We start from the raw sequence: 72089 nt of genomic DNA, 5'->3' as shown, positions 1-72089 counted from the left end.
AAAGCCCAGATTTGAAAAGGGTAGAACATACAAGAAAACCCTCAAACATCTTACAACTGAAGGAATTTTGCATGGAAGAGGGGTCAAACATTTCAGCAATATGATATCAGACTGTTGGACGATTTGGAAAAACACCTTCAAAAAGTGATTTCTTTTAAAGGGGGCAGTACTAGCTTTTGAAGACAAGGGTGCACTTACTTTCTCCACAGAAGAATATTACATCTATTGATATTTTATTGAATAAATCTACTGATGTTCTATTGAATAAATGACTGAAAGAGCTCATTTTCCCTGCTGTTTTGTTCAAGTATATCACCTTTATCTGGAGGCACTGTCTCAAAAGGGTGAAATGTTTGCTTGTTTAAATATGTTGAGAAAAGTTTCCAATTTCCATGGGATGTACTTATTTTTTCACATGACTATCCATGTAAGCTTGTACACTGGTCTGTGCAAAACTTGTATACATTTTCCAAGGCATCTATTAATAATCTAAAGACCTCCATACTAAAAGTACATCCTTAAGTACATCCATTTAACAATTGATCTGTCTTCATAAATTGATGACTAATAAAGACAAACAAATAAAAAAAATCACAAATATTGTGATGCAGATGCTTTCAAATATAAAAAAATGAAAACAGTATACATACCTTAGAAGAGGAGAGGGGAGAAAGAGCCGAGAGGGGAGAGAAAGAAGTCGAGATCCAGCACAGAGCTGTTTATGTGTGTGCCTGTGTGTATGTGTGTGTCTCAGAGTGAGACTGGGAAGCGATAAAATAGCTGACAAGTGAACGCTGAAAGTGAAGTGAATAAAACAGTAAAAGTACGTAGGCAACCTGGCTCCATCACATTAGTCTCTCAACCCCCTGATGTGTCACACTGGTGCCAAAACCTGGGACTGATGCTGAAGCACCATCCTGGAATCCTTCAATTTGCAGACCTCGTCCATGCTTTCACCACTGCTTACCAAATCCAACACCATTGCTTATCACCATGCACATGGAGCAGGAGCCGCGATTCCTGGTGCTGTTTCATGTCCAGCAGGAAGATTGGCAGGTGCTTCGGAGCCTGATTGCATCAGCAACTACTCCAGCAGCCAATTCCACAGCAGCTGCAGGCTTTCCCCACATCACCCTCACCAAGATGGGGCCTCAGGATGATCTGGAAGCCTTCTTGGAGCAGTCTGAATGAGCTCCTTAAACTTGGGGTGGTTGGAGGAGCAGCGAGCAGCTTGGTTATTGCTGCTCTTGTGTGGAAAGGCCCAGCTTGCGGCACAGCAGTTGCCCACCACCAACATGCTGGAGTAGCTCGACCTGAAACAAGCCATTGGGCTGGCCACATCCCAGAGCAGCACCATCAGTGGTTCTGCACATTCACTGTGGAGGGGGTGTGCCAGCCATTCGCATGTGCCCAGCAGCTCTGCGATGCCTGCCATTGGTGGTTGTGGACAGAAGAGTGCAATGCTGATGAGTTCATTGATTTCTATCATTGAGGAAATGCTGAAAGAGACAGTATGAATTGCTTCACAACGTGTGATTGTGTATGTGGTCTATTTGAAGTCTCTGTGGTGGTTGTGGTCATGGGACACTGGTGTGAACAATCAGAAGCACCGGGAAGCTGAGCGTGTAAGAGCTTGGGAATTCGATTCCGTGTAGGCCATGTTTGGATGTAAAGTGTGCTTGTGGGAATTGGAATCTCCTGCTGACTCTGGTGTGGATGTGACCGAGCCCCTAGAACCCAATGCAGAGGATAATGGTGATAATTTTGAGATAATGTTGAGAGATTATCACTCCATTACAGTTCAGTGATCAAAACTGTAAATACAAGAAGCAGTGAATCAGAAAAGCTTTGCACTAAGCTCGGTATATTTATCAGGACAGACTACAAGGGTCTGAGGCTGTTGGCTTGGAACAGGATGTTGGTGATGTGCACTTTAAACAATGCTAATCTGTTTTGTTAATTTTCCTTTGCTTGTTAGCTCCATTATCAAACCTGGTGATTTACAGTAAAAACAACATTCACTGAGAAAAATGTTTGAGGAAATGTTAATAATTTAATAATATTATACACTTGATGTATTGCTATAATTGAGACAGTCAGTAGACAGATAATATAATGAGATACAGACAGAAGAACAACACATTACTGCGATTCATTTTCATTTCCTCTGAGACTACATTATGATAAGTTTGTCAAAGTGGTACAATGATCATCAATCTAATATTAATAAAACTGTAAAGCTGTAAAAGTACATTTGAATATTTAAAAAATGATGCGCCAGCAATTATAGCAGTTGTTTACGTTAATGCAAATGTTTTTTAAAAAAAATAATGTTCTGATCTGCATTTTTATATAACAGTCACATTTATAATATTAAATCTCCTACAGAAATGACTCATATTACATCGTTATTGGAATTAATCAAGATAGAGAAAAGTAAAGCTGTTCATTTTAATTTTAAAAACATCACATCATGAATATTTTATTTTGGATCACACAATCTCACAGTTGGTCCATAAGAATGCAGCCAGAACCCAGCGTATAGAGTCTGAGTGAATGTGGTGTGGACTCTGTGGAGGAACTTCATCGTGTCAGAGACGCTGTAGAAGGACAAAGTTCCTGCACTGTGATCCACATACACTCCTATTCTGGAGGGGGATGGAACTCTGAGATCAGTCTCAATGTTGTTGTGACAGAAAGAGAAAGAAGAAGAAGAACACTGCAGACTCCAGGACTGATTGTTGCCTCCAAACCAACACTCATTACCCGTCCCTTTCCTTCTGATATCTTTATATGGGACTGATATTAACACATATCCCTTACCGCTCCACTCCACCTCCCAGTAACAGCATCCACACACAATCTCTAGTACTTTATCATGCTGAGAGCAGATCATCTCTTGTAGGTTTCCAGAAGCTTGGACTAACTTGTGCTTTTTCAAAACACGACTTTCAGCATGAGGTTTTAAGTGAGTTTCACAAAGGGAAGCCACACACACCAGACAGGACTTGACAGCTTTGTGTTTTTTCCCAGTGCAGAAATCACACTCCACATCTCCAGGTCCAGCGTAACAGTGAGCAGGAGAAGCAGCTTGGATTTCAATCATCTTCTTCAGTTTCTCCACCACTTCAGACAGCATATTGTTTCTGCATAGAACAGGCCTTGGAGTGAAAGTGTCTCTGCACTGAGGACAGCGATAAACTCTGCTCTTATCATCCTGATCCCAGAAGTCATTAATACACACCTTACAGAAACTGTGACCACAGGGGATCGTCACTGGATCCTTCAGTAGGTTCAGACACACTGGACAGATGAAGTGGTCCTGACCTACTGAAATACTGGCTTCAGCCATTTTCCTGAACTCACACAATGAGAGAGAGAGAGACACACACACACACACACACACACACACAAAGTTTTGTTTCCTGTGAAATGCGAAGTCATTTCCTTGTTTTGTGTGTGAGTGAGTGATTGAGTGAGTGAGTGAATATGAGAGAGAGAGAGGAGGGGCACAAACACAGAGTTCATGAAAGTTCCTCTGTCAACCATTTCTTGGATACAGTTTTTAATGAGGCAAAATAAGAACCTCCAAACTGCATAATATAACATTCTAACCTGTCTATATACGTGTACACTTCATAAATTTACAATGCCAGCTCTTGTAATAAAGTAGGAAAAATTAAATTCACAAAATTTGTGAAATGTGATGACAGCTACAGCACTGTGAAGTCGTCTTGTACACGTACTAACCCCATTTCCAGTAAAGTTGGGATATTTTCCAAAATGCAATAAAAACAAAAATCTTTGTGTAGCCTGGGGAAACTGAACCAGCACAGGACACAGAAATATCTTTTTGGGGTCTTTATTCTGAACCAAAAGAATGGTTGGTGTTCAGATAAAATAAAAGAAATAAAAGTTTCAAAATAAAATTCGCAGACCGTCCTCTGCAGTATCTACAGTTACCGTATAAAAAACAAAATGAGTAACACCTAACACTATAACAGATGGCTGAAATCAGGATACTAGCACAAAAGTGTACAAAAATAAATGTATCAGGCTAGTGCAACCGAGTGCTAAAATAACTGTTAGGCAAACAATGGACTGCAAAAATAACTATAGTGGCTCGACCCTGTGACACAAAGAGCCCACAAATTCACAGTTAACAATCTTACATTCACAGATCAAAATATTACAATGAATGTGGGGCGACACGGTGGTGTAGTGGTTAGCGCTGTCGCCTCACAGCAAGAAGGTCCTGGGTTTGAGCCCCGGGGCCGGCGAGGGCCTTTCTGTGTGGAGTTTGCATGTTCTCCCCGTGTCCGCGTGGGTTTCCTCCGGGTGCTCCGGTTTCCCCCACAGTCCAAAGACATGCAGGTTAGGTTAACTGGTGACTCTAAATTGACCGTAGGTGTGAATGTGAGTGTGAATGGTTGTCTGTGTCTATGTGTCAGCCCTGTGATGACCTGGCGACTTGTCCAGGGTGTACCCCGCCTTTCGCCCGTAGTCAGCTGGGATAGGCTCCAGCTTGCCTGCGACCCTGTAGAACAGGATAAAGCGGCTAGAGGAGATGAGATGAGACAATGAATGTGCAGAATTATAACACATATAATACTAACTTGTGTATTTGTCCCAGAGCCCAACCAGCATTAATGGCGGGACAGTAGCCATATTACAACCATTGAGTCTCTTTCATCTGCCAGCGTCTAACACACAGACCCATCAGTGTATAACATTGCACAGTCTGTAAACATGCATTAATTTTAAACATATATCACTTGATATTTCACGTAAACAGTAATACTTACAACATATTTACCTTCATTAACAGTCCAGCAACATCTGAAAAGCGTAGCGGGTCTGCATCACAGTAAGCAAGATGGCGACTTGCGGTTTTCAAAGACCATTCTCTAAACAGTTCCCCAAATTGAGACAGTGCCATCTGGTGGCATTAGTAACCAGTTACATTACATTTTCCCACCCGGCTACATTCTCCCCTGCTATAAAGGCAACGTCCTCTGTCACTTAATTAACACACTTAACTTCATTTACAGCTTCTCTAAAGAACACAGCACCCATACTGGTCAACAACTGAGACAGTGCATCAGGACTTAATGTAATAGTATTACAGATTGACATAGGGATGTGATGTGGGTTTGAATGCACCCCAGCATTTGTTCTCTGGGTCCGGCAAGGTGCTGGAGTGGGTGCAGCCACCTCAATGTCCTTTGCAGATCTACTGCAGGTAACAGGAGCAGTCTGTTCAGGCTCCATTCCATGTTCAATGACAGATGGTGCAGCAACAATCATCTCAACACTGTCCACAGGTCCTGAGACCTCACTGTCCTGCTCAGAAATCTCACCCCTGTCCATCTCCTGCCTTTGGTCCAGATTTGGGTACATGGTTTCTTCCAGTACCACATACTCAGGGTCTGCATCTGAGTCATCTTTTCTCACTTCAGTGGGAGGTGTCGCTACAACAGTCGGGACTCCACTTTTCCTTGTCCTGGGGGTAGGAACTGGACCAACACCCTTTTTACTGGCCCACCCTCCACTGGCTCTACCATGTGTGTGCTGCCCTGAACCTCCACAACCCTGTAAAAAGTAGGGCTCCAGGCATCTTGGATTTTGTTTCTACCCTGGGGCCAGTGCCATAGGTAAACTAGCTGACCTACTTCTACAGGGGGACAGTACACTTTGTCCTTCTCAAGTTCAAGTCTTTCTGCAGCTTTTTGTTCAGCATACTGCCTTGCTCTGCTGTGTGCCTCATTTAAGCGCTCCTGATGGACCACTAGCCAGTCATGTTTCCTATCCAGCACTTGTTCCTGGCCCAGCAAAGCATCTACAGGAAGGTGTGGGTGCACCCCAAACATGAGGTAGTATGGGGAGTGACCTATTGTGGCATGGGGACTTACATTGTACTGTATGCATAGACCAGCTCTGGCAAAAACTCAGGCCATCGACATTTCCTCTTGCGCACCCTTCTGCCAGAGAGGTCATGGAGCGTTCGGTTGAAATGCTCACATTGGGCGTTGCCCTGGGGGTGATGTGGTGTGGTACAAGTTTTCTGAACTCCATATAATTTGCACAGTTCCTGAATGACCTCGCTTTCAAAGTTTCTGCCTTGATCTGCATGTAACCTCTCAGGCACACCATACTTCGTTAACCACTCCTGCAGGATGACCTTGGCAGTTGTCTCAGCTTTCTGATCTCATGTTGGGAATGCCTGTGTGAATTTGGTGAACACATCGGTAACTACCAACACATTTTCTCGGCCATCAGAGGCCGGTTCCAACATAGTAAAGTCGACTGCAACAACTTCAAGAGGCCTGGTGGCTAGAAAGGGTTTCATAGGAGCACGTATCTTGGGCTGTGGCAACTTCGTGAGTGTTCTGAAACTGTCACAACTCATCTTTAGAGTAACCTGGCAGAGTTGGAGTATTATCCTGAAACTCAGCAATATCAGCATCCTGCCCAATTGCTGTTACATGAGCCTGCCTGACCTGACAGCACTTGAGACCTGCACTGACTAAGTCTGGCTCTAAAGCTGTTCCTTTTCTGACCACATTGCAGATGGAGATGCAACCATCAAACTCCTCATCTCCGTTTGGCTCAGGCTCCCCTGCTAATGGCTGCCTAGAGAGTGTGTCTGCAGATGTGTTACACTGGCCAGGCCGGCACTGAACTTCAAAGTCAAAAGGAGCTAGTTGGACTACCCAGCGCTGCTCAATAGTTTTGCTGAGTTCAGGTGACACAGAGGGTTGTTGTCTGTTATTATAGTGAACTTGGACCCTAGCAAGTACCCTCTAAATTTTTCTGACACAGCCCACTGAGAGCAAGTAGCTCTCCATTTTCATACTACTGTAATTTCTGTCATTTTTCTCTGCACTTCTCAACCTCCTACTGGCATATGCAATCACACGTTTCTTTCCTCCCTGTAGCTGATAGAGAACTGCCCCTAGTCCTAAGCTACTGGCGTCAGTCTCTACAATAAATGGAAGGGAGAAATCAGTGTAACCAAGTAGAGGAACACTGACAAGTCTCTCCTTCAGCTGTTCAAAAGACTCTTGACATGCTGGTGACCAAAGACTGTTCAACAGGTTTTTTGACCTAGCAGGGCTGTTTTCCTTGATGCATGCATTGACTACATCATGTAAGGGACCTGCCAGCTAGGAAAACCCCTGCAGAAACCTCCTGTAATAGCTATAGAACCCTAAAAATGACCACAAGTCTTTAACTGTGGTGGGAACTGGCCACTGTTTCACTGCAGTTACTTTATCTGGATCTGTACCTACACCCTCAGCTGAGATCTGATGACCAAGGAAACGTATGCTGGACTGGAGGAAGTGATATTTTTCTACCTTGACCTTTAACCCTGTCTCCCTGAGTCTCTGTAACACAGTCTGAAGTCATCTCAGGTGGCCTTCAAAAGTCAGTGAGTAGACTAAAATGTCGTCAAAGTACACAAGCATGATCTAAAACATGAAGCCACTCATGGTCGCCTGCATGGGTCTTTGAAATGTCGCTGGCCCATTACAAACACCAAAAGGCAGTCTAGTGTACTCAAACAACCCAAAAGGAGTTGTGAAGGTGGTCTTGTGTCTGTCCGTCTCTTGCACCGCCACCTGGTGGTAACCACTGGCAAGGTCAATGGTCGAGAAAAATTATGCACCACGCAATGCATCAAAGTACTCATCAATGCGTGGCAAAGGAAATGTGTCTCGTCTGGTTTTGGAGTTTAGTCGCCTGTAATCTACACAGAGCCTCAAACTGTTGTCTGCCTTCCTCACAAGTATAATGGGGGACGCATAGGCACTAGTGCTCTCTGTGATGATGCCTTTTTTGAGAAGTTGAGTTATATGCTCTCTAACCTCTTTGTACTGTGTTGGGGGTACACGCCTGTAAGGCTGGGTGATAGGTACATCATTGACTAAGTGTATCTCATGTTGGACCTTATCTGTGTAGCCTAAATCCTCATCCTTAAAAGCGAACACATCTGCATACTGAGCCAAAAGTACAGCTGAGTCTGCTCTTCTGGTGAGCCACCCATTTTTAGGTGCTCCAACATGGACTGCAGTTCATCCTCTGATGCCCCAGCCTCTTTGCTGTCCACTGACACTTCTTCATGGTCAGCAGAGATGCGATTAAAGTGTACCTCTGCTGCCTCCTCAACACGCTCAACTGTACTGAGCACCCCAAGTCTGGTTCTGGGAGGCAGCCACAGATCTTCCTGCGAGAAGTTCACCACTTGGATGTGTTCACTAGCAAACACATGCTTGCTAGGCTCTACCAGAGTAGGAAGTACAACAAGGCCATTAGGTAAGGGAATGTTGGTACGTTCTAGTAGCATCAATGTTGAATCAGCAGAGAGCTCCTTGAGCCCTTTTGCATAGACTGTGGCAACTGAAGCTACTGGCACATGCACTGTATTCTTCCCTGCTATCCTGGCTACAGATGTTTTTTCCAACAATTCACATGCTTGCGCTCTCTGAAAAGCTTCCCTCCAAGCTGAGTCAAGCTTCCCTCCAAGAGCTGAGTCAAAACTGGCAATAGCCAACTGCCTGCATCATTTAATTACATTCATGCCGATGAGCACAGGGGGAGGCTCTTCTGGCCTGTGGTCTTCCTCTTTGTCCAACTCATTTTCATCTGAAACTAGCTCTTGGTGGTTTGACTCTACCAGTTCTGGGACGGGGTCCCTGACTACCAAAAACGCACACTCAGGCACAGTTAACCCCAAAGCCTGCACACCTAACTCAATGTAACCTATGTAAGGGATTGGCAATGAGTTAGCTTGAGCCATTTGGCTGTAGGAGTTATGTCTTCATTCTCGCCCAGTAAGTGCTGTTGGAAGAATGCCTCAGAGATGGTGCTAACTTGGCTCCCAGTATCTAACAGGGTCTTAGCCGTAACTCTGCCCACCTCTATTTCAACTTCAGGACACGCACCTACTGCTCACTCAAAAAATCTTTCATATGTGAGGGTCTTAGAGCCTTTAGTCTTGCCTCGGATTGCCTGGCTCCTGGCAACCGAGGGAGCTAGTTTCCCTTAAAGGATGAACTATGGGCAGTGGACTGACTCTCCTGTGGGCGTGGTCTGCACTCCCTAGCAATGTGTCCCACCCCCTTGCATTTCAAACAGACCGGCTTTCCATCCTCTGTAAACTGAAACTTTGGTCTTGGTTTTCCACTTTTGTATGACTCTTCTCTAAACGCGGCTCCTTCCTTCATCACATTGACTAACTCCCCAATAGCCTTGCTTTGTTCAGAAACCACCTTAAGGATATCATCTAGGGTAACAGATGACTTCTCTGGTGTACTACCTATTGCCTGACCTCCTTCACCCACACTATCACATAGTATGTTCCTGCTCTTCACAACTTTAGTGTTACTGGATCTGTCTTCTAGAGACCAGGAGATAGCCTCCTGACGCACCTCAAAAAGTGAGGATTCTGGCTTCTCTCTTATCATTTTGCAAAGTTCCCTTCTGAGTGCGGAGTCTTTGACTCCCTCTATGAACTGGTCTCTGACTGCAATTTTAGCATCAGCTACAGCATCTGACTTTTGCTTAAGGGCAGAGCGAAGGATCTGGGACAGTGTGTGTGAGTACTCAAAGAAATCTTCACCCTCCTGTTGGTGACAACTATAGAAGGTCTGCAATAGTTGAGCTACACTGCGCTTCTCTCTACGTATAAGCTTCTCTGAGAAAATTTAAAATTTCTTCAGATTCCTTTAATTCATCATCTGTGCATAACCTGACCTCTTCCAGTGCTGAACCTCTGAGGAGAGAGAGAATGAAGTCAACTTGATCATCTGTACTGAGGCCTCTAGCCCTGACTGCCCGCTGTACTTCATCAAGAAACTCGTCAATGTGGCGGCCATCAACAGTAGTGTCACCACTAAAAGTCTGGATGGGGCGTTCTCTTGGCAAATACACATATGATCGGTTAGCCCCACTACTCAGAGCAGTTATTCTGGCCATAGCTTCGTCGTATTTACCACTCAGTTCAGCCAATTTTGCCTGAAGTTCAACAACAGGGTCCATCTCTGTTTCTTCCCCTGAACTGCGTTCATTCTCACTGTCTCTTTGTGACATTGTGGGGTGTCTGTGTGTAACTTAATTCAGCGTTTGTATACAAAAGCCAGTAGCCTGTCCAGCCAGGTTGTGTTGACCTCCTCCGCTTCATCTGCGAAGAACCTGCGAAACTGTCGTTGACTGGTCTCCAGTGGTCTGGTCTCTGATCCCTGGTCCATGAATGCACCTCCAGGAAAGCCTCACTGTTGCAGGTCTTCTCCAACACCAGGAACTGGGGATTGTTGCCACTATAGTTATTTTATGCACTCTAGCACTCTAATGTAGCCTACTTGACAAAAAAAAGAACTGCAAAAAATTCTGAAATGCCAATTCTGCAGAACCTCACTCCTGGTACCAAAATGTGTAGCCTGGGGAAACTGAACCAGCACTGGACACAGAAATATCTTTTTGGGGTCTTTATTCTGAACCAAAAGAATGGTTGGTGTTCAGATAAAATAAATAATAAAAGTTTCAAAATAAAATTCGCAGACCGTCCTCTGCGGTATCTGCAGTTACCGTATAAACAAAATGAGTAACACCTAACACTGACTATAACAGATGGCTGAAATCAGGATACTAGCACAAAAGTGTACAACCCTGATTCCAAAAAAGTTGGGACAAAGTACAAATTGTAAATAAAAATGGAATGCAATGATGTGGAAGTTTTAAAATTTCATATTTTATTCAAAATAGAACATAGATGACATATCAAATGTTTAAACTGAGAAAATGTATCATTTAAAGAGAAAAATTAGGTGATTTTAAATTTCATGACAACAACACATCTCAAAAAAGTTGGGACAAGGCCATGTTTACCACTGTGAGACATCCCCTTTTCTCTTTACAACAGTCTGTAAACGTCTGGGGACTGAGGAGACAAGTTGCTCAAGTTTAGGGATAGGAATGTGTGGTGTATCTATCTAGCCTCTAGGGGCGCTGCGATATCGTAATGAGCGGGACAATGACATGTAAAGAGGATAAGAGGGAAGAAGTAAAGTGAAGTTCATGTTACCCATTGCTCCGTGATTTATTTGCTCTTACTACTTTAAGAATACAACATATTGGCGACGAGGATGGCGCTTCTTGGTCTTACACCACCTCCTCCCTTTCTACAAACACCTGGGGATCCAGTGATAAGCTTTGAAGCCTGGGAGAAGATGTTTGAAACGTACTTGCTTGCATTGTCTGAAACTGACCTGCCGGACAAGAGAAAGCGCGCCCTTTTGATTCACTGCATTGGGGTGGAAGCACAAAGGATCTTCTACACACTTGATACAGGTACTTCATATGCAGCTGCACGGAAAGCATTGACTGCCTTCTTCGTTCCGAAAGTCAACGTAGTTGCTGAAAGAAACAAGTTTCGTCAACAAAGCCAAAACGTTGGTGAGTCTGTTGTGCATTACATAGCTGCCTTGCGTGAACTAGCCGCTAACTGCGGGTTCGAGCAAATGACCGATGACATGGTCAGAGATCAGTTAGTGGAGAAGACAAACAGTACAAGGATAAGAGAACGCTTGTTACTGGAAGACGGACTGACACTGAAAAAGGCAATTACGCTAGCTTGCCAAGTTGAATCTGTTGTTGCCGCTGCAAATGCAATGACTAAGAAAGTTAATACTGATGCCGTAGTTGGGGCCGTGCAAGGGAGTACTTTTCGCAGTGGAAGAAGACGCAAGCCTCCACAGCAGCAACGCACTGCCTCACATTCCTCTACTACACGCACCGAGTCTACACATGCTGCCACCGGTAAGAAGTGCTACCGCTGTGGGTTGTCTTCCCATTTAGCAAACAGCTTTACATGCCCTGCGAAGTCCGTTGTCTGCAAACTGTGCAACAAAAGCGGACATTTTGCAAAAGTTTGCAGAAGCACTCCCACTTCAGTGGTGAATGAAGTTTCCGATGACGTTTCCAATGTAGTGGTTCTGAACATTGCTGACGGTGCAGATATGCAGACAAACAAACTGTGGTGCAGTGTGTCACTTCAAGCTGCTGGAGGCTCCAGTATAAATGCAAACTTACTCATTGACACTGGATCTGCTGTTTCCATTATTCCTCACTGCTTCTACAAAGACAATTTCAAAGACATTGCTTTAACACAGCCTACTCTGCGTCTGATGACATACACTAAAGAGCTGATTCCAGTACATGGTTGTGTCACTTTGGATGTGATGTGTAATGCAAAATCTGCAAAATGCAACTTCTACGTCGTCCCAGTGGGGGTACCATCCTTGGCATGGATCTGATTACTGCCCTGCAGTTGGACATTACAAAGCACAGCATCCTCAGTTCTACGCCGCCCTCAGCACAAGTGCAGCATACACACACTACACACACTGACTCCAAAGGAGTTACCAACTTCGTCCACAAAGTCAAGCTGCGTCCTGAGATACCTCCAGTTCAACAAAAGCTGCGCCGCTTACCATTCTCCATCCGTGATGATGTCACTGCTGAGCTGATGCGGTTGGAAAAGGAGGGCATCATCGAGCGAATAGATTCGTCTCCATGGGTGTCACCAATTCTAGCCATCAAGAAGAAAAGTGGACAGCTGAGGTTATGCACCGACTTACGAGAGCCTAACAAAGCAGTGGTGATCGACAGCCATCCCTTACCTCACATTGAAGAGGTGTTTAATGAGCTGAGGGGTGCACAGATGTTTTCAACCATCGACTTACAAAATGCCTACCATCAACTGCCCTTACATGCTGATAGCAGAGATCTCACAGCCTTCATCACTCACGAAGGTCTGTTTCGCTACACCAAAGTGCCGTACGGGTTGGCGTCAGCTCCGAGCGCCTTCCAAAGAATGATGTCACACATCCTGGCTGGTGTGAAAGGTGTCCAATGCTACCTGGATGACATCATCATCAGTGGTGAAACTCCTGAGGTGCACGAGCAGCGCCTCAAGACAGTGCTCCAGTGTTTACACGACAGTGGCCTCAAGCTCAACATGTCCAAGTGCCAGTTCAGAAAGACAGAGCTACCCTTCCTGGGCCACATCATATCTGCTGCGGGTCTCCGACCTGACCAGGACCATATCAATGCTGTGGCTGATGCTCCTACTCCTCATGATGCTCCTGCGCTCCGCTCCTTCTTGGGCCTGACCTCCTTCTACTTGAAATTCATTCCAAACTATGCAGTGGTAGTGGAACCACTGAGAGCACTGCTGAGAAAAGACTGTAAGTACACATGGACTACTGATGCACAAAATGCTTTCACTCAGGTCAAGAAACTGATAATCAATAGCCCAGCCCTTGCATTGTACGATCCAGCACTGCCCACCTTAGTGACAACTGATGCCTGTGACTACGGCATTGGTGCGGTGCTCACACAGTTACATGGCGACACTGAGAAAACGATTGCCTTTGCCTCTTGCACACTAACAGACCGTGAGAGAAAATATTCTACAATTGAAAAGGAAGCACTGGCCTGCGTGTGGGCGACAGAACGCTGGCGGACTTATCTGTGGGGCAATCACTTTACTCTTCGCACTGATCACAGCCCCCTGACAACGCTGCTCACCATGAAGGGTCTTGGTAGAGCAGGTATGAGAATCGCCAGGTGGTCTGCCAGGCTACTTACCTTCAACTACACCATCGAGTACAAGCAAGGCTGTGACAACGTCATTGCTGACTGCCTCTCATGCCTGCCGCTGCCGGATGCTGACGTGAAAGTGGAACCAGACACTGAAATCGTAGTGTTGGTGTCTGACGACCTTGCTGCTGTTACTGCTGATAAACTGACAGCTGCATGCAAAGACTGTCCAGTACTGCAACAGGTGAGAACCTACATGCGAAATGGTTGGCCACGTACACACAAAGGCCTTGATCCAGCCATCCAACCATACTACAGAATCCAGACTGAGCTCTCTGAACATGGCGACTGCATCATCCGTGGTACCCATCGTGTGGTGGTCCCACCAGAGCTCCAGCCTAAACTCATACACATTGCACACGACACTCATCAAGGCATCGTCCGTACAAAGCAGAGACTTAGAGAACTGTACTGGTGGTCGGGAATGGACACTGATGTGCAGGCTGCCATCAAGTCGTGTGTCACGTGCGCACAGCATGACAAGACAGCGGTTGTCAAAGCAGCTCCTCTGACTCCTGTGAGCCTACCTGATGGTGCTTGGGAGAAGCTCGCAATTGACATAGTTGGTCCTTACCTCCATGCACCACCTGACTGCCGCTACACCATAACTCTTGTGGATTACTACAGCAAATGGCCAGAGGTTGCGTTCGCCTCTGAAGTTACCTCCTCCTCCGTCATCAAGTTCCTGTCCACTGTCTTCAGCTGTGAGGGTAACCCGCTGGAGCTGGTGACAGACAACGGTTCAGTGTTCATCTCCTCTGAATTCAAGTCCTTCCTTGCCAGCCGAGACATCAAACACTGCCGCAGTTCAGTCTACTACCCACAATGCAATGGAGAAGTTGAAAGATGGAACAGAGTACTCAAAGACTGTCTTCAAACTGCAGACATTGAGGGCAGACCATGGAAGCAGTTTGTCACTGACTTCCTGTTCTCTTACCGTGCTACACCACACTCACTCACACAAGTGTCACCTGCTGAACTCCTGCATGGCCGTCCTCTTAACACTAAACTGAACATCAGAGGTCTGCCTACAAGTCCTAAAACTCTCGATCAGGCTGCACTCAGAGGCACTGTTCATGCGAAACAAGTCAAAGCGAAGGAATACACAGATCGACACCGCAGTGCACAGGCTTCAACTTTCAAGGTTGGTGACCTTGTGTGCATCAAAAAGCCTGTGCTGGTCAGAAAAGGTGCTCACAAGTTCAAGCCACCTATCCAGATCACTGCACAGAAGGGTCCTGCAACCTTTCTCCTCTCTGATGGCAAAGTGTGGAATGCTAGCCACCTGGCCTTTGCTCCTCAAGACACTGTGCCCGTGACTTTGACTCCACAGCAGTCTGATGAGGCACTGCCTGCTGTTGTGCCTTTACGGAGAACTGTCCGTCCCCCGGGGTGGCATAAGGATTACGTCACATAAAAAAAAGAGAGAGGAAATGTGATGTGTTTTACAGTGCATTGTTCTGTTAAAAAAAAAGAGTTAAGTGCACTGTGCTTTAAAAAAAAATGCATTGTGTTTAATTGTGCATTGTCCCGCTATAGTGCATTGTTCTGCTGAGAAAGAAATTAAGTGCCGTGTTACATTCTTCATTTAGTTACACTATTTATCTTAGAGATCAGTTCTGTGTGAGGTACAGTATTGTGCAGTATATTTTGCTATGCTGATCTTGCTACTGTTATGCCACCTTAACGTTTGAATGTGGTACTGTTATGTTTCGAGTTGCCATGCTTTAATTCTTAGTGAGTGGCATTGTTCTTAAGAAAAGGGGAATATTGTTCTTAAGAAAAGGGGAATATGTGGTGTATCTACCTAGCCTCTAGGGGCGCTGCGATATCGTAATGAGCGGGACAATGACATGTAAAGAGGATAAGAGAGAAGAAGTAAAGTGAAGTTCATGTTACCCATTGCTCCGTGATTTATTTGCTCTTACTACTTTAAGAATACAACAGAATGTTAACCCATTCTTGTCTAATGTAGGATTCTAGTTGCTCAACTGTCTTAGGTCTTTTTTGTCGTATCTTCTGTTTTATGATGCGCCAAATGTTTTCTATGCGTGAAAGATCTGGACTGCAGGCTGGCCAGTTCAGTACCCGGACCCTTCTTCTACGCAGCCATGATGCTGTAATTGATGCAGTATGTGGTTTGGCATTGTCATGTTGGAAAATGCATGGTCTTCCCTGAAAGAGACGTCGTCTGGATGGGAGCATATGTTGCTCTAGAACCTGGATATACCTTTCAGCATTGATGGTGTCTTTCCAGATGTGTAAGCTGCCCATGCCACACGCACTAATGCAACCCCATACCATCAGAGATGCAGGCTTCTGAACTGAGCGCTGATAACTTGGGTTGTCCTTCTCCTCTTTAGTCCGAATGACACGGTGCCCCTGATTTCCATAAAGAACTTCAAATTTTGATTCGTCTGACCACAGAACAGTTTTCCACTTTGCCATAGTCCATTTTAAATGAGCCTTGGCCCAGAGAAGACGTCTGGGCTTCTGGATCATGTTTAGATATGGCTTCTTTGAACTATAGAGTTTTAGCTGGCAACGGCGGATGGCACGGTGAATTGTGTTCACAGATAATGTTCTCTGGAAATATTCCTGAGCCCATTTTGTGATTTCCGATACAGAAGCATGCCTGTATGTGACGCAGTGCCGTCTAAGGGCCTGAAGATCATGGGCACCCAGTATGGTTTTCCAGCCTTGACCCTTACGCACAGAGATTCTTCCAGATTCTCTGAATCTTTTGATGATATTATGCACTGTAGATGATGATATGTTCAAACTCTTTGCAATTTTACACTGTCGAACTCCTTTCTGATATTGCTCCACTATTTGTCAGCGCAGAATTAGGGGGATTGGTGATCCTCTTCCCATCTTTATTTCTGAGAGCCGCTGCCACTCCAAGATGCTCTTTTTATACCCAGTCATGTTAATGACCTATTGCCAATTGACCGAATGAGTTGCAATTTGGTCCTCCAGCTGTTCCTTTTTTGTACCTTTAACTTTTCCAGCCTCTTATTGCCCCTGTCCCAACTTTTTTGAGATGTGTTGCTGTCATGAAATTTCAAATGAGCCAATATTTGGCATGAAATTTCAAAATGTCTCACTGTCGACATTTGATATGTTGTCTATGTTCTTTTGTGAATACAATATCAGTTTTTGAGATTTGTAAATTATTGCATTCCGTTTTTATTTACAATTTGTACTTTGTCCCAACTTTTTTGGAATCGGGGTTGTACAAAAATAAATGTATCAGGCTAGTGCAACCGAGTGCTAAAATAACTGTTAGGCAAAAAATGGAGTGCAAAAATAACTATAGTGGCTCGACCCTGTGACACAAAAAGCCCACAAATTCACAGTTAACAATCTTACATTCACAGATCAAAATATTACAATGAATGTGCAGAATTATAAACACATATAATACTAAATTTTGCATTTGTCCCAGAGCCCAACCAGCATTAATGGTGGGATGGTAGCCACATTACAACCATTGAGTCTCTTTCATCTGTCGGCGTCTAACACATAGACCCATCAGTGTATAACATTGCACAGTCTGTAAACATGCATTAATTTTAAATGTATATCACTTGATATTTCACATAAACAGTAACACTTATAACATATTTACCTTCATTAACAGCCCAGCAACATCTGAAAAGCATAGTGGGTCTGCATCACGGTAAGCAAGACTGCGACTTGCGGTTTTCAAAGACCATTCTCTAAACAGTTCTCTAAATTGAGACGGTGCCATCTGGTGGCATTAGTAACCAGTTACATTACATTTTCCCACCCGGCTACATTTGATTTGTTAATTCACATAAACCTTCATTTCACTGACAAAAGTACAAAGAAAAGATTTTCAATAGTTTTACTGACAAACTTAATTATATTTTGTAAATATAAACAAAAAAAATTGACTTGGTGTACACAACCCACAAAGGAGCTTACAAGGTCTCCCCCCTCCCCCACATGGGTCTCTCTGATCACATCACCATCATCAGAAACCAGCATACAGACCCAGAGTGAGAGCCATCAGACCAACACAAAAGCAGGTACGTGTGTGGCCAGAGGGGGCCTCCTATGCTTTGAAGGACTGTTTTAGCACTACACACTGGGACATTTTCAAAGAAGCAGCCACATACAATGACCACATAGACCTAGAGGAATACACACGCCGAGGCCATCACAGCATACATCACAAAATGCACTGATGATGTCACTCACAGCAAAACCATCACTGTTCATGCTAACCAGAAGCCTTGGCTGACAGGAGAGGTTGACAGGCTCCTGTGGGCTCAGGATGCAGCCTTTAGGGCTGGTGACACCGCAGGACTAGCAACAGCCAGAGCCAACCTGTCCCGCGGCATCAGGGAGGCAAAACATCAGTACAGCAAGAACATATCTGAGCACTTCAGCAACACCAGAGATGCACAGTCTCTCTGGCATGGCATTCAAACCCTCACAAACTACAACCCCCCACCATGTACCTGTGAGAGTGACATCACATTGCTAAACTGCCTCAATGACTTCTGTAGACACTTTGAAACACAAAACAACACCTCTCGCCTCTACTTCCTCTGCAAACTGAGGAGTGCACGAGTCCCACCTCCCATCATGTGCTCATTCTACAGGGGCACCATTGAGAGTATCCTCACTGGCTGCATTACCACATGGTACAGAGGCTGCAATGCCTCCTGCTGGAAGACACTGCAACGCATAATGAACATGGCCAACAAGATCATTGGTACCCCTCAGCCCTCCCTTATGGACATTGTAGTGAGATTCAGGTGTGGGTGGAGCACAGAAGCACGGCAGGCAGCTGTTTTACGTTGAAGAGGGGATTTTATTTTACAACTTTTCAGCATAGGGCTCCAAAAAACTCTCACTCTCTCACATATGCATGCGCGCACACACATACAGGCTGTCAACGAGCCCCCCTTCACAGACCGACGCTTGGCCACGCCCCCGCTGCCACATATCCCCACTGCCCGACTCAGGCCGGGGAGCCCTCCAGCCTGAAGCTGACTTCCCCCCCATCTTGACGGCAGAGGAAGTCCGCTACCACCATCTGCGCCCCCAGCCTGTGGACCACCTCGAATTTAAATGGCTGGAGTGCAAGATACCAACGGGTGATCCGCGCGTTGGCATCCTTCATGTGGTGGAGCCACTGGAGGGGTGCGTGGTCCGAACAGAGGGTGAAAGGGCACCCCAGCAGGTAGTACTGGAGGGTGAGGACCGCCCACTTAATGGCTAGGCACTCTTTTTCGATCATGCTGTACCTGCCCTCTCACATCGACAGCTTTCGGCTAATGTACAGCATGGGACGCTCCTCCCCCTCCACCTTCTGGGACAGAACGGCCCCCAGCCCTCTGTCCGACATGTCTGTCTGTAAAATAAAGGGGAGAGAAAAGTCAGGGAAGTGTAACAGTAGCCCCCCACACAGTGCAGCCTTTACTTTAGAGAAAGCCTGTTGGCATTGCTCTGTCCACTGGACCGGATCTGGTGCTCCCTTTTTCGTGAGATCCATCAGCGGGCTGGTGACGTCCGAATAATCGGCTACGTCCGATAGTAGCCAGCCAGCCCCAGGAACTGTCTCACCCCCTTTTTGGTCTTGGGCCTTGGGCAGGCCGCAATCGCTGCTGTCTTATTAATTTGGGGACGCACCTGCCCATGGCCTAAGTGGAAACCCAGATACCGTACTTCCACTCACCCAATCGCACATTTCTTTGGGTTGGCTGTGAGACCCGCCCGCTTCAGCGACTTTAGGATGGTCCTAAAGTGTTCAAGATGTCACGGCCAGTCATTACTGTAGATGATAATGTCATCCAGATACGCGGCTGCATAGGTGGCGTGGGGACGGAGGACCCTGTCCATAAGCCGCTGGAACGTAGCGGGCACCCCAAACAGCCCAAAGGGAAGTGTGATGAATTGGTGTAAGCCAAACAGTGTGGAAAAGGCCATTTTCTCTCGGGACAGAGGAGTCAAGGGGATCTGCCAATATCCCTTCATTAAATCCAGTGTCAAATAAAAACGAGCAGCGCCTAATCGATCGAGCAACTTGTCAATGCAAGGCATTGGGTACGCGTCAAATTTAGACACCACGTTGACTTTCCTATAGTCTACACAGAACCGGACCGACCCATTGGTCTTGGGGACCAGGACCACTGGGCTGCTCTAGTCACTGTGGGACTCCTCGATTATGCCCATTTCGAGCATGGCTTCAAGTTCATCCCAGACCACCTTTTTTTGTGTTTGGGCAGGCAGTAAGGGCGGCTGTGCACTACCAGCCCAGGGGGCGTCTCAATGTGGTGTTCTATGAGGTGGGTGAGGCCAGGCAGGGGCAAAAACATGTCAGAAAATTCTTGCTGCAACTGGGCTAGCTCTGTGAGCTGGGTCAGGGAGAGGTGGTCTCCACAGGGGACCAGAGCGGTGGACGATGTCAATTTTCTTTTTTGAACCTCCGGCCCCAGCTCCACCTTCTCCGGAATTACCGACACCAATGCTACGGGGACCTCCTCATTCCAACGTTTTAACAGATTGAGGTGGTAAATCTGTAATGACCCACCCCTGTCCGTTCGCCTCACCTCATAGTCGACATCCCCAACTCACCGTGTGACCTCGAAGGGCCCTTGCCAATTGGTGACCAATTTGGAGCTCGACGTGGGCAACCATACGAGTACTTTATTTCCCGGTGTGAACTCCCTAAAGCACGTGCCCCTGTCGTACAGTCGGACCTGATGTTCTTGCGCCTACCGCAAATTCTCCTGGGTTAAGTGCATGAGTGTGTGGAGTTTGGCACACAGGTCGAGACCGTATTGAATTTCGTTCTTACTGGGTGAAGGTCCCACCTCCCAATTTTCACATAGCATGTCCAAAATGCCACACAGCTTACGCCCATATAACAATTCAAATGGTGAAAACCCTGTGGAGGCTTGCGGGACCTTTTGTACTGCAAATAACAGGGTCTCGAGCCACTTATCCCAATTATGTGCCTCTTCGCTTATGAACTTCTGAATTATATTTTTGAGGGTTCGATTAAACTGTTCTACTAAGCCATCCATTTGTGGGTGATAAACGCTGGTGCAGCTAGGCTTAATCCCCAGTAACCCATACAGCTCGCGCAGTGTGCGTGACATCAATGTAGTGCCTTTATCTGTCAGGATTTCTTTCGGAATCCCAACTTGGGAGATAAAGTGGAAGAGTACTTCTGCTATAGTGCGTGCTGAGATATTGCAGAAAGGCACTGCTTCCAGATATCGTGTTGCATAGTCCACCAGAACTAAAATAAAGCGATATCCCCATGCTGATCAATCTAATGGTCTGACGAGATCCATCCCAATTCTTTTGAAAGGGGTCTCGATTAAAGGGAGAGGGTGCAAAGGTGCTTTTGGAGTGGCTGCGGGATTTACTAATTGGCATTTGCGGCACGCTGCACACCACCAATGGACATCCCAGCGAATTCCTGGCCAATAGAACCGGGCCATTATTCGGGCTAGTGTCTTATCCCGCCTGCAGTGTCCGGCCATGGGATTAAAGTGAGCTGCCTGGAATATGAACTCCCGGTGGCTCTTTGGAATTAACAGCTATGTTATCTTTTCGCCAGTTTGAGTGTCCTGCGTCACTCAGTATAGCCTATCCTTAATAATAGCAAAGTAGGGGAAGGCCGGTGTCGCATTTGGCTGGAGAATTTGAACATCGATTACTCTCACTTGGTCAAATGCATGCCGCAGAGTCCCATCTCACGACTACTCTAATGGGAAACCCCCAAGGAATCCCCGAGAGAGGCAGGAGGGGTGGAGCGCTCCTTACTCCACGTATCGCCCTGACGCAGTGCTGACATAGATGGCTCTGTGACAACTTCTCCCGCCAATGCTACTCCGGGGCTTTCCCTAGCTGAATTATGGCAGGACCCACTGTTCACTATGTGCGTCATTAATTCCTTAAACCCCAGCCAATCAGTCCCCAAAATTAGCGAGTGGGTGAGACAAGGGTTAACCGCTGCCTTTACACTATGTTTTTCCCCTCGAAATAGAATGTGGACAGACAGTAAAGGGTAGTTATGAACATCTCTGTGCACACACAACACCTTCACCATTCGTGCCCAATGTCTCACCTTGCTCCAGGCTTTGGTGAATTGAGGTCTGGTTACAGCCGGAATCCACCAAAGCCTGATACGTATCCCCTTGGACACTTACCGGTATTCAATATGCCCTGGCCCGATCGAGGGCGGTTTCTGGCACATCGGGGACCCGGACCACTGTGCCTACCTCCATCATGGAGCACTGATCTTGGAGATGTCCCGGCTCCCCGCAGCGCCAGCACACCGGCCCAGGCTCTCCCTCTGCACCAGTGTTACAGATGTCACTCACCTGAGGGGGAGGAGACATAGACAAGGAAGGGGGAAACAAGAGGACACCGCGGGTGCACCGGGCTGGCTGGGGGGGAGCCGGCCCCTGCCTCCGTGGTGGGGGAATGGGGTGAGGACGGGAAGCAGGGGGAGAGGGGGAGAGAGAAGAGAGAGGAGAAGAGAGAGGAGAAGAGGAGGCATGCCTTCCTGCCGTCGGAACTGCAGCCATGTGATCCTCTGCCAGCTTGATTGCCTGGTCCAGCGACGCCGGGTGATGACACTGGACCCACTCCACTGTTTCTTCTGGAGGTCACGCGATGAATTGTTCCAGTGTCACCAGGTTGATCACTTCCTCGGCGTCGTGGTCATCTACCCTCAGCCACCGCTGGCAGGCATCCTGGAGTTGCTGCCCGAACACGAATGGCTGGCCAACCTCCTCCAAGCGCAGCAAGCGGAAGCACTGCCGTTGTTGCTCTGGGGAGTGTCCGACACACTGGAGGATGGCTCTCCATAGTTCCGCATACATGAGCTGGCTGTCGGCAGGGAGCTGCAGTGCGGACAGCTGCGCCTCGCCCATCAGCAGGGGGAGGAGGCGGGCCGCACGTTGGTTCACCGGCCAACCCCACGCCTCCGCTGCTTGCTCGAAGAGCACAAGGAAGGCTTCCGGGTCATTGTGTGGACCCATCTTCGTCAGGGTGAGGTGGGGAGGGTCCGCTCCGGTGGCAGTCGTGGGCCCCGCCGACGCGAGCAGGTGCCGGAACGCATGGCGGACTTCCTGTTGGGCCAGCAACAAGGCTTCGAACCATTGTTCTTGCTCCTTCCAGAGGACGATGAGTGCTTGGCGCTAGTTCTGCTGGGTTGTTGCAAGGGCATGGATGAGGTCCTTGAACGACGAGGACTCCATGGGACTGTTCCCTTCTGCACTCATCCCAGGTTTCAGCACCACTGTAGCGAGATTCAGGTGTGGGTGGAGCACAGAAGCACGGCAGGTGGCTGTTTGTGTTGAAGAGGGGTTTTTATTTTACAACTTTTCAGCATAGGGCTCCAAAAAACTCTCTCTCTCACACATGCGCACACACACATACAGGCTGTCAATGAGCCCTCGGCGCCGACCTCCCCTTCTCGCTCTCCTTTTATCAGGCGCGGTCACTGAAGGAGACACACAAACACACGTTAATTGACAACAGGTGTAGTGACACGACCACTCACCTTCCCTGACTCCGCCCTCCATTCACAGACCGACGCTCGGCCATGTCCCTGCTGCCACAGACATCTACCACTCCTGCCTCACCCGCAGAGCCATCAGCATCGCTGGTGACATCTCCCACCCTTCACACTCACTCTTCAGCCTCCTGCCCTCAGGGAAAAGGTACTGTACCAGAGCCTCTGGGCCCACTCCACAAGACTGCTGAACAGCTTCATCCACCAGGTGGTCAGGATGCTGAACTCTGCCCATTACCTACCCCCTGACCCTGATCTGTAACAAATTAATTTACACAAGAACTCTCTCATCCATTTGCACATCATACTACAATCATTTGCATTACTGTTCTATCAGCTGCTATTGGTCATTTGCACTACTGTTCATATACACCTCATAAGCTACTCTTCTAAGCACCTTCTCTGTTACGGTTATTGTACTGTATTTGCACAACTGCTTTTTATACATTGTTTGAATTTAGAGTGTATTTTTACCAGTGTGTGTATATATATATATATATATATATATACATATATATATATATATATATATATATATATATATATATATATATATATATATATATATATATATATCAGTGGTGGGCCGTCAGGGCCTGCAAGGCCTTCTCTGCTGGCCTGAAAATATCTAAAAAAAAATCACAGACAGACTGATTGATGTTAATTTTTTGTTTATTATTTTTATTTAATTTCATAACTATTAAATAATTCCAAATGGTCTGGCCGTTTCCTTTCCTGTGGCTGCGCTGCTGCCAGACATGTATTTTTCACATTGAAGCATTTTTAACCAATCACATTTCAACCATCATTTGTTGCCAGGCAAATAAATCTGCCTGGAGGCCAGTACAATCAGTTCTGCTGGCCTGTCTGGGTCATAGACTGTAGATTCAAGTTAGCGAGCCCAGAACCAGTCGTATTAGGCCGTCTCTGATGAGCCCCAACAGCCCATTGCAGGCGTATATGCTCTGATTGGCTCAAAGCATGCATAAGGAAACGTCATTGTATTCTCATCGTTTGATTGGGTAGATTTTCACTGGAGTTGCGATGACGCGAATGCTACAAAAAGTCATTGAGTGCTAGTCAACTTAGCAATTTTTAACTGCATTAACGAGCTTCAATTTTTAATAGTTAAATAATATAAATATCTGTTTTATCAACCCAAAATGGCCGAAGGAGGGGGAGAAGTTGATATGGTGGCAAATTTATTGTCACAACCATTTTCCCAGAGGACATTTCCAGAAAAGCTGGACATCGTTCAGAAAGGGCGGTCAACGCCAAAGCTAGCCAACCTGACACAGCCTGGAAAAGGATTTGTTCGCCACTTTCAGCCCGCTAATTACGAGCGGTACTCCTGGCTCACGGGCTCCGAGGAACACTGCAAACTGTATTGTTGGGAGTGTTTGTTATTTGCTACTGATCGCCATGGTATCTGGAGCCATAGTGGATTTGCTAATTTGACTTGCCTATCCAAGGCGGCAGCGAGACACCAAAGCACTGCCGGTCACCTGCGAGCAACGGTTCTGTCAAAAACCTTTGGGGAAAAAAGAGTGGATCTTCAGCTGAGCGAGCAAGCACGCAGAGAAACGGAGCTCCACAATGAAAAGGTGAAGAAGAATAGGGAAATTTTAAAAAGACTGGTGGTGGACTGTGTAATTTTTTTGGGCAAGCAGGAACTTTCATTGCGGGGACATGACGAAAGCGCTGGGTCAAACAATAAAGGGAATTATGTGGAGCTTCTTTTTCTCATTGCCGAGGGCAACACAGATTTGCAGTACCATCTGAGTGTGAGCATGGGGCAGCTGTACAAACTGGTGTGTTTGGCTGTGACCATCGCCGTATCCACTGCTTCTGTCGAACGGACATTTTCAGCCCTCAAGAGAATCAAAACGTATGCGAGAAACATGACAGGACAGGCTCGACTGTCTGCATTGGCCTCGATGGCCATCGAACGGGACTTTTTGATAGGACTGAAAAGAACAAACGACTTCTATGACACAGTTATTGACGTTTTCTTGAGGAAAGAAAGGAGGATGGATTTTCAGTTCAGATAATCTCTGTATTGGTGAGTGATGTCATCTACTTCGCCTATTGAGGTATTTCACCTGACGTCACAGGGTCACGTGACGCCCTGGTGTCCGCCATTTTGAAGGTCAAGCTAGCTAATGTCAACAACATAGTAGCTAGTATGTTACTGTAGCAATGTTTACGTTCAGTCATTTGGATGACTTAAAACCTTTCAGTCTCAAGTTTTTCCTTTACTGTATTTACTAGTTTACTGTAATTATGATCCGGCAGCTATTTACACCGGATCCAGTGTAAATAGCTGCCGTAGAGCGCTCCGGCTTGCTCCCCCTCAAATTAAGCAGCGCGCTCCGGCTTGTTCCCGGAGTGCTCCGGCCGAGGTTCCGGAGCGTGCTCCGGCTTGCTCCCCCTCAAATTAAGCAGCACTCTCCGGCTTGCTCCCGGAGTGCTCCGGCCGAGGTTCCGGAGCGTGCTCCGGCTTACTCCCCCTCAAATTAAGCAGCGCGCTCCGGCTTGCTCCCGGAGTGCTCCGGCCGAGGTTCCGGAGCGCGCTCCGGCTTGCTCCCCCTCAAATTAAGCAGCGCGCTCCGGCTTGCTCCCGGAGTGCTCCGGCCGAGGTTCCGGAGCACGCGCTGCTTAATTTGAGGGGGAGCAAGCCAGAGCGCGCTCCGGAACCTCGGCCGGAGCACTCCGGGAGCAAGCCGGAGCGCGCTGCTTAATTTGAGGGGGAGCAAGCCGGAGCGCGCTCCGGAACCTCGGCCGGAGCACTCCGGGAGCAAGCCGGAGCGCGCTGCTTAATTTGAGGGGGAGCAAGCCGGAGCGTGCTGCTTAATTTGAGGGGGAGCAAGCCAGAGCGCGCTCCGGAACCTCGGCCGGAGCACTCCGGGAGCAAGCCGGAGCGCGCTGCTTAATTTGAGGGGGAGCAAGCCGGAGCGCGCTCCGGAACCTCGGCCGGAGCACTCCGGGAGCAAGCCGGAGCGCGCTGCTTAATTTGAGGGGGAGCAAGCCGGAGCGCGCTCCAGCAGCTATTTACACTGGATCTGGTGTAAATAGCTGCCGGATCATAATTACAGTAAACTAGTAAATACAGTAAAGGAAAAACTTGAGACTGAAAGGTTTTAACAGTCATCCAAATGACTGAACGTAAACATTGCTACAGTAACATACTAGCTACTATGTTGTTGACATTAGCTAGTGCTAACAGCTAGCTGCTAGTACACTGCTACAACACAGACACCGACCCTAATAATACAGTTCTTGGTCATTGCCTGGTAACAGCAAATTTATAATGGGCCATGTCTCAACAGACTAAGAAGTTATTTCAATGACATTTAATAACATTTTGTTTATCCTGAGGACCGAAAGTAAATGAAAATGTGAACAAATCTTAGCTGTAATAAGATGGTGACCACCGGCTCCAGGGACGACCCGCTGATGTAGGCATGTTACCCAGACTGACACAAAATATTTGTAGGCATCCAAACTCTTATATGCTTTCAGATCAATACCTGTGTATGGCGATGGGTTTTTAACGACATAGGTATACAGATCATGTGGGCCGAAATCAGGTAAAGACGAGGGCTTCGTGTACTTCCGTACATCAGTGAACAATCCTGGTGGAAGCAGGTAAACGTCGTTCTCTAAACCTGCTAACCTCAATTTTTGCAAATACCTCTCCCTCTGCTCGCCCTGTAAATGCCCTACGTCACTGGATAGTGAAGGTGTTTTCTGCATCTCGCTCCTTTTTCTTTTATGTTTTTCGTTTGTCGCCTTCCTCGCATTCAAACTGATTCGAGCCGTGACGTCCAAAATGGCAGCCTAACGATGCATCACATGACTTGGTCACGTGGGTGAAAAACCTCAATACTGACTGACCTCATTCGCATATGTGGCAGGATGGACTGGGTGAATATAGTTTGTTTACCTTACGTCCGTTAGTTCTCTCTCTCTCTCTCTCTCTCTCTCTTTCACTACTCTGATCATGCTGATCATGATTGGCCCCCAACTTTTCTGCTTTGGTTTTGGTTGGCTCTCTGCGTTGCTCTGACAGCCAATCACCTGATTTCTGGTTCCTAGTTGGCTCTGTGCTTTCCCTTGGCGGCCAATCGCGTCACCAGTAAGATATTATAGTTTGTACATGGCCCTAATTCAGTGCGTAGCATCAGAGGCTTGTGTCGTTGGGTTCACCTGGTCGTCGGTTGTGTCACCGAATTCCTTGCTGCACTGCGGCTACTACATCTCCCATCAGATTACGCTGGTTAATGCACCATTGTTCGGCTCATCTGCTACATCTTGCCGTGGGCTCCTTGTATCCACAAGTTGTTGCTCAGGTATGTTGGTTCCAATTGAGTCGCATTATGGGGTTATCAGGTCGGCTGTTTAGTAAGCCCATTGTTGTATGTGTTTCAGTATTATCACATCGTTATTTGACTTGCATGCTGCACTTTGCTACGAGCTCCGTGCATTAACCAGTGTTACTCAGGTAGGTTGTTTCAATTAGAGTTGCGTGGTGAAGTTACTGGGCTGGCTGTTTACTAAGCGTACTTCTGTGTGTGTCGTTATTCAGATACCATCTCATAAGGAAGTGACTTTGCCGGCTAGAACAACTGCTGCTTTGCCTTGCCTGTTGTTTACGACTGCATTGACGTGTCGACGTCTCTGCTCTCCAATACCGCGGATCATTGGTCATTGCAGCTCGAATTCTCTTCTCTCAGACTTTGTGTGAATGAGCGTGTGCGCGCGCGTGTAAAGTGACTGTGGAATACAGCTCTCGGCTGAGTGCCAGGGCCAAGGGCATCTTGCTCATTGTTTGGTTTTTGTTTGCTTTATTATTTGGTCGTGTCATTTTGTTATTTTTGGGTTGCATCATAGAGAGGAGGCTTATTGCCGTGGAGTCTCGTGTTGCTGTTTATTCTTTTGTTAGTTTGTTTTGTGCTTTGGGTCTTTTGGACCCCAGTGTTTGTGTGTGTGTATGGGCGAGTGTGTGTGGGTGTGTGAGGCCCATAATGAATTGTGTGTGTGTGTGTGTATTTGTATGTAGGTCTGTGTGTGTGTGTGTATGGGCGAGTGCGTGTGGGTGTGTGAGGCCCATAACTAATTGTGTGTTTCTGTTTTTGTTGCATACACAGGAGCGGAGCGCCGGTGGTGGGGACAGCGTCCTTCAGGTGGTGGGTCCTCTTCCGTGTGTAGTGATTGTTCTCACTATGTGACTGACCAATTGCCGTGTTGTGTGAGGGTGAGTGTGGTTCTGCACACGTGTACTTGGGGTGGATTCTTGGCATCCATATTGAGGGGCGGCTGGACGCCCACCAGTGTGTCTCAGTTGCTCCTGTGTGTGTGTGCACGTGCCTGTCTCGTTTTGTCTGAATGAGTTTACGTGCAAGTGCTTATGTGTGTTACCAATGCCCAGTCTACTTAAAAGATCCATACACCTGCTCTACTGCCTCTGTTCTGGTGTGAATTAACAAGTCCTTTACTGTGTTTGTTTTCCCCACCCTAAATGTGGGTGTGTATGAATTGTGACTTACTGTGTGACCATGGCCAACTGAAAAGCTTTGCAGTGATTTTATTTGTGGTGTGTTTTAAATTAGTCTGACGTGGGGGCGTCGTGGCTCAGGTGGCTAAGGCGCCATACCATAAATCCGGGGACCCGGGTTCGATTCCGACCCAAGGTCATTTCCCGATCCCTCCCCATCTCTCTCTCCCACTCATTTCCTGTCCTGTCTCTACACTGTCCTATCCAATAAAGGTGAAAAAAAGCCCAAAAAATATCTTTAAAAAAAAATTAGTCTGAAGTCAGGTTTTTATTTTTTTACATTTATTGTCGTGTTTTTGTATTAATAAAATTTTTCTTTGTGCATGGAAACAAGTCTGTCATCTCAGTACCCGAGCCTGTGTCCTGGTATGAGTGTAATGGTAATTGGAGTTCCCCTAGTGTCCACCTAGGGGGGGCGTAGTCGGACTACCCTAGTAGCATCTGCTACACATACATGCACACAAAGTCTCATAAGGCACATAAATACACACATCGATGAAATAAAATGTTGCTATTTTGCGAAATAACATTGCAATATGAGGTTGTTATTGATGTTTTTATGAATGTCGCAGCTGTAGCTGCAGTAGAAGTTTTATGGGCATTATTGAGGGGTGGATTTAATTCAGACAGAGCAGTACTGAAGGCCCATGTGTGAAATGCACGGCCCGCCACATATACATATATATATATATATATATATATATATATATATATATAAAAATTTGTGTGTGTTTTTTTTAATATAAATATTTTTATCTGATTTCACAAGTAAGGTGAGAGAGAAACAGCATTTCGATTCTCCTATATGTCCTGGATATATAGTGAATTGACAATAAAAATCTTTGAATCTTTTTGAAAACAATGATACTAAAATAGACATTTTTTATATATATATATATATATATATATATATATATATATATATTTAACACATTTAAATATATTCCAGTCCTCCAACAGGTGGAGTACAAACAATTACATTACAGTAAAAACAACATTCACTGAGAAATATTTGAGGAAATGTTAATAATTTAAAAATATTATACACTTGATGGTTTGCTATAATTGAGACAGTCAGTAGACAGATAATATAATGAGATACAGACAGAAGAACAACACATTACTACGATTCATTTTAATTTCCTCTGAGATTACAATATAAGTTTGTCGAAGTGATACAATGATCATTAATCTAATATTAATGAAACTCTAAAGCTATAAAATTACATTTGAATATAAAAAAAATGACGTGCCAGCAATTATAGCAGTTTATATTAAGGCAGATGTTTTTTCAAAATAATATTCTGATATTTATTTTTATATAATAGTCAGATTTATAATATTAAATCTCCTAAAGAAATAACACACACACATTATATGTGTAAAGATGTTCATTTTAAGTTTAAAAACATCACACCATTAATATTTTATTTTGGATCACACAATCTCACAGTTGATCCATAAAAAGGCAGCCAGAACCCAGCGTATAGAGTCTGAGTGAATGTGGTGTGGACTCTGTGGAGGAGCTTCATCGTGTCAGAGACGCTGTAGAAGGACAGAGTTCCTGCACTGTGATCCACATACACTCCTATTCTGGAGGGGGATGGAACTCTGAGATCAGTCTCAATGTTGTTGTGATAGAAAAAGAGAGAAGAAGAAGAACACTGCAGACTCCAGGACTGATTGTTACGTCCAAACCAACACTCTTTACCCTGACCTTTCCTTCTGATGTCTTTATATGAGACTGATATTTCCACATATCCCTTAGCGCTCCACTCCACCTCCCAGTAACAGCGTCCACACACTCTCTCCCTACAAAGCACCTGCAACCAGTAGTCAAATCTCTCTGGATGATCAGAGTACGGCTGCTTTCTCTTACTGGATGTCACCGCTCTGTTCTTCTCAGACAGAATGAGGTGATAATTTACTGTGTTGGGATCCAGAGTCAGATCACAGAAATCTAAACACATGAGAAATGTGAACATGTTAGATATTAATCACAGCACAGATTTATGTGGAGAGTGAGACACTGTGTGTGTGTGTGTGTTTTACACATACAGTGCAGAAAATCTCTGCTCTTTGGTTCTGAGGGTAAAATCATCTGAACTGCTGCAGCTGTGGAGACACAGAAACACAATGGAGATGAAAAATCAGGTTCTGTAAAAGATGGAAACAGTTTAAAGTGATACAATTTGTGTCTGATGTTTAATCAGCGTTTTATTTTAGAAACCACATTCTCTAGGTGTGGGATTTAAATGAGATTTTTAACGACGGAGAAATAAACTGAGCTGCTTTGGTAACTAATGACTACAGAATAAATGTTATGACTGAATAAATGTTATTCATATGACTTATGAACTCTCTCTCTCTCTTTGGAGGAATGTGTGAATAAATGTGTGTGTGTGTGTGTGTGTGTGTGTGTCCTCTATACTAGTACAATCACTGAAAACAAAACAGAAGCTTTGACACTATTAAGACCTGAATAAAAAGTGTAAGTGTATAAAATCATCTTTCCAGTCGAGAGCAGCAATAACAGGAAGTTCACGTCATCATCTGAAATCATTTCTGTGTGTTTTGGGGAAATCTGATGTCTCTCTTTACTGTGCTGCAGAGAAAGTAAAGATTTCCCAACAGCACGATTTCTCTCACCATGTTCAGGGACTTTGATGAATTCCTCCTGGCAGAATTCCTCGAGTCTCTTTTTCAGATCAGAGAGAGATTTCCTCACTCCATCAAATGAGAGATGTTGATTGACAGTGATGCTGGGTGAGTCCTCACGTCCAGAAGAGACACAGAGAGACTGGAAACTCTACAGAGAGAAAGAAACAAACATCATGGAGAAGGAGAAAGGTGGAGAAATATTCATGAGATTATTCAGACTGGTGTGTGTGTGTGTGTGTTACCTGGAGGAAATGGATGTGATCGTGTGTGTGTGAAAGCTGCTCCAGCTCAGTGACTCTCCTCTGAAGATCAGCAATCTCCTGCTCCAGTTGCTCCAGGAGTCGTTCAGCTCGACTCAGTTCAGCCTTCTCCTGATCTCTGATCAGCTCCGTCACCTCCCAGCGCTTTTTCTCCATGGAGCTGATCAGCTCAGTAAAGATCCTCTCACTGTCCTCCACTGCTGTCTGTGCACTGAGCTGTTAGGACACACACACACACACACACGCACACACACAAAGATTTAAAGCTCATCTATCATTCCCTCTCTTACTGGGACTGTAAATGACTCGTTGTCCATGTTGTGTGTGTTTCTAGGAGCAGCTCTGTCTCTGCTCACTGCTCACCTTTATAGTGTTCACAGCCTGTTTCAGCTCCTGCACCTTCTTCTGCTTCTCCTGGATTCTCTGCTGGGATTTCATCTGCTCCTCCTTTAACTCACTCTGTGAACATTTAGCTGTTTAGAGGTTTGTTATTTTTCCTCCACTTCCTCCTGCATCTGCTCCTTCTATATACATGAGCTCACACCCACACGGCTAATGTTGTTCTAATTGACAGAGGAGAGATCTGGCCCAGTTATGCTGGCGTAGAGCATTGATGGGATTGAAACTCATCCTCTCCTGACTGGAAGGTGAATGTTTTTTGCTTCTTCATTCAGGAGGTTTAATTGATAAACTCATCTCATCTCATCTCATTATCTCTAGCCGCTTTATCCTTCTACAGGGTCGCAGGCAAGCTGGAGCCCATCCCAGCTGACCACTGGCGAAAGGCGGGGTACACCCTGGACAAGTCACCAGGTCATCACAGGGCTGACACATAGACACAGACAACCATTCACACTCACATTCACACCTACGGTCAATTTAGAGTCACCAGTTAACCTAACTTGCATGTCTTTGGACTGTGGGGGAAACCGGAGCACACCCACGCGGACACAGGGAGAACATGCAAACTCCACACAGAAAGGCCCTCGCCGGACCCGGGGTTCGAACCCAGGACCTTCTTGCTGTGAGGCGACAGCGCTAACCACTACACCACCGTGCCGCCATTGATAAACTCATTATCACATTTTACACAGCAGTGTCTCGAGCTGTTCTGTAAAGCGAGTGTGTACTGTGTGTGTGTTTAATTGTTGTGACTTGTGTGCACATGCTTAAGCTGTAAAAGTCTGGATGATGGTGCCACACCCAAGATTTGCCCTCTGAGCAACAATACATTAAACATTCTCTTAAAGCAAGAAAAACTTTCAATTTCATAAAATCAGTGAAATTTAGTTCCCTCTGAAATTTGGTCATTGTGATTCATGTTTATTTCTGTAATATCTCAAAAAAAAAAAAATACCAGTCCCTTCTGAGGCTGGGAAGTTATTTAATTTGAGGGGATTAAAGCAAATAATGTGCATGAAATCGCACGCTTCGTGCAGTCAAGCAGATAGAGGAAGTCCGCTGTGCGCATGTTTTCATTGACCGGGCACTGAACCAGTTACGTCACTTTGCTGTGAGACGAGGAGCTAATCATAACATTCACGTTGCAAGTTCAGTGCTCAAGTTGTGACAGAAAATATGACGGCGCCAATGGATCCTACACATCAAATACTGGTTCATCTGTTTCTCCCTGTCGTAAATATTATAATTAGTGAATAACAGGCTGCAATTAGCCCAAATATGTATCTTTTTGAGGTGAGCTTGAGCCTGGTCACTCATCTTGTTGAAGCTCGTTTTTCATTGAGCGTATTCTAGCCAATATTTGTTTGACATAACGAAAATTATGTATTGATTTCACAATGTAAATATTATTCCTGTGCATTAGATAGTTTTCACAGAAGGTCCTTTTTTTATCATTGCGATGGTGAAGACCGCTGAGTGAAAATGTCTGTAATTAGACGATACACCTATATTGCACAACTTCTGGTGAACAACCTCTCGATTCACTATCATACTGTGCACTGTATTTCACTGAGCAAGACAGTATACAATTATTTTCACTGTGGCAGTGGGGGCGTGGGCAAGCACTGGTTTGTGAATGGAGAGTGAGGCCTGTGCTGTGTGTGTGTGTGCGCAGTGAGGATCTCTTCCCCTGGCTGAAATCACATCGGTACTGTGGCACATAGTTTATTTTGAAACTGCTGAAAAGCGTGTTTTGTGTTAAGAGACAGTTTAAAAAATAAAAATGAACGTGACATTGATCCCGCCTGCCTGTTTCAGTGTCCACTATTGTTAGGGTTTTGCTGGGATTCGAACCTGGTTCGTTGGTGTGATGATCCAGCAAACCCCCACTAGGCCACCAGGGGAATGACTCAAATGCAGAGGCGTGAGGCAGAAGTAGAAAAGGTAACAAAAGGTTTATTTATACTATGTACACTATATACAATCCAGGGCAAAACAAAAAAAAACAAACAAAAACAAAGAGTATAATTCAAAAAGAAAAAGGCAAAAATGCAAAAGCTCAGAAGATCCACAAAACACAGTACAAAGGAAACTGGAGATAAACATAACAGCACAAAGACTCCGTGACAAGAGGACTGAACTCAGGGGGTATAAATACACAAACTAATTAAGGACACAGGTGAAGATAATTAGGACTAACAGGCAATTAACAAAAAAAACCACAAAACACAGGAACAGTGGCGGCCTCTAGAGGCCAAAATAAATATGACACGAAATGGAAATAACAGCGGCCTCTAGAGGCCAAAACAGTCCAAGTCCTAACAACTATATCATGAAACCATTACGTTCATCTTTTTGATTTTTGTGTTTGCTAATGTTTTTGCCAAGCATAGTGATCAGAAGTAATAGTTTTGGGAATACGAACCTTCCACTGTCTTTGTAATGCCACTTATAGACTTTCCTAAACTCGACTTTAGTATAACCTCGTGAATTTCCTGTATAACCCACCCGTTTCAGACATGATCCCGAGGAGAGAAAAAAAATCCCTAAAGTTTGATTGAAGGAGTGATAGGATAGAGATATAAAAAGTCCACACACCCCGTTGAAATGATATTTTTTTTATATCAGAAAAACCTGAGACCATGATAAATCATTTCAAAACTTTTCCCCCCTTTAATGTGACCTATAACCTGGACAATTCAATAGAAAAACAAACAAATCTGTTTGGGGGAAAAACATAAAAAATAATTCACATAAAATAAGCTGGTTGCATAAGTGTGCACACCCTTAAACTAATACTTTCTTGAAGCACCTTTTGATTTAATTACAGCATTCAGTCTTTTTGGGTCGGAGTCTATCAGCCTGCCACATCTAGACTTGGCAATATTTGTCCACTCTTCCTTGCAAAAGCGCTCCAAATCTGTCAGATTGCGAGGGCGTCTCTTGTGCACAGCCCTCTTCAGGTCACCCCACAGATTTTCAATTGGATTTAGGTCTGGGCTCTGGCTGGGCCATTCCAAAACTTTTTTTCGGGTCATTGTCATGCTGAAAGATGAAATTCATCTTCAGCTTTTTAGCAGACACCTGAAGGTTTTGGGCCAAAAGTGACTTGTATTTAGAACTGTTCATAATTCCCTCCACCTTGACTAAAGCCCCTGTTCCAGCTGAAGAAAAACAACCCCAAAACATGATGCTGCCACCACCATGCTTCACCGTGGGTATGGGGTTCTTTTGGTGATGTGCAGTGTTGTTTTTGGGCCAAACATACCTTTTGGAATTGTAGCCAAAAAGTTCAACCTTGGTTTCATCAAACCATAACACATTTTCCCACATGCTTTTGAGAGAGTTGATGTATATTTTTTTGCAAAATTTAGCCGGGCCTGGATGTGATCCTTTGATCCTACCTCACAGTCCAGACATATGGAGAATATAGGAGATTGTTGTCACATGTAGTACACAACCAGTACTTGCCAGAAATTCCTGCTCCTTCAGTGTTGCTGTAGGCCTCTTGGCAGCCTCCCTGACCAGTTTTCGTCTTGTGTTTTCAATTTTGGAGGGACGTCCAGTTCTCTGTATTGTCACTGTTGTCCCATATTTTCTCCACTTCTTGATGACTGTCTTCACTGTGCTCCATGGTATATCTAATGGTGTGGAAATGTTTTTGTCCCCTTCTCCTGACTGATACCTTTCAACAGTGAGATCCCTTTGATGCTTTGTAAGCTCTCTGTGAACCCTGGCTTTTGCTGCAGGATGCAACTGAGTAAATGTCTGAACTTTATTTGGGGTTAATCAGAGTCATTTTAATTGTTGGCAGGTATGAACCCCAAAAGACTGAATGCTGTAATTAAATCAAAAGGTGTTAAATGCAATTAGTTTGGTCCGGCGTTTCCATTCCTTCCCAATACAGAGTCTTTTCTTCTCATTTCCCGTTACTTTAGTCGGTCTTTCATGCTTCAAGTGTGCACTCACGTGCTCCATTGTTATCTCAGGTTGCAAATTTGTATCCCACAATGCGTTGCGAATGGAGAAACCCCACCACATCATGCATAATGTAGTATCTTGGTTTCGGTCATGGTGAGGCAAGAAAAAAATGGCGGAGAATTTAGGGCCACAGGGCTCTAATTCATTGATTGTTCTTTTAGGGAAAAAAGTAATTAGATTTGAAGTCTGTGAATCGAATTCAGTAGCTTTTGGTCCACTAAAAAACATAATTGGGTGTCAGGGAAAATTCTTTTCTAATGGCCTACATTTGAAAAATCTGAAAGGCAGTCTACCTTTAATGGTGTTATATTACACTTAAAAAATCTTTTAGTACATTTACAAACCTTTCTGATGAACACACAAATGTAAAATTTTTAAACCTTTGATTAATTTGTAACGATGTTAAAACAGCTGATTGTAGACACGAGTAAAATTAGGATGAATTGGTTCTCAAAATGTTTCTAAAATGTTCTCACCTGTTTTTCAGTTCTTTCCGCTGCAGCTGCGACTGTGTCATGACCTCTGTGTTCATGCATCGTACAGAGATAACAGATGAAGCTTTGGTCAGTACGACAGTAGATCTCCAGCACTTTATCATGCTGAGAGCAGATCATCTCTTGTAGATTTCCAGAAGCTTCAACTAACTTGTGCTTTTTCAAAGCTGGAACTTCAGAGTGAGGTTTCAGATGAGTTTCACAAAAGGAGGCCAGACACATCAGACAGGACTTGACGGCTTTGTGTTTTCTCCCAGTGCAGAAATCACACTCCACATCTCCAGGTCCAGCGTAACAGTGAGCAGGAGAAGCAGCTTGGACTTCAGTCTTCTTCAGTTTCTCCACCACTTCAGACAGCATGTTGTTTCTGCGTAGAACAGGCCTTAGAGTGAAAGTGTCTCTGCACTGAGGACAGCGATAAACTCCGCTCTTATCATCCTGATCCCAGCAGTCATTAATACACACCTTACAGAAACTGTGACCACAGGGGATCGTCACTGGATCCTTCAGTAGATCTAGACAAACTGGACAGAGGAACTGGTCCACTGAAAGCTGATCTACTGAAATACTGGCCTCGGCCATTTTCCTGAATTCACACACTGCGAGACAGAGAGAGAGAGAGAGAGAGAGAGAGAGTCTTTAAGTTTCTTTTCCTCTGACATGCGAAGTCATTTCCTGGTTGTCTGTGTATGAGAGAGAGAGAGAGAGAGAGAGAGAGGGGAGGAGGAGCGCAAAGACAGAGTTCATGAATGTTCCTCTGTTAACCATTTCTTGGACACAGTTTTTTCTGAGGCAAAATATAAATCTCCAAACTGCACAATATAACATTCTGTACAGCCATGTGAAAAAAATAAGTACATCCCATGGAAATTGTGAAATTGTTGACTTTCCTCAACACATTAAACAAGCAAATGTTTCACCTTCTTTGATACAATGCATGTAGATAAATGTGATATACTCCAATAAACGACACATAAAATCGACATTTTATAGTCATCTCATCTCATTATCTGTAGCCGCTTTATCCTGTTCTACAGGGTCGCAGGCAAGCTGGAGCCTATCCCAGCTGACTACGGGCGAAAGGCGGGGTACACCCTGGACAAATTGCCAGGTCATCGCAGGGCTGACACATAGACACAGACAACCATTCACACTCACATTCACACCTACGGTCAATTTAGAGTCACCAGTTAACCTAACCTGCATGTCTTTGGACTGTGGGGGAAACCGGAGCACCCGGAGGAAACCCACGCGGACACGGGGAGAACATGCAAACTCCACACAGAAAGGCCCTCGCCGGCCACGGGGCTCGAATCCAGACCTTCTTGCTGTGAGGCAACAGTGCTAACCACTACACCACCGTGACACCCCCATTTTATAGTCATTTTCATAATTTAAATAAAAAAATATATAAATAAAAATGTAAGGACACCCTGGAAAATAATATGTACACCCTTACATTTATCATACTTTCAAGTCCATAAAATTAGAACCAGGTGTTCCAGATTAGGTGCCATTGATTAGAACCTCCTGCAGCTGGAGGTGCAGGTGGAACCTGTCTTAAACCTGCCATCTAGGGTCTGGTATTCTCTTTGCTTTTGGTTTCATCATGCCAAGATCTAAAAAGTGTAGTTTCATCATGCCAAGATCTAAAAAGTTCCCTAAAGACCTCAGAAAAGGGTTGTGGGTACCTATGAATCTGGCAAGGGATTGAAAAATATCTCGATGAGAAATTAATAATTCCACTGTAAGGAAAATCATCTACAAGTGGTGTCGATTTCAATCAACTGCCAGTTTGTCCAGGACTAGCCGCCTCAGCAAATTCAGCCCAAGAGCAGACCATTTGATGCTCAACAAAGTCTCGAAGAATCCCAAAATTTCATCACTGAATCTCTAGGTAACTCTTGCAACTGTTGGTGTGAAAGTGCACACATCTACAATCAGAAAGAGATTGGACAAATTTGACCTGCATGGGAGGCATGCCAGGAAAAAGCCTGTGCTGTCCAAAAGGAACATTAAAAGAAGACTACAATTTGCTAACAAACAGAGAGGAAAAGACAAGTCCTTTTGGTTTCACATGCTCTGGACAGACGAATCAATAGTAGAGATGTTTGACCACAGTAAAGGCCTCTGCATGCTCTTGCGACAAGGCTTTCACAGATAGCTTTTCGCAGACAGTTGTAATTTATCGTTGAGCGGGGAGTAATAGGCGTGCGCGATGTTATTCACCGGCACAACGCAAGGGGGCGCGAAATCGCTAGGAGTAGTTGGTGGGTGTGGTTAGTGGAGTGTTTATCCTCTGGTTACTTATAATGACTAGAACTTTTTTTTTTTATAATGACTAGAACTGAAGTCGTATAGATGTACGTACTTCCTCAATCAACCGCTCTTCATGCTGCTCCATCTTCGCTTGTGTTTTTAAAAATGCCGGTCGTGAAAACAAAAACCGGGAAAGTAGGGAAGCGGAAGTGCGTGTACAGCGGGTAGAGTGGACCAATCAGAGCCCTCCAGAGACAGCACTGGTTAAAGTAGTAAACGACCTACTGTTGGCGTCTGATCAGGGCTGTGTCTCGCTACTTGTGTTGCTTGACCTTAGTGCGGCATTTGATACCATTGATCATTCCATTCTTCTGGATAGACTAGAAAATGTTGTGGGAGTTAAGGGAATGGCCCTCTCCTGGCTCAGGTCTTATCTAACTGATCATTATCAGTATGTCGATATAAATGGTGATATTTCTAGATGTACCGAGGTAAAGTTTGGTGTTCCACAAGGTTCTGTCTTGGGTCCACTGCTTTTTTCTCTATATATGTTACCTCTGGGCGATATTATTCATAAACATTGTATTAGTTTCCACTGTTATGCTGATGACACACAGTTGTATGTCTCTGCAAAACCTGATGAGAGACACCAGCTTAATAAAATTGAGGAATGTGTTAAGGACATTAGACACTGGATGCTTATAAATTCCCTTCTGCTTAACTCTGACAAGACTGAAGTACTTGTGCTAGGACCACATACAGCTAGAAGTAAGTTTTCTGATTACACAGTAACTCTGGATGGCCTTTCTGTTTCTTCACGTGCAGCAGTAAAAGACCTCGGAGTGATTATTGACCCCAGTCTTTCATTCGAAACTCACATTGATAACATCACCCGGATAGCTTTCTTTCATCTCAGAAATATTGCAAAGATAAGAAATTTAATGTCATTGCATGATGCAGAAAAACTAGTCCATGCTTTCGTTACCTCCAGGTTGGATTATTGTAATGCCTTACTGTCTGGATGTTCCAATAAGTGCATAAACAAGCTCCAGTTAGTTCAAAATGCCGCAGCAAGAGTCCTTACTAGAACTAGAAAATATGACCACATCACGCCTGTCTTATCCACACTGCATTGGCTCCCAATCAAATTTCGTATTGATTATAAAATACTACTATTGACCTTTAAAGCACTAAATGGTCTCGCACCACAGTACCTGAGTGAACTTCTGCTCCTCTATGACCCGCCACGCCTACTTAGATCAAAAGGTGCAGGCTATCTGCTGGTACCTCGTATAGTGAAGGCTACATCAGGGGGCAGAGCCTTTTCTTACAAAGCCCCACTGTTATGGAACAGCCTTCCAAGTAATGTTCGGGAATCAGACACAGTCTCAGCATTTAAGTCTAGGCTGAAAACATATCTGTTTAGTCAAGCCTTTTGTTAATGGTGTTTATGAGGTAAAGGAGTAGATCTGGAGGGTCCTCAGACATAGAGTGTTTTGGTAAACTGGGATGTATGGATGCTGTCAGTCCCCACTCGCTTGCTCACTCGAGTTTGTTGACGGTGCAGTGGCTGGCTGCTTTATGTCCCGGGGCTCCCTCATGCCTGTGTTACCTTCTGGCTCTCTCCTTTTAGTTATGCTGTCATAGTTAGTTGCCGGAGTCCCTGCTTGTACTCGGTGCAATATGTATACTGTTCCTACTTATTCAGGTGACATTGGGCATACCTAACCACCTGTGTTTTCTTTCTCTCCCCCCCCACTCCAAATCTGTCCCTCTGAGTTACATGGAGTCAACAGGAAATCTTTTGGTGGAGACGGTGGGGACCTCGACTGGCTATCGTAGCCTGCAGGGAATCGGCCGTCAGACATTCTGTCACATGTCCCAGACCCGGTGAAATGTAACTGAATTGTCTTGGCCAGGCCTAAGGGTCCCATCTGCATCTCATCATTGCTGAGGAGTGTGCTCCCATCACCCAGTCAAGCATCCAGCCAGAGCAGGTCATGATATATTTTTTTACCATATTAACATGCCATTGTGCGTCATGCCTGATGTAAAGACTCTCGTCTCTGCGAGCCTACCACACAGATTTAATACTTGTCATTTTTAGGGCATACCTAACAGTGTTTTCTTTCTCTCTCTCTCCCCCCCCCCATCTGTCCCTCTGAGTTACATGTTGATCCTGGGATTGAGATGCTGGCCTCTTCTGCCCCTCGGACCTGCTTGATCCATCCTGGTGCCCTGTGTCTGGTCGGAGTTTTATCGCCCCACTCCTGTGAAGGACGGCCCCATGAGGACAGTTGAGGGTTATACCTGTTAAAACTGTTAGTATTATAGTCAGGCTGTCTGTTGTTGCCCAAATGAGGATGGGTTCCCTTTTGAGTCTGGTTCCTCTCGAGGTTTCTTCCTCATGTCGTCTGAGGGAGTTTTTCCTTGCCACCGTCGCCACAGGCTTGCTCATTGGGGATAGATTAGGGATAAAATTAGCTCATGTTTTAAGTCGTTCAAATTCTGTAAAGCTGCTTTGCGACAATGTTTATTGTTAAAAGCGCTGTACAAATAAACTTGATTTGATTTGATTTGATTTGACTCTTGTCTGCGGCGCTGTCTGCGAGGCTTCTGCGGTGGTCACAATTTTTGGGAGGTGCGCGCAGAGCGTCTGCGAAGGTGGGGGGGCTACGCAGACACTGTCTGCGACACCGTCTGCGAGGACTGGGTTGTCAGCATAAATTGGCCTTAAGAGTGCACATGTGACACATACCAAAGACAGCTTTTTAGCAGAAAACCTCATACCATTTGTGAAGCATCATGGTATGGTTTGGTGTTTCTTCACTGCCTCAGGGACTGGGAAGTGTGCATTCATGGATTTAACTATGAATTCTGAATCCCATCAAAGAGTGCTTGAAGATAATGTGAGGCCATCTGTCCAAAAGTTGAAGTTGAACCAGAGGTAGACATTTCAACAAGGTAATGATCCTAAGCACATGAGCAAATCAACCAAGGATTATGGAATGGCCTAGTTAAAGCCCAGCTTTGCACCCCATTGAAATCTTGTGGGGAGATTTGAAAAGGGCAGAACATACAAGAAAACCCTAAAATGTCTTGCAACTGAAGGAATTTTGCATGGAACAGAGGTCAAACATTTCAGCAATCTGATATCAGAGACTGTTGGACGATTTGGAGAAACACCTTCAAAAAGTTTTCTGTTCAAGGGGGCACTACTAGATTTTGAATCCAAGGGTGTACTTACTTTCTCCACAGAAGAATACACAGAGTGCAGAATTATTAGGCAAGTTGTATTTTTGAGGATTAGTTTTATTATTGAACAACAACTATGTTCTCAATCAACCAAAAAGACTCATAAATATCAAAGCTGAATATGTATGGAAGTTAGAGTGGGGCGTTTTTAGTTTTGGCCATTTTAGGAGAATATGTATGTGTTCAGGTAACTTTCACTGTGCAGAATTATTAGGCAACTTAATAAAAACCAAATATGTAGCCATTTCACTTATTTATTTTCACCAGGTACACTGATATGACAACTCCAGATTTGCAAATAAACATCTGACATTCAAACACAAAACAAAAACAAATCAGTGACCAATATAGCCACCCTTCTTCATGAGGACACTCAAAAGCCTTCCATCCATAGATTCTGTCAATTTCTTTATCTGTTCACGACCAACGTCGTGTGCAGCAGCAACCATGGCCTCCCAGACGCTGTTCAGAGAGGTGTACTGTTTTCCCTCTTTGTAGACCTCACGTTTTATAATGGACCACAGGTTCTCTATGGGGTTTAGGTCAGGTGAACAAGGGGGCCATGTCATTATTTTTTCACCTTTCAGACCTTTACTGGCTAGCCACACAGTGGAGTATTTGGACGCATGAGATGGAGCGTTATCCTGCATGAAACTCATGTTCTTCTTGAAAGATGCTGACTTTTTCCTATACCACTGCTTGAAGAAGGTTTCTTCCAGGAACTGGCAGTAGGTCTGGGAGTTGAGTTTGAGTCCATCCTCAACTGGAAAAGGTCCAACAAGCTCGTCTTTGATGATACCAGCCCATAGCAGTACTCCACCTCCACCTTGCTGGCGTCTGAGATGGAGTGGAGCTCTGTGCCCATTACTGATCCAGCCACAGGCCCATCCATCTGGCCCATCAAGAGTCACTCTCATCTCATCAGACCACAGCACCTTAGAAAAATCAGTCTTAAGATATTTCTTGGCCCAGTCTTGACGTTTTATCTTGTGTGCCTTACTCAGTGGTGGTCGTTTTTCAGCCTTCCTTACCTTGGCCATGTCCCTCAGTATTGCACACCTTGTACTCTTTGACACTCCAGGAATGTTGCAACTCTGGAATATGGCAGAACTGGATGCTAATGGCTGCTTGTTAGCTTCACGCTTGATTTTCCGCAGATCATGTGCAGTTATTTTGCGCCTTTTTTTTTTCCACACGCTTCTTTCGACCCTGTTGACTATTTGCAATGAAACGCTTGATTGTTCAGTGATCACGTTTCAACATCTTCGCAATTTCAAGAGTGCTGCATCCGTCTGCAAGACATCTCACAATTTTATACTTTTCAAAGTCTGTCAGATCTCTCTTCTGACCCATTTTGCCAGAGGAAAAGAGGTTGCCTTATAATTATGCACACCTGATATAGGGTGTTGATGTCATTAGACCACACCCCCTCTCATTACACAGATGCACAGCACCTGATATACTTAATTGGTCGTAGGCTTTCAAGCCTAAACAGCTTGGAGTGGGACAACATGCATTAAAAGGATGTTGTGGTCAAAATACTCACTTGCCTAATAATTCTGCACTCAGTGTATTACATCTATTGATATTTTATTGAATAAATCTATTGACAATTCTATTAAATAAATGATTGAAAGAGCTTATTTTTCCTTCTGTTTTGTTCAAGTATATCACCTTTATCTGGAGGCACTGTATCAAAAGAGTGAAATGTTTGCTTGTTTAAATATGTTGAGAAAAGTTTCCAATTTCCATTTGATGGACTTATTTTTTTTTTTTACGACTGTATGTGTAAGCTTGTACACTGGTCTGTGCAAAACTTGCATACATTTTCCAAGGAATCTATTAATAATCTAAGGACCTCCATACTAAAAGTACATCCTTTGGTACGTCCATTTAACAATTCTTCTGTTTTCATAAATGTATGACTCATTAAGACTAATAAATAAAAAAAAAATCACAAATATTGTGATGTGGATGCTTTCACATAGAATAAAATGAAAATAGTATATATACCTTAAAAGAGGAGAGGGGAGAAAGAGCCGAGAGGGGAGAGAATGCATTCAAGATCCAGCACAGAGCTGTTTATGTGTGTGCCTGTGTGTATATGTGTCTCAGAGTGAGACTGGGAAGCGATAAAATAGCTGACAAGCGAATGTTGATAGTGAAGTGAATAAAGCAGTAAAAGGACGTAGGAAACCTGGCTCCATCACGTTAGTCTCACAAGCTGCTGATGTGTCACACTGGTGCCAAAACCTGGGACTGATGCTGAAGCACCATCTTGGAGTCTTTCCGTTTGCAGACCTCATCCATGCTCTCACCACTGCTCACCAAATCCAACACCATTGCTTTTCACCATGCACATGGAGCAGGAGCCATGGTTCCAAGTGCAGTTTCATGTCCAGCAGGAAAATTGGCAGGTGCTCTAGAGCCTGATTGCATCAGCAACTACTCCAGCAGCCAGTTTCACAGCAGCTGCAGGCTTTCCCCACATCACCCTCACCAAGATGGGGCCTCAGGATGATCTGGAGGCCTTCTTGGAGTATGAGGTCCTGAAGCTTGGGGTGGCTGGACAAGCAGCGAGCAGCTCAGCTACTGCTGCTCTTGTGTGGGAAGGTCCAGTTCGCGGCACAGCAGTTGCCCACCGCCAACATGCTGGAGTACCCCGACTTGAAACAAGCCATTATGCATTGGGTCGGCCACACCCCAGAGCAGCACCATCAGTGGTTCTGCACATTCACTGTGGAGGGGGTGAACCAGCCATTTGCATGCGCCCAGCAGCTCTGCACTGCCTGCCGTTGGTGGTTGAGGACAGAAGATTGTGATGCCAATGACATAATTGATTTCTATCAATGAGGAAATGCTGAAAGAGACACAGTATGAATTCCGTCACAACATGTGTGATTGTGTATGTGGTCTATTTGAAGTCTCTGTGGTGTTTGTGGTAATGGGACACTGGTGTGAACAATCAGAAGCACCGGGAAGCTGAGCATGTAAGAGCTTGGGAATTCGATTCCGTGTCGGCCATGTTTGGATGCGAAGTGTGCTCATGGCAAGGCAAGGCAAGTTTATTTATATAGTGCATTTCATACACAGTGGCAGTTCAATGTGCTTTACAGAGGTAAAGGCAAAACAGTGAACAATAGAAAATAAAATTGCATAAAATAAATGGGGAAGAAGAGAGAAAAACACAAGAATTAAACAATAGTAGAAATAAAATAATAAAATGAAGTAAAAGCTCAGTAAAAAACGTTCCAACTCATGGGAGTTGGAATCTCCTGCTGACTCCGGTGCGAATGTGACCGAGCCCCTGGAACCCAATGCAGAGGATAATTGTAATAATTTTGAGATAATGTTGAGAGATTATCACTCCATTACAGGTCAGCGATCAAAACTGTAAATACAAGAAGCAGTGAATCAGAAAAGCTTTGCACTAAGCTCGGCATATTTATCAGGACAGACTACAAGGGTCTGAGGCTGTTGGCTTGGAACAGGGTGTCGGTGATGTGCACTTTGAACAATGCTAATCTGTATTGCTAACTTTCCGTTGCTTGTTAGCTCCATTATCAAACCTGGTGATTTACAGTAAAAACAACTGTCGAACTTTGCGCAGGTGGGTGGAGCACAGAAGCACGGCAGGCCAGAACTGAGTTTCCAAAAACTCTTTATTACAACACTTTTCAGCATTTTACTCTTCCAGACACTCAGACACACGCACACACTCATCAGCCATCTGGTTAGGGAGAGACCTCACTTCCTCTGCTCTCGCTCTCCTTATATAGGGCATGGTCGCTGGGAAGACACACAGACACAGGTTAATTGACATCAGGTGTAGTGATTCTGCCACTTACCTTCCCTGACTCCGCCCTCCGGTCACAGACCAACGCTTGACCACGCCCCCACTGCCACAACAACATTCACAGAGAAAAATATTTGAGGAAATGTTAATAACTAATAATATTATACACTTGATGTTTTGCTATAATTGAGACAGTCAGTAGACAGATAATACGTATAATGAGATACAGACAGAAGAAGAACACATTACTGCGATTCATTTTCATTTCCTCTGAGATTACAATATGATAAGTTTGTGGAAGTGATACAGTGATCATCAATCTAATATTAATAAAACTGTAAAGCTGTAAAATTATGTGAAAATTAAAAAATGAGAACAATTATAGCAGTTGTTTATGATAATGCAGATGTTTTTTTTCAAAATAATATTTTGATCTATATTTTTATATAATAGTCACATTTATAATATTAAATCTCCTACAGAAATGACTCATATTACATCTTTATTGGACTTAATCTAGATATATAAAAGTAAACCTGTTCATTTTAATGTTAAAAACATCACATCATTAATATTTTATTTTGGATCACACAATCTCACAGTTGATCTCGAAGAAACCAGCCTGAACCCAGCGTGTAGAGGCTGAGTGAATGTGGCGTGGACTCTGTGGACAATTTTTTTGGAACAACTATCACATAAACGAACACGTTCACATCAAAGGTGAACTATCGCGTGTGAAAAAGTGACTTTATTTTTTTCGCAGCAGGTTCAAGTTTTCTATTATTTAATCAGCAAAAGGAGCGCATTCAGCCAATCAGGGTGCAGGTTGTGGAAACATCGTCACACTGCTACAGGCTTGGCGAAGTGTCTCATTCAGTTTGTGTCTCAAAACCCAGTGCTGTTTGACAAGGGCAACAAAAATGATGAAGAAAATGACTTTAAAGAAAACATCTGGGGAAAAAAAAAACAAAAAAAACCCAAGATGAGTTCGTCAATAAAAACGGTAGGTGTTCAGTCCATGGTCCGTAGCGTACTTTGTGATGTGGTGAAGCTTGATGTCAGTCTCAGGATCTCCTCAAACAAGCAGTCAGACGTTCTCATCTACATCTCAGGATACAATGTTCACCATTTTTTTCTTTTGTAAAAGAATAAGCACCAGCTCATCATCACTCAACGTCTCCATCGTCGCATGATTGTTTTTGGGAAATGTTCACATAATCGCGTCACATTTAATGTCAATATTAATGTTGCGTTAAATTCAACAACAGTTTTGTCACACTTTTGTGTTGTTTATTCTTGTTGCGCTGGATGTGGAAAGACCTTTGGCCTTCTGACAATAAGTCTGCGAGGAAACATTATTTAAGGAGGAAATATATCTGAAGTTGGCTTTTTTTGTAAGAATATTTTAAAAATTAGATTAAATTCCTACACAATTCTATGTATAGCTAACATTAAGTTCCCTTAATTTGGGGCCGTGAAAATGCAGAACTATCCCGTTAAACTATATAGCGAGTTAAAAATGACCTGGAGTTTCCTCTGTAATATTACTTTGGATAGAGTGGAGTTGGAGTCGAGTTCATTTTAATCCTGCATTTGATATTCATCAATCATGACTCCAATATTTACACAGATATTATACCGGCACTGATACTGAATTTATTCGAGTGATGATGCTTTCAGACGAGAAAAAGTCTGGTCACATGACACTCACACAGAAACCAGAATAAACAAGTTTTGTTGTTGTTGTTGTTGTTGATGATTAAAGACAAATCAGTCCACACTATTAACTTCTATATTCATTCTTTACAGTTGAATAAAAGAGCAACGCAGTCAGTGTTAAAGCTCTGCAGAACCCGAGTGACCTTTAACCCTTTCATCTGCAGTTAATATTCACCCACTGAGCTCCTGATCTCATAAAGGCAGAAACAGTGACATGGATGTTATTTGTTCACACAGTGAGCTAAAGGAGGAGCTGAAACAGGCTGTGAACACTTTCTACATGGAAACATCAACCGGAGGAGGTGCAGTTAATTTCCCCTGAGTCACTTGTGCTGATATAATATTATTAATCAGCATTATTTCTTCAGTCTCACGTTTTTCACTCCTTCAGGTTATTGTGTGTTATTGTGACTCTCGCTGATTCTTTATACCCTGAACACACACCGCAGTTTTGTCCTGTTGTTCATATTTGTTTCCTGCTTTAATACAAAACTCCAGAATTAATGGCACCCTTCATGAACAGAATAATGCATGCCGATAAGAGATATTCATTTTTGTGGCATAAAAAGTGACTTCCTTGTGTACTTCAGAATATTCAGATGCATACTTCCCCATCAGCCTCTCTGATTTCAGACTCCCTTTCCTTTCTTTCAGTCGTCTTCTTTTGGCAATCAAATTCCACGTTTCTGTTGATATCCAGGTCTTTTCTTTTCTTCTTTGATGAGGGATGATGTTCTCACATGCATCCTGGCAACTTTCTTTTCCAGCTTCCCAGATGGTCTCTACATCCATTTCCTTTCCATTACTGATGTCACTGAGAACCTGTTCCTTCGAGTTATGCCAAATCTCTTAGCTATTTCAGAAGCTTTAAGTCTTGCAGCGTCGTACCGATGCCTCCTGGGAAGCTTTGCCTTGGAAGGTGCTTTCCTAAAATGTAGTCTTATATTAACACAAACCAGATGGTGGTCGCTGCCCACATCAGCACCTCTCCAATCAATAACATCCTGTAGTGAGTGCCTCCAACATCCATTGACGGCGATATGATGAATTTGGTTTTTATCCCTTCCATTTGGTGACTCCCATGTTACCTTATGTATCCTATGGTGAGGGAAGATGGTTCCTCTATCATTAAATTGTTTAGACTGCAAAAATCAGCTAAGCGTTCTCCATTTTCATTCATCTCCCCACTGCCATGTGTTCCTATAGTTTTTACCCTTCCTTCATTACTTTCTCCAACTTTAGCATTAAGATCACCTATGATAATAAGTATATCATGCAATGGGGTATGGTCAATTTCTTTTTGGAACTGTTGGTAAAAAATATCCTTTTCCTCATCCTCTGCTTCATTTGTTGGTGTGTAGCAGACTATCACTGTTATCTTAATGTCGTTTTGAATTAAATCTGGCGATAATGATTCTTTCCTTTACGGGCTTCCATTCCAGCATGCTCTTTTTTGCTGTCCCAATCAGCATTAGTGCCACTCCATCGCGGTGTACGTTATCCTCCCTTACTGAGGATAAGATGGTTGTACCCAGGGATATTGTTACTGTACCACTGCCTGTCCATCTGCATTCGCTGATTCCAAGAATGTCCATGTTATAGCTTGACATCTCTCTTTCCACCTGTGCATCTTTTCCTGTTTCATACATTGTTCGTACATTCCATGCTCCAATGTAGCAGGATAGTTTTGGACTCAGGAGCGATCCAGTCATGCTTTTAGCAGTCATATATCCAATACGATATTGGGGACCAGCTCCTTTATCTCGGTTGATATGATTGTGTTTTCTGTTAGTTTCCAGAGCAGTAATGTTCTGTGGTGGGGTCGCTCGCCATACAGACTTCATCTAAACATCCATGACAGTGTCATATTAACATCCTATTTACTGCTTTTATTTAACTACAATTACAAGGAAATAGTGTTCATGAAGGCAAAACTTAGTACAATAGTCATACAGAAACAAACAATTACACTAAAATAGACATTACATATGGATTGAACACATTTAAATATATTCCAGTCCTCCAACAACAGATTTACAGATTTCATCAAAAGATGTTTACAGGAAATTGTGACTGAATATACAGGACATGGACAGACTTAATGATTCATGTGGAAGATTAATAATTAGTGAACTTAACAAAACAGAAAATCCTTTCACGATGCTAATCTGTTAGCTGTTATGCTAACTTTCCCTGAATTCTTAGCTTGTTAGCTACGTACATTATCAACCCTGGTGATTTATCTCATCTCATCTCATTATCTCTAGCCGCTTTATCCTTCTACAGGGTCGCAGGCAAGCTGGAGCCTATCCCAGCTGACTACGGGCGAAAGGCGGGGTACACCCTGGACAAGTCGCCAGGTCATCACAGGGCTGACACATAGCCACAGACAACCATTCACACTCACATTCACACCTACGGTCAATTTAGAGTCACCTGGTGATTTATAGGAAGAAAAAAAACAACATTCACTGAGAAAAATATTTGAGGAAATGTTAATAATTTAATAATATTATACACTTGATATATTGCTATAATTGAGACAGTCAGTAGACAGATAATATAATGAGATACAGACAGAAGAACAACACATTACTGCGATTCATTTTAATTTCCTCTGAGATTACAATATAATAAGTTTGTCGACGTGATACTATGATCATTAATCTAATATTAATAAAACTGGAAAGCTGGAAAATTTCATTTGAATATTTAAAAAATAACGTGCCAGCAATTATAGCAGTTATGATAATGCAGATGGTTTTTTTTTAAAGTTCTGATAATTATTTTTATATAATGGTCACAATTATAATATTAAAACTCCTAAAAGACAGAGAAATGAAGATCTCATATTATAAATAAATATTAGAAAATCTAAAAGCAGTCCCCCCAGGATTTTGCGGGCCTTTTTTGTGATTGTTGCGGGCTAAAATGTCTGATGTTGTGGGGGGTTTTCCAAAAAATTGCGATGAAAGTTGCGGTGTTTTTTAGTTTTTTGTTGCGATTACATTGCGGGAGGAAGTGAAAGTTGCGATTTTCTCTTTTTGTGATTAAAATTGAGTGATATGTTAAATATTAAAGTTATTACTGAAAAACTATTGATTAAAAAAACAAAGACACTGAGAAATGGTCCTATAAACAACTTTACCAATATAAAAGATTAGCAGGACTACAAAAATGCAGAAAAATAGGCTTTACTTATCCAAATGCTCCTGTTGGTTCAAAAGTTAAAGTGCAGAGAACCTCACAGCACAACATGAAGTTACCTTAAAATATAATATAAATGCCTCAGCTTTCATGTAAGAAAAAAAACTATTAATACTAGTACTGTGTGCATGGGCGCCGCCGGGGGGGGGGAGGTTAGAACAATTCTAGGGGCCCAGCACTGCCATGGGGCCCTTAAGGGGCTGATAATATGCTTTTAATGATTTTAAGAAGACTTTTGAAATAACAACAATGCAATATTCCATCTGGTAAACTGAGCTAATTGAACAAGGTTGTCTATTTCTTGAGTTCTAAAACATATTGTCATTTAACCCTCCCCCTTTTGCGAAATGGTACGGTCCAGTTCTGGTAGAAGCGCGATGCGTTAAATCTGTGTGCTGATCAGTGCGACGCTACTTGCTGCTGTGTCGTGGTGCAGCAGCCAGCCAGCCAGCAGTGGAGTGCGTACAGTCTATGATCGCTAAATATGAAGAGTGGCAGTCAAAAACGTAAAGAAAGGCAGCTGAAAGCTGAGAGGGACCGGAGAGGCAGACAACTGGTCACTCAGTTTTTCCCAAAGAAAGGTAGCTAATCGCTCACATGTGTGTTCAAAATATTAGCGAATGGTAAATGAACAGTATGAACGTGGTTGGATTAGCCTATCAAGAGAACACTTTTACAGTTTGTACAGTGACATTTTTTCCATTTTAATAACTGAACTGACTTGTGTGATAAACAAGATGAAATATTACGTTATGCTGGTGCTAATAACTAGTGCTAATAACCAGCTTCATAACTAATGGGGTGCCCTAAATATGCACAGATTCAGCCTCAGGGGGACCTTCGCCCTACCAAACCACTGAACCCCCCTTTGGAGAAAGAGGTAAGCAGCAATACAACCCATAAATGCTTTAGGATTGAAGTTTTTAATGAGCGAGCGCCATATACAGTTTGCTAGATTAAAGTGTTGCTAATAACGGACACCAGTCAAGTGTTTGACACTGGGTCGAAAACTTTTTCTATGATTTATTAGCAGTCACATCACACATTTCACTACCAATTGTCCTAGCACAAGAAGGCATGTGGCAAAATCTTGAATTTTCATTTGTGATTGTAAATGCACCAGAATTAGTCACTGACCAGTTTTCATCTAGTCCCTGGTAGGTTAATACATAAAATGTAATAACAAAGTCACAAACTCAAGGTCCATGGGCTATCAAAAGTCAAATAATGACAATAGTGCAATTGTGACGAGGGTGGGCAAAGTTGGGGGGCCCAAAATTCTAATCTTTCATGGGGCCCAAAATTTCTGGCGGCGCCCCTGACTGTGTGCAGGCAGTCTCTCCTGAAGACTAAATTAAACAATGATTATAAACTAATAAAATAAATGGCTCAGGCTTCATAGAAGAAAAAAACAATTTGAACAGAATCTCACAGTATGATGCTGAAGCTGCCTAAACAATGGAAAATAAAATACCATTTTGGCAAAAATGTTGGCATCCATTAATTTCTTGTATTAAGTAAAAAAAATAATGTAAAGTGCACCCAGTCCTTCACTGTAAACATAACACACTTTCAGTGTTGCTGACGTTTTCCAGCCCAAAATATGTTCAAAACCCGCCAAAATGCGCTTAAAACCACCCAATCTGGCAACACTGCGCACATGCTGCTTCTCTTGAACGGAAACACGGAAGTAAGGCGGAAGGTAGTTTGTCGACGTCACCTCAAGACGACGCCAACGATTGGTCAAATTTGTGGGAAAGTTGCGGTGATTGGATATAATTGCAGCCCCGCCCTGAATTCGGGGGGATTGGTTGAATTTGCGTTGAAGTTGCAAATTGCAACATCGCGAAATCCTGGAGGGTCTGTGAAAGACTTTCCTCATGTTCCATCTTTATTGGACTTAAACTCTCTATATAAAAGTAAAGCTGTTCATCTTAATTTTAAAAACGTCAAATCATTTAATATTTTATTTTGGATCACACAATCTCACAGCTGATCCATCAGAAGGCAGCCTGAACCCAGCGTATAGAGGCTGAGTGAATGTGGTGTGGACTCTGTGGAGGAGCTTCATCGTGTCAGAGACGCTGTAGAAGGACAGAGTTCCTGCACTGTGATCCACATACACTCCTATTCTGGAGGGGGATGGAACTCTGAGATCAGTCTGAATGTTGTTGTGATAGAAAAAGACAGAAGAAGAAGAACACCGCAGACTCCAGGACTGATTGTTGCCTCCAAACCAACACTCATTACCCCGTCCTTTCCTTCTGATGTCTTTATATGAGACTGATATGAACACATATCCCTCACTGCTCCACTCCACCTCCCAGTAACAGCGTCCACACACTCTCTCCTTACACAACACCTGAAACCAGTAGTCAAATCTCTCTGGATGATCAGAGTACGGCTGCTTTCTCTCACTGAGCGTCACCACTCTGTTCTTCTCAGACAGAATGAGGTGATAATTTACTGTGTTGGGATCCAGAGTAAGATCACAGAAATCTAAACACATGAGAAATGTGAACATGTTAGATATTAATCACAGCATAGATTTATGTGGAGAGTGAGACACTGTGTGTGTGTGTGTGTGTGTGTGTGTGTGTGTGTGTGTGTGTTTTACACGTACAGTGCAGAAAATCTTCTCTGCTCTTTGGTTCTGAGGGTAAAATCATCTGAACTGCTGCAGCTGTGGAGACACAGAAACACAATGGAGATGAAAAATCAGGTTCTGTAAAAGACAGAAACAGTTTAAAGTGATACAATTTGTGTCTGATGTTTAATCAGCGTTTTATTTTAGAAAACACATTCTCTAGGTGTGGGATTTAAATGTGATTTTTGAACGACGGAGAAATAAACTTTATTAATAACATGAGCACGAGCAGAGAGCTGCTTTGGAACTAATGACTACAGAATAAATGTGATGACTGAATAAATGTTATTCATATGACTTATGAACTCTCTCTCTCTCTCTCTCTCTCTCTCTGTCTCTCTCTCTTTGGAGGAATGTGTGAATAAATGTGTGTGTGTCCTCTATACTTTATTAATAGTACAATCACTGAAAACAAAACAGAAGCTTTGACACTATTAAGATCTGAATAAAAAGTGTAAGTGTATAAAATCATCTTTCCAGTCGAGAGCAACAATAACAGGAAGTTCACGTCATCATCTGAAATCACTTCTGTGTGTTTTGGGGAAATTTGATGTCTCTCTTTACTGTGCTGCAGAGAAAGTAAAGATTTCCCAGCAGGACGATTTCTCTCACCATGTTCAGGGATTTTGATGAATTCCTCCTGGCAGAATTCCTCGAGTCTCTTTTTCAGATCAGAGAGAGATTTCCTCACTCCATCAAATGAGAGATGCTGATTGACAGCGATGCTGGGTGAGTCCTCACGTCCAGAAGAGACACAGAGAGACTGGAAACTCTACAGAGAGAAAGAAACAAACATCATGGAGAAGGAGAAAGGTGGAGAAATATTCATGAGATTATACAGATGTGTGTGTGTGTGTGTTACCTGGAGGAAATGGATGTGATCGTGTGTGTGTGAAAGCTGCTCCAGCTCAGTGACTCTCCTCTGAAGATCAGCAATCTCCTGCTCCAGTTGCTCCAGGAGTCGTTCAGCTCGACTCAGTTCAGCCTTCTCCTGATCTCTGATCAGCTCCGTCACCTCCCAGCGCTTTTTCTCCATGGAGCTGATCAGCTCAGTAAAGATCCTCTCACTGTCCTCCACTGCTGTCTGTGCACTGCGCTGTTAGGACACACACACACACACACACACACGCACACAAGATTTAAAGCTCATCTATCATTCCCTCTCTTACTGGGACTGTAAATGACTCGTTGTCCATGTTGTGTGTGTTTCTAGGAGCAGCTCTGTCTCTGCTCACTGCTCACCTTTATAGTGTTCACAGCCTGTTTCAGCTCCTGCACCTTCTTCTGCTTCTCCTGGATTCTCTGCTGGGATTTCATCTGCTCCTCCTTTAACTCACTCTGTGAACATTTAGCTGTTTAGAGGTTTGTTTTCTTTCCTCCACTTCCTCCTGCATCTGCTCCTTCTATATACATGAGCTCACACCCACACGGCTAATGTTGTTCTAATTGACAGAGGAGAGATCTGGCCCAGTTATGCTGGCGTAGAGCATCGATGGGATTTAAACTCATCATCTCCTGACTGGAAGGTGAATGTTTTTTGCTGCATCATTCAGGAGGTTTAACTGTTAATGAGTTTATCACATTTTACACAGCAGTGTCTCGAGCTGTTCTGTAAAGCGAGTGTGTACTGTGTGTGTGTTTAATAGTTGTGACTTGTGTGCAAATGCTTAAGCTGTAAAAGTCTGGATGATGGTGCCACACCCAAGATTTGCCCTCTGAGCGACAATACATTAAACATTCTCTTAAAGCAAGACAGACTTTTGATTTCATAAAATCAGTGAAATTTAGTTCCCTCTGAAATTTGCTCTTTGTGATTCATGTTTATTTCTGTAATATCTCAAAAAAATATCAGGCCATTCTGTGGCTGGGAAGTTATTTAATTTGAGGGGATTAAAGCAAATAATGTGCATGAAAGCACGCGCTTTGCGCAGTCAAGCAAATAGAAGTTGTCCGCTGTGCCTATGTGCAGGTTTTCATTGACTGGGCACTGAACCAGTTACGTCATTTTGCTGTGAGACGAGGAGCTAATCATAACATTCACATTGCAAGTTCAGTGCTCAAGTTGTGACAGAAAATATGACGGCACCAATGGATCCTACACATCAAATGCTGGTTCATCTGTTTCTCCCTGTCGTAAATATTATAATTAGTGAATAACCGGCTGCAATTAGCCCAAATATGTATCTTTTTGAGGTGAACTTGAGCCTGATCACTCATCTTATTGAAGCTCGTTTTTCATTGAGCGTATTCTAGCCAATATTTGTTAGACATAACGAAAATTATGTATTGATTTCACAATGTAAATATTATTCCTGTGCATTAGATAGTTTTCATAGAAGGTCCTTTTTTTATCATTGCGATGGTGAAGACCGCTGAGTGAAAATGTGTGTAATTATTAGACGATACACCTATATTGCACAACTTCTGGTGAACAACCTCTCGATTCACTATCATACTGTGCACTGTATTTCACTGAGCAAGACAGTATACGGTTGTTTTTCACTGTGGCAGTGGGGGCGTGGCCAAGCACTGGTTTGTGAATGGAGAGTGAGGCCTGTGCTGTGTGTGTGTGTGCAGTGAGGATCTCTTCCCCTGGCTGAAATCACATCGGTACTGTGGCACATAGTTTATTTTGAAACTGCTGAAAAGCGTGTTTTGTGTTAACAGACAGTTTAAAAAATAAAAATGAACGTGACATTGATCCCGCCTGCCTGTTTCAGTGTCCACTATATCATGAAACCATTACGTTCATCTTTTTTATTTTTGTGTTTGCTAATGTTTTTGCCAAGCATAGTGATCAGAAGTAATAGTTTTGGGAATACGAACCCTCCGCTATCTTTGTAATGCCACTAATAGACTTTCCTAAACTCGACTTTAGTATAACCTCGTGAATTTCCTGTATAACCCACCCGTTTCAGACATGATCCCGAGGAGAGAAAAAAATCCCTAAAGTTTGATTGAAGGAGTGATAGGATAGAGATATAAAAAGTCGACACACCCTGTTAAAATGATAGGTTTTTCTGATCCAAAAAAAATGAGACCACGATAAATCATTTCAAAACTTTTCCCCCCTTTAATGTGACCTATAACCTGGACAATTCAATAGAAAAACAAAAATCTGTTAGGGGGGAAAAACATAAAATAAATCACATCCAATAAGTTGGTTGCATAAGTGTGCACACCCTTAAACTAATACTTTCTTGAAGCACCTTTTGATTTAATTACAGCATTCAGTCTTTTTGGGTCGGAGTCTATCAGCCTGCCACATCTAGACTTGGCAATATTTGTCCACTCTTCCTTGCAAAAGTGCTCCAAATCTGGCAGATTGCGAGGGCGTCTCTTGTGCACAGCCCTCTTCAGGTCACCCCACAGATTTTCAGTTGGATTTAGGTCTGGGCTCTGGCTGGGCCATTCCAAAACTTTTTTGGGGTCACTGTCATGCTGAAAGATGAAATTCATCTTCAGCTTTTTAGCAGAAACCTGAAGGTTTTGGGCCAAAATTGACTGATATTTTGAACTGTTCATAATTCCCTCCACCTTGACGAAAGCCCCTGTTCCAGCTGAAGAAAAACAACCCCAAAACATGATGCTGCCACCACCATGCTTCACCGTGGGTATGGGGTTCTTTTGGTGATGCGCAGTGTTGTTTTTGCGCCAAACATACCTTTTTAGAATTGTGGCCAAAAAGTTCAACCTTGGTTTCATCAAACCATAACACATTTTCCCACATGCTTTTGAGAGAGTTGATGTATATTTTTTTTGCAAAATTTAGCCGGGCCTGGATGTTTTTCTTTGACCCTACCTCATAGTCCAGACACATGGAGAATATAGGAGATTGTTGTGGCGGCACGGTGGTGTAGTGGTTAGCGCTGTCGCCTCACAGCAAGAAGGTCCGGGTTCGAGCCCCGTGGCCGGCGAGGGCCTTTCTGTGTGGAGTTTGCATGTTCTCCCCGTGTCCGCGTGGGTTTCCTCCGGGTGCTCCGGTTTCCCCCACAGTCCAAAGACATGCAGGTTAGGTTAACTGGTGACTCTAAATTGACCGTAGGTGTGAATGTGAGTGTGAATGGTTGTCTATGTGTCAGCCCTGTGATGACCTGGCGACTTGTCCAGGGTGTACCCCGCCTTTCGCCCGTAGTCAGCTGGGATAGGCTCCAGCTTGCCTGCGACCCTGTAGAACAGGATAAAGCGGCTAGAGATAATGAGATGAGATGAGGAGATTGTTGTCGCATGCAGTACACAGCCAGTACTTGCCAGAAATTCCTGCAGCTCCTTCAGTGTTGCTGTAGGCCTCTTGGCAGCCTCCCTGACCAGTTTTCATCTTGTCTTTTCATCAATTTTGGAGGGATGTCCAGTTCTCGGTATTGTCACTCAGTGCGTTTACATGCACATAGAGAAAATCGAATTTCTGCCGTAGCTCGACTGAAATTGAAGTTCTAAATGCCATGGAAACACCTTAAGGCCCGGTCCCACTGGCCGATGGACACAAAACGTATGCAAAAAGGACACAGCGGACGAGCAAAATTTCGGGGGTGGCTCTATCCATTTTCATCTGCTCCAGAAATGGACAAAATTGGCGAAAATTTGCAAAAACAGAACGGAAAAGAACGGACGTGGGTAGTATATAGCGGGGATGTTAAACGCATGTTCATAGGAAGCCTAGCGGATGAAAGCGGATGGAAGTGGATGACAGCTCCGAAGGGGTTACCGGTGATAACTGAGAAGCGGACGCATAGCAGAAAGAGCGGATGCATAGCGGATGAAGGGGATGCATCACGTACGCCTAACGGAAACAAAGGGGATGTTGCGCAGATGTATATCGGATGCAGACCGTTCACTGCGCTAGGTGTCCTTCTACATACTCTAGACATACTCCAGACATCCTAAATATACGAGATACATCCCAGATATAAACGCTTTGTCCGTTTTGAATACTTTATATACGAGATGCATACGCTTACATCCTTTCTATTTCCGTGCTACTAACGATGAATAGACGTTTCATGTACCTTATCTTTCCTCCCTCTTTCCGTTTTCAGCTGCAGCGGATGTGAGTTGCAAGGATGCCCAGAGGATGCAGAGAGGATACAGCAGATGTTTAACGGATGATAACGGACATAGAACGTTTGTTGCTCGTATATGTCGCGGATTTACATCGTACACGGCGGAAAGTTCATCCGTTCTAAAAGTTTTGTGCAGCTCAAAACTTTTTGCGCGGATGAAATCACAGTGGACGGATGCTCGATGGATAGAGCGTATGAAGCACGTATGCAATGAGTACACAACGGATGCATAGCGTTTTCCAACGGATGGCAAATATTTTTTTACGTTTTACATCCTCTTTGCATCCGTAAGTGCAGTGGGACCGGGCCTTTAGCTCGGCTGAAATCGAACCGAACTGGGTTTTTCGTAATCGAGCTACGTGACCTAGATTATGCGATTGTAGCCGAGCTACTTAGTGCATGTAAACCCTGTCGAGCTACTTACTTCAGCACTGCCCCTTCCGGAAGTGACGAGTGACGAGACCACAAGCGGGAAACACAACAGCCTCGGTCGGCATGACACTTCACCTTAGCCGCCACTTTATTAGGAACACTTGTGTCTGGGCATGTACGCACCCATTTCCAATTAGTTGGTAAGTTATTAGCATGTTAGCAGGCTAACAGTTAATATGTTCACCATTACAGATCAACTTCAACTTAGTGGCCATTTTATTAGGAACACTTCTGTTCGTACATACAAACACTCTTCTTGTGAAAACGGCACTGATAACTTTGTTTATACTCTTGAATAGCTCTTCTTGGGCGGCACGGTGGTGTAGTGGTTAGCGCTGTCGCCTCACAGCAAGAAGGTCCTGGGTTCGAACCCCGGGTCCGGCGAGGGCCTTTCTGTGTGGAGTTTGCATGTTCTCCCCGTGTCCGCGTGGGTTTCCTCCGGGTGCTCCGGTTTCCCCCACAGTCCAAAGACATGCAGGTTAGGTTCACTGGTGACTCTAAATTGACCGTAGGTGTGAATGTGAGTGTGAATGGTTGTTTGTGTCTATGTGTCAGCCCTGTGATGACCTGGCGACTTGTCCAGGGTGTACCCCGCCTTTCGCCCATAGTCAGCTGGGATAGGCTCCAGCTTGCCTGCGACCCTGTAGAAGGATAAAGCGGCTAGAGATAATGAGATGAAATAGCTCTTCTTCATGACGACAACCGGAAGTGGACCAACACGATGGGGCGTGTAGCGCCACCTGTGGCTTGGGTGCACAATGTACCTCACACAATAGCTCGATTTCCTTGTGTGCATGTAGGATTGGATTTCTCTGGCACCCCTGCTGGGACCCTTAGCTCGATTACCGACAGCAGCTCGATTTGGATGTGCATGTAAACGCACTGACTGTTGTCCCATATTTTCTCCACTTCTTGATGACTGTCTTCACTGTGCTCCATGGTATATCTAATGGTGTGGAAATGTTTTTGTCCCCTTCTCCTGACTGATACCTTTCAACAATAAGATCCCTTTGATACTTTGTAAGCTGTCTGTGAATCCTGGCTTTTACTGCAGGATGCAACTGAGTAAATGTCTGAACTTTATTTGGGGTTAATCAGAGTCCTTTTAATTGATGGCAGGTGTGAACCCCCAAAAGACTGAATGCTGTAATTAAATCAAAAAGTGTTGAACGCAATTAGTTTGGTCCGGCGTTTCCTTTCCTTCCCAATACAGAGTCTTTTCTTCTCACTTCCTTTTACTGTAGTCGGTCTTCCATGTTTCAAGCGCGCAGTCACATGTTCTATTGTTATCTCAGGTTGCAAATTTGTATCCCACAATGTGTTGCGAACAGGGAAACCCCACCATGTCATGCGTGACGTAGTATCTTGGTTTAGCTTACGGTGAGGCAAGAAAAAAATGGCAGAGAATTTAGGGCCACAGGGCTCTAAATTCATGAATTGTTCTTTTAGGGAAAAAAGTAATAAAATTTGAAGTCTGTGATTCGAGTTCAGTAGCTTTTTGTCCACTAAAAAACATAATTGGGTGTCAGGGAAAATTCTATTTATGGCCTAAATTCGAAAAATCTGAAAGGCAGTCTACCTTTAATGATGTTATATTACACTTTAAAAATCTTTTAGTTCATTGGCAAATCTTTCTGATGAACAAACAATCGTAACATTTTTAAACCTTCGATTAATTTGTAACCAGATTAAAACATCTGATTGTAGACACGAGTAAAATTAGGATGAATTCGTTCTGAAAATGTTTCTAAAACATTCTCACCTGTTTTTCAGTTCTTTCCGCTGCAGCTGCGACTGTGTCATGACCTCTGTGTTCATGCATCGTACAGAGATAACAGATGAAGCTTTGGTCAGTACGACAGTAGATCTTCAACACTTCATCATGCTGAGAGCAGATCATCTCTTGTAGATTTCCAGAAGCTTCGACTAACTTGTGCTTTTTCCAGGAAGGAACTTCATAATGAGGTTTCAGATGAGTTTCACAAAAGGAGGCCAGACACATCAGGCAGGACTTGACGGCTTTGTGTTTTCTCCCGGTGCAGAAATCACACTCCACATCTCCAGGTCCAGCGTAACAGTGAGCAGGAGAAGCAGCTTGGACTTCAGTCTTCTTCAGTTTCTCCACCACTTCAGACAGCATGTTGTTTCTGCGTAGAACAGGCCTTGGAGTGAAAGTGTCTCTGCACTGAGGACAGCGATAAACTCCGCTCTTATCATCCTGATCCCAGCAGTCATTAATACACACCTTACAGAAACTGTGACCACAGGGGATCGCCACTGGATCCTTCAGTAGATCCAGACACACTGAACAGAGGAACTGGTCCACTGAAAACTGATCTACTGAAATACTGGCCTCGGCCATTTTCCTGAACTCACGCACTGCGAGACAGAGAGAGAGAGTCTCTAAGTTTCTTTTCCTCTGAAATGCGAAGTCATTTCCTGGTTGTGTGTGTTTGAGAGAGAGAGAGAGAGGAGGAGGAGCGCAAAGACAGAGTTCATGAACGTCCCTTTGGACACAGTTTTTTCTGAGGCAAAATATAAACCTCCAAACTGCACAATATAACATTCTGTACAGCCATGTGAAAAAAAAATAAGTACATCCCATGGAAATTGTGAAATTGTTGACTTTTCTCAACACATTAAACAAGCAAATGTTTCACCCTCTTTGATACAATGCTTGTAGATAAACATGATATACTCCAATAAACAACACATAAAATCGACATTTTATCCACATTTTCATAATTTAAAAAAATATATATAAATAAAAAAGTCGCCGGCATGGTGTAGTGGTTAGCACTGTCGCCTCACAGCAAGAAGGTCCGGGTTCGAGCCCCGGGGCCGGCGAGGGCCTTTCTGTGTGGAGTTTGCATGTTCTCCCCGTGTCCGCATGGGTTTCCTCCGGGTGCTCCGGTTTCCCCCACAGTCAGTGGCGGTTCTAGACCAAAATTACTAGGGGGGCCGAGGTGGGGCCAGTGTTTTTTCAGGGGGGCACATAAGGAAAAAACATGGCAATATTTAAGCGTTCAAAATGTTTTGTTTAGTTTATTTAAAACCAAAACAAAATACATTGAGCATAAATACAATGAGATAAACATTCTGTCTCAATAGCCTAAACATAAATTGTGCTCAATAAATCTTAAAACCATGTTTCTCTTTTTTGTAAAAAAAGATTTCTATTTTTGCATACAATGAACCTTTTATCTGTCCAATGACACTTTTTAAATTCACAGCATGAATGAATTTTCTTTTTCACAGCATGAGACTTGAATGTACAATCACTATCTTTATCTAAATCACACTGTCATCATCTCACTCTTTCTTTATGTACAGTAGGGGGGAAATAGAAAGAAAAAATAAATTCACATACAGTGGTCTCAGAATCACCCTATAGCATTCACAGCAGGCTGAAACACTACAACAACAAGATTCTGCGATTGTGACTCCTTGAGAAACGGTCTACAAATGCATCAAGGTTCAAAGCCTTGGACCTTCTGGATTCAATGCTGAGCACACCAAGATTGCTTAGACGCTCCTCACTAATGGTGGATCGGAGGTACCGTAGGTCTTCACCAGTTTCAAAGTGGAGAAACTCCGCTCACAAGAGGCAGAGCTCACTGGGAGTGCCACAGCTATTTTGCATAGTCTAAAGAGCTCAAAAAATACTTCTTTATATGGCTCAGTGAAACGTGTCAACGCTACTGTATCTGATGGCTTTTCAATCAAAAAACTTCGGACGTGACAGCTGTTATCTCTCACGTCCGAAGTTTACAATTCGCGCTGCTGCTGGTCTTTCTGCTGCAGGTAACAGTGTGCGTGTAGCGCTTTAAGGAGTCCGTGTAGAACACTCCGTCATGTCAGTTCCGATCTTCGAGCCAGCGCACGTCAAAATTAATAAATCTTATTATCTGTTCAGCACAGGGGCCACAACAGGGGCCAGGAGCAATTTTACAGGGGCACTGGCCCCCTCTGGCCCCCGTTTAAAACCGCCTATGCCCACAGTCCAAAGACATGCGGGTCAGGTTAACTGGTGACTCTAAATTGACCGTAGGTGTGAATGTGAGTGTGAATGGTTGTCTGTGTCTATGTGTCAGCCCTGTGATGACCTGGCGATTTGTCCAGGGTGTACCCCGCCTTTCGCCCGTAGTCAGCTGGGATAGGCTCCAGCTTGCCTGCGACCCTGTAGAAGGATAAAGCGGCTTGAGATGATATGAGATAAAAAAGTCAGGACACCCTAGAAAAAAGTATGTACACCCTTACATTTATCATACGTTCAAGTCCATAAAATTAGAACCAGGTGTTCCAGATTAAGTGGCATTGATTAGAACCTCCTGCAGCTGGACGTGCAGATGGAACCTGTCTTAAACCTGCCATCTAGGGTCTGGTATTCTCTTTGCTTTTGAAGTGTGTGGTTTCATCATGCCAAGATCTAAAAAGTTCCCAAAGGACCTCAGAAAAGTGTTGCGGGTACCTATGAATCTGGCAAGGGATTGAAAAATATCTCGATGAGAAATTAATAATTCCACTGTAAGGAAAATCATCTACAAATGGTGTTGATTTCAATCAACTGCCAATTTGTCCAGGACTAGCCGCCTCAGCAAATTCAGCCCAAGAGCAGACCATTTGATGCTCAACAACGTCTCGAGGAATCCCAAAATTTCAAAACTGGATCTCAAGGTAACTCTTGCGCCTGTTGGTGTGAAAGTGCACACATCTACAATCAGAAAGAGATTGGACAAATTTGACCTGCATGGGAGGCATGCCAGGAAAAAGCCTTTGCTGTCCAAAAGGAACATTAAAAGAAGACTACAGTTTGCCAACGAACATAGAGGAAAAGACAAGGCCTTTTGCTCTCACATGCTCTGGACAGCCGAATCAATAGTAGAGATGTTTGGCCATAGTAAGAGTGCACATGTGACACAGACCAAAAAGCTTTTCAGCAGAAAACCTCATACCATTTGTGAAGCATCATGGTATGGTTTGGTGTTTCTTCACTGTCTCAGGGACTGGGAAGTGTGCATTAATGGATTTAACTCTAAATTCTGAATCCCATCAAAGAGTGCTTGAAGATAATGTGAGGCCATCTGTCCAAAAGTTGAAGTTGAACCAGAGGTAGACCTTTCAACAAGGTAATGATCCTAAGCACACGAGCAAATCAACCAAGGAACTGCTCAAAAAGAAAAAATGGAGGGTTATGGAAAGGCCTAGCCAAAGCCCAGCTTTGCACCCCATTGAAATATTGTGGGGAGATTTGAAAAGGGCAGAATATGCAAGAAAACCCTGAAACATCTTGCAACTGAAGGAATTTTGCATGGAACAGAGGTCAAACATTTCAGCAATCTGATATCAGAGACTGTTGGACGATTTGGAGAAACACCTTCAAAAAGTTATTTCTGTTAAAGGGGTCACTACTAGATTTTGAAGCCAAGGGTGTACTTACTTTCTCCATAGAAGAATATTACATCTATTGATAATTTATTGAATAAATGATTGAAAGAGCTTATTTTTCCTGCTGTTTTGTTCAAGTATATCACCTTTATCTGGAGGCACTGTATCAAAAGAGTGAAATGTTTGCTTGTTTAAATATGTTGAGAAAAGTTTCCAATTTCCATTTGATGGGCTTATTTTTTTCATGACTGTCTGTGTAAGTTTGTACACTGGTCTGTGCAAAACTTGCATACATTTTCCAAGGAATCTATAAATAATATAAACACCTCCATACTAAAAGTACATCCTTCGGTACATCCATTTAACAACTGTTCTGTTTTCATAAATTTATGACTTATAAAGACCAATAAAGAAAAAAAACTAGATAGAACTCAACGCCAACGGTGTCGATGGGGATGCCTCCGCCCGGTCGACTACACACCTTATTAAGTTGTGATTTGGGGATGGACATTTGACCTCACAGTAATCTTGACCTGGTGAAATTACTTGTATTAGCCTTGGAGATATTGTGTGCACAAGGTTTTTGGACAGACATTTGACCTCACAGTGACCTTGACCTTCATGCTGGACAATTTAAACAAAAACAGAATCGAATTCAAATTCAAACTTCAAAGATCGGAATCCTGAAACAATACATATAAATGACACACCCACTCCATTCCACACTCCACATTTCACACTTCACGTCTCTCACTCGACGCTTCACATCTCTCTCTGCCTTCAAACTTCACTTTTCACGCGTGACACCATCCTCTATCGAAAATGGTAAGTTGGAACCAGATCCCCTTCTGAAGATGATGATGTTGATGAGTAAATTTGATGGTCAGGGTTCATATGACAGAACCACCGGGATTTTGTCGCTGTAATATTCAGTAAGACAGTATGGACCTGTTCATTTCTTTTTGGACTTTGTTGTTGAAGAAATAATTTGTTTCTCTAAAACCCAACTCTGTTTCTTTCTTCAGTTCCAGTCTCAGGCTGCTCACTTCGACCCCCTGTTCTACCCCATCCTACCACCGCAGTTCTTCCCCCCGGCCTACTTCATCATGCCGGACCGGTTCTACCCCCCGTCCCACCCCGTTCTGAGATCCGCCTCCTACTACCTTCCACCCGCAACGATGGGGAAGAACGAACACCACGTCCCATCCGTCCAGGCGGAGATTCTGGGAGGAAACGCCACGTCTCCTGTGACACCACCTGAAGGTGGACGTGTAGACGATGGCTGTGTGATCACTGCTCAGGCTCATGCCACTGACGTGCTCACACTCGGTAAACCAGATTAAAATATATCTCAGATTTCCGCTGTTGATTCTTTTGCGCATTCTTTAATGTTGTAATGTTTTCTCTGTCTTAACGTTCCATTTTATCTCCTTCTTGTCCTTGATTTTGTCCAGATCTACATGCGGCACCAGAAACACCAGCACCAGCTGAGTCAGAGCCCGAACCTCAACCCACTTCCAGTCTGCCACCTGAAACTGTGGGCGTCGAGGAGCCTTTGTCCTCCAGACCCGCGAGTCCAAAGGCACTGATGTGGGGCGAGATAATGGACAGCGTCGACCCAATCCCATCCAGACCCTCAACTCCCACATTTCTCCCTTGGGGAGAACTAATGGAGGAAATGGGGCGCCAAAAGGATGGAGGGGCAGGTGGACGACATCCTGGAGGTAAAGGAGAAGGTTGAGGAGGAGAAGAAGGGTGCAGTGGTCAGGGAGCTCAGAATGAGTCACAGTCATATTTGTAATGTCTTACAGAATGGGTCTTGTTCATTACCTCAGGAGCTCGCTACTAAACAAAGCACATGTGGAGCGAATACTTTTGAATGCAGTAATATGATCTAGAATAGTGCAATGGGAATATTATATACCAGGATAAAAGGTTTGATGATTATTGTTGTAAAAAAATCTCTCCTCTGCTTTTCTCTTTCAGGTCGTCCCTCAGTAACATCGACACGCCCTGACTGGAAATGAGAAACTTTTCAAAAATAAACTCCTCAGTTGAAAAATGCTGCACAAATGGTGTGTGTCTCTCTCATAGTGAATAAATGTTGGTGTAAACGACTCACACAGAAACAGCAGTAAAGGTGCTGCGCTGTAAATCCGCTCAAATAATCAGCTCCAAAATTCCCCCTCAATCAAATGGAATTTTAATTTGACATTAAACACTGAACACCATCAAAAGCTCAATGATTAACATGGATTAGTGATGAGTGAGTGATGTTTATAGAAATACAGGTGATGTTTGTGACAGTAAACTGCTCAGAGAACACAGCAGACTCAGGGGGAAGAACACACGGGAGATTTTAAAGCGTCTGTGCGCTGCATCAACTGTCTCGCCCCTGACCCGTAAATCCGCCACGTCACAACTTGAATGAATGAATTTATTTTTATTTTGAACATGTATAAAAAATGTATGTAACTATTTGTACATACAAAAGAAAGAAAACGAGAAATTAACAAAAAATAAATAAAATAACATAAAGAGCTAAGACATTACAAAACACCGCACATTGTTCGAAAAAGGAGTGGGAAGAAGTACAATACTTTTTTAATTTCCCACCCCCTTTTTAACTACCCCGAAATCCAAACTACATTAATACACCTATAAAAATATATACCATATATACACTTCATGAATATCTATATAAATATATAATTACAAAAATAAATATCTACTACATACCTATCCCTGTAAACAGGGCCGGCTCTAGGTCTTTGGCTGTCCTAGGAGAGATTGAGTCCGTCCGTCCCCCTCCCCCCCCCCCCCCCCCCCCCCCCCAAGGAAAAAAAACCCTCTAATAACATCTAAATAACACTTTAATCTAATCACTCTATTCTATTACTATTAAACAATGTATGGTGCATGGACAATAAACAAGAAGTCATTTTTATCTTTTTCATTATTGTTATTATTGTTATCATTATTAACATAAAGTGTCACAAAGTAAAATGACCACACAAATCCAATACATATCTCCATATAATGGGCAAAAACTCTTTTGCACCCTGTTCAAAGTGTAGTGCATGGACAATAAACAAGAAATTATTTTTAGTTTCTTTTTTGCTATTAAAAGTTAAGTCATCTCTGAAGAATTAACAAATTAAATGAATAAAAAATTCTACAATTCTAAATTGTGCAAACTTAAGCACCCTGTTAGGACATCAATGGGCTGTATTTTCAAACAAAAGTGCTATTATGGGTACTTTGTTATTGAAGTCTATTGCTGTTTGCATCTAGTTAGCTAGGCAGACATTGATTCAGGCATCTAAAATATTAATTTGCCACTATAATGGTTGATATGAGAGATTAGATCAGACTTAACTCTATACTTGGCTCTATTTGTTTCTTCCTGTAGCCGAGAGTTTGGATTTCTTCATTTAAGCACTTGTAGTCTGGGCTACTTTTTGCAGTGGATAGCCATTCTCATTCCCCGATGAACACCGCTCCCCCCGCCACCCTTATAACCTATCATTGTGCATTTTTAGTAGGCATAAGGAAATCACCGACCACTACTGCGTAGGCTACACTTGTTTTTCAACCTTTTTGAGCCAGGGCGCACTTTTTTCAATGAAAAAATCTCAAGGCACATCACCAATAGAAAATGTTGACTGAAACTAAAACGCTGTTGCCAATATTTACAATATACAGTCATTCTATAATTTTCCACGGTACACTTGGTGATCTCTCACGGCACACTAGTGTTCCGCGGTACTAGAGTTCGGCAGCACAGTGGTTGAAAACACTGTACACCACTGATGCACTTGGTAACATCTCCATTCAATAACTCCATCCCTCCTTTTTGGTGGGGTTTTGGTCGCCCTTGGCGCCCCTGGGCACACTTTGCGCTCTATGGCCAAAACAGAGAATAGCCGCGGATGCGCACTTGCACTGTTGAGCGCTTATTGTTTCATGATTAACAACCACCACCACACCACACCCCACCCCGCTTTTTTTGACAAATCGCACCCTGCTTTGCTGTACAATTAAATTAGGCTAAGACATTATAATGCTGACTCGTTTTCAGAATAGTGGAAGTCATCATTTTTCTCCCCCGTTTCTGCGCCCCTGGATGGACGCAGCGCCCTTAGCATTTGCCTATATTGCCTATACGCACGGGCCGGCTCTGCCTGTAAATATGCATATATAAACTATCCCCATAAATAAATATATACCATATACTAAGTTAGTTCTAATATAACAATCAACCCTATTCTATTTATCCCTCATCATCCTCCGTTAACATACTTCCTCTTCTATATACTTGTTTAAAAATATTTTTGTCCCTTTTTTTAAACAGATTTATATTTGCACTTTGTTTTATTTCTGTCTCCAGTCTGTTCCATAAAGTCACCCCACAGCTCGATACGCACATGCTTTTCATATTTGTTCGAACCTTTGGTTTTTTAAAATTTAGGTCTCCCCTTAGATTATATCCCCCCTCTCTCTCACTAAACATTCCTTGTATATTTTTTTGGCAATAGATTATTTCTCACTTTGTACATTATTTGTGCTGTTCTGAATTTGACCAGATCCATAAATTTCAGCATGTGTGATTTTATGAATAGTGGGTTTGTGTGATCTCTGTATCCCGTTTTGTTTATTGTCCTTATTGCTCTTTTCTGTATTGTACATATTGGCTGCAGGGTGATTTTGTAGGTGTTTCCCCAGACTTCGATACAGTAAGTCAGATATGGCAAAAATAACGAGTAATATAGAGTACGCAAAGATTTGCAATCAAGAATATGTTTTGCTTTCCAGAGAATTGCCGAGCACTTTGCCAGTTTTGCTCGTATGTATCCTACATGAGGTTTCCAGCAGACTTTATGATCCAAAATCACACCAAGAAATTTAATTTCCTGTACCATTTCTATCTTAGTATTTTCTATTATCAATTCTACATTACAATCTATTTTGTGTCTCCCAAACAACATGATCTTTGTTTTGCTTAGATTTAATGATAATTTATTTTTGTCAAACCATAGTTTTAGTTTATTTATTTCAGTTGTGATTGTCTCGAAAGTCTGCTGCAAATTCTCGCCGGAACAAAAAATATTGGTGTCATCTGCAAACAAAACAAATTTCAGTACTTGCGAAATTCTACATATGTCATTGATATATAATATGAATAATTTCGGACCTAATATTGACCCCTGTGGTACCCCGCATGTAATGTTCATGAAATCAGATTTATCTGCACAAACTGTTGCCTGTTTCTTAGATAGCTCGACAGCCAGCTCCACCCAACTCCCCTAACACCACACTTTTCTAGTTTACTTAATAATATACTATGATCAATGGTATCGAATGCTTTTTTTAGGTCCACAAATACTCCACTTGCTATTTTTTTTATTGTCTATACATTTTGTGATTTCCTCTATTAGTTCCATTAGTGCCATCGATGTTGATCTGTCCGTTCTGAATCCATATTGACTGTCTGTAAGGAGGTTGTGTTTTTCAATGAATTTGTCCAGTCTATCTGAAAAAAGTTTTTCGAGTATTTTGGAGAATTGGGGGAGTAAAGAAACAGGCCTGTAGTTTGTGAAATGGTGTCTATCTCCGGTTTTAAACAATGGTATCACTTTTGCAATTTTCATTTTGTCTGGAAATGTACCTGATTGGAAAGATAAATTGGAGATGTGGGTGAGTGGTTTCACAATTCCCTCAATAACTGCCTTTACTGTTAACATGTCTATATCATTCCAGTCTGCAGAGGTTTTGTTTTTACATTTTCTTACAACTTGCATAATTTCTTCCTCATCAGCTGCAGTTAGAAAAATTGTACTTGGATTTCTGTCCCCCATATCTTCTATGTCCCACATTGTGTTGTCTCGGGTTCCTTTATTTTTGCTGCTAAATCTGGTCCCACATTTACAAAGAATTGGTTAAAACCATTCACCACATCCTCCATATTATTTATGGTCTTATCATTTTCAGTGTAATACTCCGGGTAATTTGCAGTTTTGGATCCATTTCTCACAATACCATTTAGTACAGTCCATATACCTTTAATATTGTTTTTATTTTTCTCCACTAATTTATTATAATAGTATTTCTTACATATCCTTATAAAATTAGTTAATTTATTTTTATATTTTTTATATTTTTCCTCTGCCTCTATAGTTCGATGCTTTAAGAATTGTCTGTATAATATATTTTTCTTTTTGCAGGCATTTTGTAGCCCCTTGGTGACCCACGGACTATTTGCATATTTATGTATATTACTGTATTTCTTTATTGGACAATTTTTATTATATAGTTCATTGAATATTATTAAAAATTCCTCATATGCTTTATCAACATCTTTTTCTTTATAAACTACATTCCAGTCCTGTATCATTAAGTCATTTTTTAGTGCAATCATGGTTTCTTCAGTTTTCACTCTTATAAATTTATAATTTTTAGTATCCTTTTTCTTGCTATAATTACAGTAATATACATTAAAAATAGGTAGGTGGTCACTGATGTCTGTTAATAGTAGTCCACTCTCTATATTATTTTCCATGATATTAATAAATATATTATCTATTAAAGTGGTGCTGTGAGAAGTGATCCTGCTTGGTCTGGTAATAGTTGGGTACAGTCCCATACTGAACATTGAGTTAATGAACTCTTCTGTCATTTTATGTTTTTTATGATTTAAGAGGTCGATGTTAAAATCACCACAGATGTACATGACCTTCTGTGTTGATTTTATAAACATACTTTCCATCCAATCTATAAAAACTTCTATGCTTGATCCAGGAGATCTGTATATACAGCTCACCGTTATATTTTTCATTTTTTCACAACATATTTCTACTGTAATACACTCCATCCAATCATCAACAGCTACTGTCATTTTATTATTAATTTTATATTCCAAACTATTATCAACATATATTGCCACTCCCCCTCCTCTTTTGTTCTTTCTGTTGATATAATTAAGTTCATACCCATTTAGCTCAAAATCTACTCCCATCTCATCATTGATCCAAGTTTCTGATATGGCTATTATATTGAATGGAGTATTGAACTGACTGAGATATTCCTTCATTTTATGGAAATTGGCATTTAGACTTCTGGTATTGAAATGAATAATTGATATCTTATTTCCTTCTCTGATTGTTGCATTGTATTGATTTTCAGTGTAATACCGGCAGCTGATATTGATGTTGCTGAAAAGATTATTTTCCGGATCAATATTATTTTCCATATCTTGTGTTTTATGCTCAGTATAAAGGAAAGTGTCCAGTTCTTGTGTCCAGTGTCCAATCCTTGTGTCATGATTGTAAGTTGCTTTGATTGGCTCCCTCAGAGTTTATCCAGTTCCCCAACATCTCGGATGACCAGGATCTTGGCCTCTTCTGGAGATCCCTTCAGCTTTATGAATATTTTGCAGTTTTGTGTCCAAGTGTTTTGGATTTTCCCCTGTTTCCTCAGGAGTCTCACCTTTCTTGCAATGTCTGCATTTTTTTTGGTTAAATGCTCATTTAGAAAAATGTCTGAGCCTTTCAGTTTCCTCCCTTGCTTTAACAGTTGCATTTTATGCTTTCTGTTGGCAAATCTTATTATTAAAGCTGGTTTGTCTGTGTTGCTTCTCCGTGGTAGAGGGTGACATGCTTCGATGTTTGAGCTTTTTACCTCTATCCCTTTGGAGTGCAGGAATGCTATCACCTGTTGCTCCACAGAGTTAGCATCCTCC

The 72089-nt window shown here is 43.3% G+C and overlaps 1 protein-coding gene, 1 long non-coding RNA gene and 1 pseudogene across 2 annotated transcripts; all 3 read right to left on the bottom strand.

The window, feature by feature from the left end:
• Positions 1–3286: 3286 nt before the first annotated feature.
• Positions 3287–5009, bottom strand: LOC132872093 (uncharacterized). The gene is made up of 3 exons (XR_009651382.1): positions 4817–5009; positions 4617–4703; positions 3287–3356 (listed from the first exon to the last, which is right to left on the bottom strand). It is a non-coding gene; the product is annotated as an uncharacterized LOC132872093 (long non-coding RNA).
• A 25016-nt stretch (positions 5010–30025) lies between these two features.
• Positions 30026–37268, bottom strand: LOC132881439 (tripartite motif-containing protein 16-like). Its single transcript, XM_060913895.1, has 6 exons — positions 36571–37268; positions 32075–32170; positions 31694–31927; positions 31440–31599; positions 30849–30905; positions 30026–30750 (listed from the first exon to the last, which is right to left on the bottom strand). Exons 1-6 carry the CDS (start codon positions 37168–37170, stop codon positions 30218–30220), a joined length of 1680 nt encoding a protein of 559 aa, XP_060769878.1. The 5' UTR covers positions 37171–37268; the 3' UTR covers positions 30026–30217.
• Positions 37269–50293: 13025 nt separating this feature from the next.
• Positions 50294–61379, bottom strand: LOC132881440 (tripartite motif-containing protein 16-like; annotated as a pseudogene).
• Positions 61380–72089: the final 10710 nt, after the last annotated feature.

Source organism: Neoarius graeffei, chromosome 2 (assembly GCF_027579695.1).
Source record: "Neoarius graeffei isolate fNeoGra1 chromosome 2, fNeoGra1.pri, whole genome shotgun sequence".
NCBI classification, from domain to species: domain Eukaryota; kingdom Metazoa; phylum Chordata; class Actinopteri; order Siluriformes; family Ariidae; genus Neoarius; species Neoarius graeffei.
The sequence above is the reverse complement of the archived record's forward strand: the minus strand, read 5'-3'. Positions and strand labels throughout refer to the sequence as shown.

What these genes read in the sequence shown, in the direction of transcription:
- LOC132881439 (XM_060913895.1), bottom strand. Translation starts at nt 37,170, where the DNA reads ATGGCCGAGGCCAGTATTTCAGTAGATCAGCTTTCAGTGGACCAGTTC. An exon ending in ATCACATCCATTTCCTCCAG is followed by an intron (nt 31,600 to 31,693) that starts GTAACACACACA and finishes TTCTCTCTGTAG; the next exon opens with AGTTTCCAGTCTCTCTGTGT. An exon ending in GAGCAGAGATTTTCTGCACT is followed by an intron (nt 30,751 to 30,848) that starts GTATGTGTAAAA and finishes TCATGTGTTTAG; the next exon opens with ATTTCTGTGATCTGACTCTG.